Source organism: Eucyclogobius newberryi, unplaced genomic scaffold (genome assembly GCF_026437365.1).
Source record: "Eucyclogobius newberryi isolate DKJ021-1_F unplaced genomic scaffold, fEucNew1.0.hap1 SCAF_51, whole genome shotgun sequence".
Classification (NCBI taxonomy): Eukaryota; Metazoa; Chordata; class Actinopteri; order Gobiiformes; family Gobiidae; genus Eucyclogobius; species Eucyclogobius newberryi.
The window spans coordinates 2,250-74,338 of record NW_027316179.1 but is presented as its reverse complement, the minus strand read 5'-3'; the positions used below and the strand labels follow the sequence as shown (position 1 = coordinate 74,338).

The 72,089-nt window shown below is 47.4% G+C and overlaps 3 protein-coding genes and 1 long non-coding RNA gene across 4 annotated transcripts; 3 read left to right on the top strand and 1 right to left on the bottom strand.

Moving 5' to 3' along the window:
* The first annotated feature begins 5,485 nt into the window (after positions 1-5,485).
* Positions 5,486-7,211, top strand: pop7 (POP7 homolog, ribonuclease P/MRP subunit). The gene is made up of 2 exons (XM_072465943.1): positions 5,486-5,501; positions 6,717-7,211. Exon 2 carries the CDS (start codon positions 6,733-6,735, stop codon positions 7,171-7,173), a length of 441 nt encoding a protein of 146 aa, XP_072322044.1. The 5' UTR covers positions 5,486-5,501; positions 6,717-6,732; the 3' UTR covers positions 7,174-7,211.
* A 3,067-nt stretch (positions 7,212-10,278) lies between these two features.
* Positions 10,279-11,237, bottom strand: epoa (erythropoietin a). Its single transcript, XM_072465945.1, has 4 exons — positions 11,102-11,237; positions 10,944-11,030; positions 10,690-10,854; positions 10,279-10,596 (listed from the first exon to the last, which is right to left on the bottom strand). Exons 1-4 carry the CDS (start codon positions 11,210-11,212, stop codon positions 10,444-10,446), a joined length of 516 nt encoding a protein of 171 aa, XP_072322046.1. The 5' UTR covers positions 11,213-11,237; the 3' UTR covers positions 10,279-10,443.
* Positions 11,238-56,647: 45,410 nt separating this feature from the next.
* On the top strand, positions 56,648-57,734 carry ufsp1 (UFM1-specific peptidase 1). Its single transcript, XM_072465944.1, has one exon. It carries the CDS (start codon positions 56,684-56,686, stop codon positions 57,386-57,388), a length of 705 nt encoding a protein of 234 aa, XP_072322045.1. The 5' UTR covers positions 56,648-56,683; the 3' UTR covers positions 57,389-57,734.
* Positions 57,735-65,157: 7,423 nt separating this feature from the next.
* Positions 65,158-70,035, top strand: LOC140383486 (uncharacterized). The gene is made up of 3 exons (XR_011932483.1): positions 65,158-65,468; positions 68,351-68,476; positions 70,014-70,035. It is a non-coding gene; the product is annotated as an uncharacterized lncRNA (long non-coding RNA).
* Positions 70,036-72,089: the final 2,054 nt, after the last annotated feature.

The following is a 72,089-nucleotide window of genomic DNA, read 5'->3' as shown; positions in this document are numbered from 1 at the left end:
TGTATGAGGTATTCATGCTTCTGGTGACTTTCAAAGGTATAAACCACATCCTCAGAACACCAGGAGAGGCAGAGATGCTGCTCAAGAAGATGCAACACACAGAGAACTGAACAGTGAGAAGAGATGTGTGGAGTTTGTGAGGTCAGACTGTGGTCAGACTGATGATAGTGATGTGACATGTTTGTTTTTGACATCAGACTTTGTGCTCCATGTGGGCTGTCTGCTTTAGGACATGGACTCTGGGTCTTGTTGCATTCACTCATTTGAGTGCCAAACGTGGGAGAGTGGATTTGTGGGAAAACTGAAAAATACACGTGGAGGGCAGCAGGGTGGACGTGGTGGTCAGGGACGTGGTGGTCAGGGACGTGGTGGTCAGGGACGTGGTGGTCAGGGAGGCGGTGTGTCCAGTTTTGAACAGTTTAATTTGGAATGGTCTTCCCCCAACTTCTCGATCATGTTCATGATCGGGTTTTGGGTTTGGTGCACCTTTTTTTTTAACATGAACTCCTTTTGTTTTCTGTTATTCTTCTGTTTTCATGTGTTTGTGCTTCCTGTGTTTGATTGTTATGCTTGACCAGAGAGTTTGGAGTCAAGCGAAAATTATTGATGGAAAAATCCCAAATTAACCCAACGGAAAAATAATAATAATAATGATGGGAAAGATTGGGTATCGATGTTTTGTCTTAAGTGAATGGGAGAATATGTGTATATCCAAGTGAAGAACTGTAGGGTCAAATGTTTGAAGGGAATTCTGTTGGAAAAGTGTGACACGTTTTTTCGTAACACCATGTCTAAGGAGATAGAAGTAGACAGTTGGACTGTTGTGGTGAAGAAGGAGCTGAGTCGAAAGACAAGCTCTCGATTTACCGGTCAATCTACGTTCCTGACCTCACCTATGGTCATGAGCTTTGGGTAATAACTGAAAGGACGAGATCGTGGCTACAAGCGGTCGAACTGGGTTTCCTCCGCCGGGTGGCTGGGCGCTTCCTTAGAGATAGGGTGAGGAGCTCAGTCATACAGGAGGAGCTCGTAGAGGCCCCGGGGACACGCTGGAGGGACTATGTCTTGGCTGGCCTGGGAACGCCTCGGGATCCCCTCAGAAGAGTTAGAAGAAGGGTCAGGGGAGAGGGAAGTTTGGGAGTCCCTGCTTAGACTGCTGCCCCTGCGACCCGGCCCCGGATAAGCGGAAGATGGATGGATGGGCCATGTATAAGTAACTGTTGGAGCTCTGGTCATGTGGAGTGGAATAAAACAATAAAACATAATCTCAAGATTTGTATGGCATGACGAAAAAACTCGAATCCGAAAAGAAAAAGGAGGTTGGGGTTTAAAACCTTGTTGGAAAAAATACCTCATTTCATCTTAAATCAGAGCGTTGCTGCACTGGTGTGACCCAGAATATGAAGCTCAATGGAAAAATATAGAGATTAATGTTGTGCCAGGGGATTTGGGGGAAGTTAAGAATCCCTGGGTCAAATCTGTTCTTACAACATGGAAGGAGCTGATCAAAACATACAAACTAAATAAAGATGTTCAAATCTTAAACTGGTTGGCTTATGACCAAAGGTTTTGTACAAAATAAAACTGGCCTGAGATTCTAGGTCTGGATTACAAAAAGTATGAAAGTTTTTCACCATAAAAAAATAATCACAAGAAAAGCTTTGATATGTTGAAAGAATCCTTTGACTTGGAGAAACAGGACTTTTATAGGTTTTTAAAAAGACTTGTGAACCTTCGGACATGTGAACCTTCGGACTTATGAACCTTCGGACTTGTGAACCTTCGGACTTGTGAACCTTCGGACTTGTGAACCTTCGGACTTGTGAACCTTCGGACATGTGAACCTTTGGACTTGTGAACCTTCAGACTTGTGAATCTTCGAACTTGTGAACCTTCAGACTTGTGAACCTTCGGACTTGTGAACCTTCGGACTTGTGAACCTTCGGACTTGTGAACCTTCGGACATGTGAACCTTTGGACTTGTGAACCTTTGGACTTGTGAACCTTCGGACTTGTGAACCTTCGGACTTGTGAACCTTCGGACATGTGAACCTTTGGACTTGTGAACCTTCAGACTTGTGGGCAGCCCCCGCTTGGACGCCCAAGTTGGACGCCTGTACATCTGAAAGCAGATACCCTGGAGGCGGTCCAAGGCGTCCAGCGCACATGCGCGGTGAAGGAGTTTTTGTGTTCCCCAGTGTTGCCATGGATCTATTGCTTTTCTCTTGGTCAGATGGCAGACCAGGAACTCCTCCAGGTTTCTACGCTTTTTCCCAAGGAGGTTTTTTTGTAGTTTTTCCTGGCCAAGAAGGAGGGGCTAAGGACAGAGGACTCTGGGACATCGTCCCTCGCCACCACAGACATTGTCTGACTCCATCGCCACCACAGACATTGTTGATTCGGCCCTCAGAGGCGACTGTTGTTGTGATTTTGGGCCTTACAAAATAAATTGAATAAGGGTTATTGTACTGTATTAATGGTTATTGTACTGTATTAATGGTTATTGTACTATATTAAGGGTTATTGTACTGTATTAAGGGTTATTGTACTGTAATAACGGTTATTGTACTGTAATAAGGGTTATTGTACTGTATTAAGGGTTATTGTACTGTAATAAGGGTTATTGTACTGTATTAAGGGTTATTGTGCTGTAATAAGGGTTATTGTACTGTATTAAGGGTTATTGTACTGTAATAACGGTTATTGTACTGTAATAAGGGTTATTGTACTGTATTAAGGGTTATTGTACTGTAATAAGGGTTATTGTACTGTATTAAGGGTTATTGTACTATAATAAGATTTATTGTACTGTATTAAGGGTTATTGTACTGTAATAAGGGTTATTGTACTGTATTAAGGCTTATTGTACTGTAATAAGGCTTATTGTACTGTATTAAGGGTTATTGTACTGTAATAACGGTTATTGTACTGTAATAAGGGTTATTGTACTGTATTAAGGGTTATTGTACTGTAATAAGGGTTATTGTACTGTATTAAGGGTTATTGTACTATAATAAGATTTATTGTACTGTATTAAGGGTTATTGTACTGTAATAAGGGTTATTGTACTGTAATAAGGGTTATTGTACTGTATTAAGGGTTATTGTACTGTATTAAGGGTTATTGTACTGTAATAACGGTTATTGTACTGTAATAAGGGTTATTGTACTGTATTAAGGCTTATTGTACTGTATTAAGGCTTATTGTACTGTATTAAGGCTTATTGTACTGTATTAGGGGTTATTGTACTGTAATAAGGGTTATTGTACTGTATTAAGGGTTATTGTACTGTAATAAGGGTTATTGTACTGTATTAAGTCGGTGTAATCCCTCATTCGTCCAGGCGTGTTCCATAGTAGAAAAAGCTTCAGTTGTAGTCATCTGGACTCAGTTTGAAAAAATAGACGTTTCGACTCTCATCCAAGAGTCATTGTCAATAAAAGAATTTAGATCGAGAACTCCGATATTAATACTGTTCTGTGGTAAGACCCGCCCATTGGGCGGAGCCTTCCTGAAGTAGAAAGAGTTGTTTGTTTCAACAGAAACTCCCCCCTTGTATCTACCGAGCCTATTCAGAATCTTAATGGGCTATTAGAATCCTCTTTGTCTTTGTGAGACCCTGGCTCAACCACCCTGAGTACCTGATTAGCATCTGAATGTCCTCTACCTTTCCAGGGGTTCAGTAACCCATTATAAATAACAGGAAGATTAAACCTTAGCCCTCCATTTCTGTTTAAAGAAGGTCTTTCTTTTTTAACAAAAATAGCTTTCTTGACTCCTCTTTCAAACCATCTTTTCTCCCTGCTTAAAACCTTCACCTCACCGTCTTCAAACGAGTGATTAGAGGCTTCAAGATGGAGATGCACGGCGCTCTGAGGTCCTGAACTTGTATTTCTTCTGTGCTGATAAAGCCTCTTGTGTAGAGGCTGTTTCGTCTCACCTATGTACCGTTCTTTACAGCTTTCTTCACTGCATTGGATCGAATAAACTACATTGCTCTGTTTTTGAGTCGGCAACTTGTCCTTAGGGTGAACCAGTTTTTGTCCTAAAGTGTTTCCTGGTTTAAAATAAACAGGGACTTCGTGTTGTCTAAAAATTCTCTGCAGTTTTTCCGACAGGCCAGACACATAAGGGATAGAAACACCTTACAACACAGAGCTCAAGGTGTGCCCACCAGCTCAGAGGGCAAGAAGAAAGAGGAAAAACATGTCCGAAATGCCCTCTCAGCCTGTGGTTACCCCGCTTGGGCTCTCAACAGAGTGAAGAGAACCAAGAAGCAGGACAAAAGGGAAACTGAACAGAGAAAGAAGGGTGTTTCTATCCCTTATGTGTCTGGCCTGTCGGAAAAACTGCAGAGAATTTTTAGACAACACAAAGTCCCTGTTTATTTTAAACCAGGAAACACTTTAAGACAAAAACTGGTTCACCCTAAGGACAAGTTGCCGACTCAAAAACAGAGCAATGTAGTTTATTCGATCCAATGCAGTGAAGAAAGCTGTAAAGAACGTTACATAGGTGAGACGAAACAGCCTCTACACAAGAGGCTTTATCAGCACAGAAGAAATACAAGTTCAGGACCTCAGAGCGCCGTGCATCTCCATCTTGAAGCCTCTAATCACTCGTTTGAAGACGGTGAGGTGAAGGTTTTAAGCAGGAGAAAAGATGGTTTGAAAGAGGAGTCAAGGAAGCTATTTTTGTTAAAAAGAAAGACCTTCTTTAAACAGAAATGGAGGGCTCAGATTCAATCTCCCTGGTATCTATAATGGTATACTGAACCCCTGGAAAGGTAGAGGACCAGGACAAGGACATTTAGATGCTAATCAGGTACTCAGGGTGGTTGAGCCAGGGTCTCACAAAGACAAAGAGGATTCTAATAGGCCACTAAAATTCTGAATAGGCTAGCTCGGTAGATACAAGGGGGGAGTTTCTGTTGAAACAAACAACTCTTTCTACTTCAGGAAGGCTCCTCCCAATGGGCGGGTCTTACCACAGAACAGTATTAATATCGGAGTTCTCGATCTAAATTCTTTTATTGACAATGACTCTTGGATGAGAGTCGAAACGTCTATTTTTTCTAACTGAGTCCAGATGACTACAACTGAAGCTTTTTCTACTATAGTACTGTATTAAGGCTTATTGTACTGTAATAAGGGTTATATTAATATTGTATTAAAGTATATCCCCTTCAAACTAACGCATGCTTTACTAAACTAGAACTAACTTCGGGTTTCATTGTCTGATACATTTGTAAATGTAAAACAAAGCCTGGCTGGGATTCTGATTCTGCCTCCGGAACAGCAGAGGGCAGCAGAGCGCGTTTACCCGCAGCGCCAAGCGCCATGAGCAGCAGGAGAGCTCCATGACCCGCGACAGCAGCAGCAGCAGCAGCAGCAGCACATCACCGTGCAGTACCCGTCTGTGCCCGTCTGTGCCCGTCTGTACCCGTCTGTACCCGCCTGTGCTCCTGGGACACGGCGTTTACATTTGACAGCTCTGTAAAGGTACGGTTGTGTCGTCTAACGCTGTCGTGTGGCCCCGAGCTTACGTGTACCCTAAGTATACCCGTACGTGTACTCGTGCGTGTACTCGTACGTGTACCCTAAGTATACCCGTACGTGTACTCGTGCGTGTACTCGTACGTGTACCCTAAGTATGCCCGTACGTGTACCCTAAGTATGCCCGTACGTGTACTCGTACGTGTGCCCTAAGTATACCCGTACGTGTACTCGTGCGTGTACTCGTACGTGTACCCTAAGTATACTCGTACGTGTGCCCTAAGTATACCCGTACGTGTACTCGTGCGTGTACTCGTACGTGTACCCTAAGTATGCCCGTACGTGTACTCGTACTTGTGCCCTAAGTATACTCGTACGTGTACCCTAAGTATGCCCGTACGTGTACTCGTACGTGTACTTGTACGTGTACCCTAAGTGTGCCACAACAAAATCCCACATCTTTTCGCAAATGCTTGTCAGAAAAACTGCAATTAGATTTAATTAGTGCCAAAATCGCTCAGTCGCGCTCGCCTCTGTGTGAGCTCCTCCTTCTGAGCTTCTTCTGAGCTTCTTCTGAGTTTCTTCTGAACTTCTTCTGAGTTTCTTCTGAGCTTCTTCTGAGCTTCTTCTGAGCTTCTTCTGAGCTTCTTCTGAGTTTCTTCTGAACTTCTTCTGAGTTTCTTCTGAACTTCTTCTGAGTTTCTTCTGAGCTTCTTCTGAACTTCTTCTGAGCTTCATATGTGATATGAAGGACTTTTGCCCAAACTCATATCTTCAGATGGATGTGATGTATTGCTACAGAAATGCCACAGATGCAATGACTCCAGTAAAACCCTTTTGTCCGTTTAGAATAATGTAAAAAACATTATTACACACAAACTATATCATTTCATTATTTATTATTTGTATTATTTCCACTTGAGTTGAAAATGTACACATGATAAATATTGAGCCCCCAAATGTTCCAGCTTATTATATTATTATTTATAGCAGGAGAAAAGCATCTGTGACTCATGGATGCTGTCTGACACTTTGTGCCTTTCAAACTAAACTTGTGTGTGTCGTTCACGTGTTGGTGGATGATCTAAACTTGTGTGTGTCGTTCACGTGTTGGTGGATGATCTAAACTTGTGTGTGTCGTTCACGTGTTGGTGGATGATCTAAACTTGTGTGTGTCGTTCACGTGTTGGTGGATGATCTAAACTTGTGTGTGTCGTTCAGCCCGTGTTGGTGGACGATGAGCGAGCCCCGGAGCCCCGGCGTTCCTCCTGCATCGCACTCGGACACGCTGAGCCCTGCGGTGGACATGGACCCTGTGGAGTTCACCCTGAGGAAACGTCTGCCCCGCAAACTGCCCAAAAGGGGGAATGACGTCTACGTGAACATGAAAACCGACTTCCGGGCTCAACTGGCCCGGTGTCAGAAGCTGCTGGAGGGCGGAGGCCATCGGGAGATCTGTGTCCACGGTCTGGGCCTGGCCATCAACAGAGCCATCAACATCGCCCTGCAGCTCCAGGCCAGCAGCCAGGGGGCGCTGCAGCTCGCCACCAACACCTCCACCGTGGAGCTGGTGGATGACCTGGAGCCCGAGGACCCTGACGAGACGGGAGAACCAATGACACGCACACGCAACAACTCTGCAATCCACATCAAAGTCTTCTATCCCGAGCCCCAGTGAACTCACCTTTCTGTCTGAAAATGAAGCCTTATTTTATTTAGAATGTCCTGCTTCCAATGGATTTGGAGGACAACATGATGCCTGGGAACAAACGCAGGCTTAACTTCCAGCTGTGTCCACTAGGTGTCACTGTTTAATGTTGTTGTAACCTCACGAACTCATTTCTGATCATATTGTTTTGTTGCTTATGTTCAAATGAAGAGTGACACTTTCCTTGTCATGTGTCTGTTTTTAAACTCATTTGTGAAATATGTCATTTGTAGGATGCCCTACTCTACACATGAGCCATAAACAATCAAGACACACACTTTCTGTTCAGGGTTGTTTTTATCCAAGGAGAATTATTTAGATTTAAATACAAAAATCATGGAATCCCAGCGTGTAAAAACAGGAAATAACAAAGCCAAAGGCGCTGTTGTTTGCTGTGCATGGCCTGTGTCTCCACAGAGCAGACAGACCGAGCGGAAGCCTGACAGAGTGTGGCCCCAGGACTCTCTGAGAACCTCCAGTTTCAGGACTGACGAGTGGGAAAGGGAAACAGTGCTGACATCACATGATTGGAAGCTTTGTGCAATCAGGACCGCTCAGGATATTTCGTGTTGGGCCAGATAAACACTGCCTCTCTCGTACTCGCTCACATGTCACACAGGTACATTCACTCTGCTCCGGAACAGCAGCCGTTATATTAGAGAATAAATAATACTTACCCACATGAAATATCAATATCCACAGCCTCATAGATGATACAAATATACCACTTTCAATAAGCAGCTTCATATAAATAGTACTAAAAATATAAAACATTAGAACAAACTAAGACTTACAAATGAGCCGTGACTAAATGTTCAGACGCATGAGGTGAGGCAGCAGTTCATGCGACGCTACACACCGGTCATCCACACCACCTCAGGTCCACCTCAGGTCATCCACACCACCTCAGGTCCACCTCAGGTCATCCACACCACCTCAGGTCCACCTCAGGTCATCCACACCACCTCAGGTCCACCTCAGGTCATCCACACCACCTCAGGTCCACCTCAGGTCATCCACACCACCTCAGGTCCACCTCAGGTCATCCACACCACCTCAGGTCCACCTCAGGTCATCCACACCACCTCAGGTCCACCTCAGGTCATCCACACCACCTCAGGTCCACCTCAGGTCATCCACACCACCTCAGGTCCACCTCAGGTCATCCACACCACCTCAGGTCCACCTCAGGTCATCCACACCACCTCAGGTCATCCACACCACCTCAGGTCATCCACACCACCTCAGGTCCACCTCAGGTCATCCACACCACCTCAGGTCCACCTCAGGTCATCCACACCACCTCAGGTCATCCACACCACCTCAGGTCATCCACACCACCTCAGGTCCACCTCAGGTCATCCACACCACCTCAGGTCATCCACACCACCTCAGGTCATCCACAGGTCATCCACACCACCTCAGGTCCACCTCAGGTCATCCACACCACCTCAGGTCCACCTCAGGTCATCCACACCACCTCAGGTCATCCGCACCACCTCAGGTCATCCACAGGTCATCCACACCACCTCAGGTCCACCTCAGGTCATCCACACCACCTCAGGTCCACCTCAGGTCATCCACACCACCTCAGGTCATCCACACCACCTCAGGTCATCCACACCACCTCAGGTCCACCTCAGGTCATCCACACCACCTCAGGTCATCCACACCACCTCAGGTCATCCACACCACCTCAGGTCATCCACACCACCTCAGGTCATCCACACCACCTCAGGTCCACCTCAGGTCATCCACACCACCTCAGGTCCACCTCAGGTCATCCACACCACCTCAGGTCCACCTCAGGTCATCCACACCACCTCAGGTCCACCTCAGGTCATCCACACCACCTCAGGTCCACCTCAGGTCATCCACACCACCTCAGGTCCACCTCAGGTCATCCACACCACCTCAGGTCCACCTCAGGTCATCCACACCACCTCAGGTCATCCACACCACCTCAGGTCATCCACACCACCTCAGGTCCACCTCAGGTCATCCACACCACCTCAGGTCCACCTCAGGTCATCCACACCACCTCAGGTCATCCACACCACCTCAGGTCATCCACACCACCTCAGGTCCACCTCAGGTCATCCACACCACCTCAGGTCATCCACACCACCTCAGGTCATCCACAGGTCATCCACACCACCTCAGGTCCACCTCAGGTCATCCACACCACCTCAGGTCCACCTCAGGTCATCCACACCACCTCAGGTCATCCGCACCACCTCAGGTCATCCACAGGTCATCCACACCACCTCAGGTCCACCTCAGGTCATCCACACCACCTCAGGTCCACCTCAGGTCATCCACACCACCTCAGGTCATCCACACCACCTCAGGTCATCCACACCACCTCAGGTCCACCTCAGGTCATCCACACCACCTCAGGTCATCCACACCACCTCAGGTCATCCACGCCACCTCAGGTCATCCACACCACCTCAGGTCATCCACACCACCTCAGGTCCACCTCAGGTCATCCACACCACCTCAGGTCCACCTCAGGTCATCCACACCACCTCAGGTCCACCTCAGGTCATCCACACCACCTCAGGTCCACCTCAGGTCATCCACACCACCTCAGGTCATCCGCACCACCTCAGGTCATCCACAGGTCATCCACACCACCTCAGGTCCACCTCAGGTCATCCACACCACCTCAGGTCCACCTCAGGTCATCCACACCACCTCAGGTCATCCACACCACCTCAGGTCATCCACACCACCTCAGGTCCACCTCAGGTCATCCACACCACCTCAGGTCATCCACACCACCTCAGGTCATCCACGCCACCTCAGGTCATCCACACCACCTCAGGTCATCCACACCACCTCAGGTCCACCTCAGGTCATCCACACCACCTCAGGTCCACCTCAGGTCATCCACACCACCTCAGGTCCACCTCAGGTCATCCACACCACCTCAGGTCCACCTCAGGTCATCCACACCACCTCAGGTCCACCTCAGGTCATCCACACCACCTCAGGTCCACCTCAGGTCATCCACAGGTCATCCACAGTAAAAGTGCAAAGGAGTGCTAGAAGAAGAGCTCAGCAGGGTTTCAAGGCGTGGTTCTGCCTCGTGTCCACACATGTCCAGTCCATACAGACCTCCAGGGAACGCTCTCTTCAACTGACCACAGAGGTCCTTGTGCTCGTATACCACACAGCATGCCGACAGTGCCTGGCGACAGGGTCAGGGAACCCTGCCCCGTGGCCAGGGGACGATCAGCTGCCATCTTGTTGACACGCCTGTGCGCTCAGCAACAGCAGGCGCACCTTTCCACGCAAAAAGTTCAAGTGAACTTGTAGCAGTTCTGTTGGTGATGAAACTGTCCATGTTCCATCAAGTCCCACTGCATTTGTCTGTGGACTATATTCCTAGAACAGAAAAGAGCTTAATGTTGGCTCCATGAATCTAACATTTGAATGAAGGAGAGTGTGAGTGTCTCGTGTGATGAGGGCGGAGCTCACCTGGATGCTCAGGCTGCGCAGCACGGCGCTCAGGCTCAGCAGGTTGCTGATGGAAGAGTCGATGTGGCTGTGCAGTTGTGTGTTGGTGACAGACGAGCGCAGAAGGTTCAAGGCCTGATGCAGCAGCCACAGTCCAGACTGCACCTCCAGGGCCTGCGCTGATGCCTGCACAACACATGACATTATCTCCAACAGAGAATTATTTCTTTAAATAATAACAAGTTATAGAAAAATGTTGGCTTCATATGACTTACATTTTTATTTTCCCAGACTTCAAAATCGACTCTGGTTTGAGGGACAGTGACAGACTGGGACAGAGGACATCCTTCTCCACACACTTTCTAAAGGAGGCGAGGGCAGTTAGTGACGGCTTTGTGACCTATGGATTCAGCACATATGGCTTGTTACCCACCATAGCAGCTTCGGCATCTCGTGCCTCCTTGATGAAGTGGTCGAGGACCCTGAGGTCACAGATGGGCCTCAGCGGGGACGGGACAGCCGGCCTGGACAGTTCCAACACCATCAGTAGCAGGGTGAGCAGTCCTGGAGACAAATGACCTCACATCAGCTTCTATTTGTCTGCTTGGTCAAACGTCCCACTCAATCCCACTTTTTAGGGCTGAAAATGGATATAGATAAATCTGTTGATTGTTTTTTGTTGACTCAAGAAGTATTTAGATTTAGTTTGACTCACATTAAATTAAGATAAACTGATGCATTTCCTTTGTCCAAACCTTTTCTTTCAGCACTTTCAGGTGTCTTTTTGAGTATCTCTTTGAGGATCAGTCACTCTGCTCCTCACTCCCTCTCACTCCCTCTCACTCCCTCTCACTCCCTCTCACTAACTCACTCTCTCCCTCTCACTCACGCCCTCTCACTCCCTCTCACTCCCTCTCCCTCACTCCCTCTCACTCCCTCTCACTCCCTCTCCCTCACTCCCTCTCACTCCCTCTCACTCCCTCTCCCTCACTCCCTCTCACTCCCTCTCACTAACTCACTCTCTCCCTCTCACTCCCTCTCACTCTCTCCCTCTCACTCCCTCCCTCTCACTCTCACTCACTCCCTCTCACTCTCTCCCTCTCACTCCCTCTCACTCCCTCCCTCTCACTCTCACTCACTCACTCACTCTCTCCCTCACTCTCACTCCCTCTCACTCACTCTCTCCCTCTCACTCCCTCTCACTCCCTCCCTCTCACTCTCACTCACTCACTCACTCTCTCCCTCACTCTCACTCCCTCTCACTCACTCCCTCCCTCTCACTCCCTCTCACTCACTCCCTCTCACTCTCTCGTTATTCCTTACTCCATCTAAATCCCTCTCACTCACTCTCTCCCTCACTCTCACTCCCTCACTCTCTCTAACTCCCTCTCACTCACTCTCACTCACTCCCTCCCTCTCACTCCCTCTCACTCTCTCGTTATTCCTTACTCCATCTAAATCCCTCTCACTCCCTCTCTCACTCCCTCTCACTCACTCCCTCTCTCACTCCCTCTCACTCACTCCCTCTCTCACTCCCTCTCACTCACTCCCTCTCTCACTCCCTCTCACTCACTCCCTCTCACTCTCTCGTTATTCCTTACTCCATCTAAATCCCTCTCACTCCCTCTCTCACTCCCTCTCACTCACTCCCTCTCTCACTCCCTCTCACTCACTCCCTCTCACTCTCTCGTTATTCCTTACTCCATCTAAATCCCTCTCACTCACTCTTTGTTCGTCACATCTTCCCCATTTACTCTTTGCTCCAAACTCACTCTTAAGAACAAAACACATCTTCTCTCTTACTCACGCTTTGCATCTCTCTTCATCATTTCTCCTCACTCCTCTGCCACTTCTCAATTCCCCCACTTCCTCTCTCTCCCTTTCATTCACTCCTTGCTCCTTACTCCCTCACACTTTGCTCCCTCCTTGCTCCCTCCTTGCTCCCCCCTTGCTCCCTCCTTGCTCACATACTCCTTGCTCCCTCCTTGCTCCCCCCTTGCGCCCTCCTTGCTCCCCCCTTGCTCCCTCTTTGCTCACATACTCCTTGCTCCCTCCTTGCTCACATACTCCTTGCTCCCTCCTTGCTCCCCCCTTGCGCCCTCCTTCCTCCCCCCTTGCTCCCTCCTTGCTCACATACTCTTTGCTCCCTCCCTCTGCTCCTAACTTCTTGCTCACTCGTCACTCACTGCTCTCTCCCTGATTCTTTCCTTCATCAAAACAGGATGAAAACAAGGAAGCGTTCTCAGCCATGTTGTGTCTCTTGAGGCTTCACGCTGGTGGATGGTGAGGTGAAGTTTTGGGGTAAGTTCAAGTTTATCATGAGCCCTTTTTTATTGAAATTTGTTTGCCTGGAATGTTCCACCATATGGAATTAAACCTGCTTCTATTTTGCATTCACTCTGTTACAGATGTTATTGCTGTGAGCTGGGTCATATCTCTACAGAGCTCTTCATTATAAAGCATACAAACAAACAAACAAACAAACAACATATTATGTACATGACATTCCATGCTGTCTATAGACGTGATACACTTCATGTGTCGGGCCAGAGGGCGACCTGAGCTCAAAGAAATGAGAAATGAGTTTGTGTTTCGTCTGGATGTGCACTTTTAGTAATAAACCCACATCATGTTTTATGAGTGTGACCCCTGACCTGTAACTTGGCCTGGTGGTCTCCATGGCGATAGATGGTTACATAGTGCTACATAGTGATAAACTCAGAATCGACAGATTTTGACCAGCTTCAAGCAGTGATATAGACATCAGGGAACACTTCAGCGGAGGATACTAGTACTTCAGTACTAACACTAATATCAGTTTTTTGGCACAATAAATATTAGATGATATAAAAATAATGCCACAAACTGCAGTCATCTACTCATAAAACAATTGTGTAGTGTTTTATTCTAAATCGGTTGTTTATTTGATATCTCTAACTCTTAAAACTGTTTTAATATTTATATATATTTCATATTTTTTTGCAATTTATTTTTTTATGAAAGAATTGTCCTCTGCCTGTAGGCTTTATTAGACAGGAGAGGACAGGGTGGTGGATGAGGGAGACTCTGCACCTGGCATATGTGTGCTGTGCCTTAACCACTGCACCAGCACTTTCTTGCTATTTTAATAAAAGTTAGCATTAGCTTTAAGCCACAGTGAGCTAGCCAACGCCCATTCAGAAGGTAATTCAGCTTGCTAATATGTCTGTAACTAGTGTTTATGACCAAATGTATTTATAGTGGTCAGCAGCCCTGTGAGGCTAACAGAGACATAACATACACCTGCACATCAACCACGGTCAAAAAGTGTATGCCTCCACCCTGTAGCCCTGAGGCCAGGGTCAGCACTAGATCATACACTCATAACTCACGGAAGGGACGAATTCGGTCCTCTGATACAACTCAGGAAATCATTTTCTCTCTAAAAAGCTTTTTTTCATTGCATTACAGTCTGTTTCACTTCACACGTAGTATATTAACCCCTAACCCTTGACCCCTAACCCTTAACCCCTAACTCTTAACCCCTAACCCTTAACCCCTAACTCTTAACCGCTAACCCTAAGTTTTTGTAGTAGTTAGGAGATGAGGGGAAACAATGTAACAAACTAGACTGTGCAATCTATAAGTAAAAAATTTAAACACAAAAAAAATTAAGGTTTGGAGCCGGAATTGAACCCAAAATCTTCAGTACGGCACGCCATAGTTTAAACTGCTGAGCCAATTTATCTGGAAATGTCCTGCTGCAAGACTGAAAATGCACCTCGCATGTGATCTGCCCGCCACGAGGGTCACCATATTGGATTCTGTAACTTCCAAATTCGTCACTTCTGTGAGTTATGAGTGTATGATCTAGTGCTGACCCTGAGGCCAGGATGATTAGGCCTTAAATAGGCACGCCTGCCCACACCCATACAAGACCCAACAAGCTACACCGCCACACTGTCTAATCAGTTACACAGTGAGAAAAGGAAGTGTGAGTCAGCGACAATAGGCGACTTATTAAATGACTGATTTTCTGTTGATACCAATAACACCTTTTCATCAGGAGGTCCCGCCCGGTGGGCAGGGCCTACCCAGAGTAGGATAAATATCTGAGTTCTTGCTCCTGAATCGCAGATTTAGAAGGACTCTTGGATGGAGTCGAAACGTATGTTTTTAAAAAAAAAAACAGAGTCCAGATGATACAAGTGAACCTTTTTCTACAATGGAACACTGCTGGACGAATGAGGCATTACACCGACATGTACTCTATCTTCTCATCATTTATCATTCAAATAAAGGAAATTACCCGAACCACGTCTTTATGTCTAATACAATCATTCAAAGATTGAAGAGCATCACTTTTGTCTGGAAGCACAGGTAAGTAAATCTGCAGATCGATTCACTCACACAAGAAAACAAATCAATAAAAAGCTCCATGGACACACTCTTTGCTAAACTCTCCACGGTAATAACTCAACTCACCGCCGTCACCGCTGAAAATGAAGCAATGCAAGAAACCATCCTGGATTTACAGTCACGCAGCATGAGAGACAATCTAATCTTCACCGACATTCCAGAACCATCCACTGATAACCCCGAAAAATCTGTTAAAGACTTTATTGTTAATCACTTCAAACTTACACCAGAGACCGCCGAGCACATCGCCTTCCACCGCGTACAGTGTTTAGAATAGAAACTTTCTGACTTCCAGGTCATGGCAGCGCTTTGACGCACCCACACCTCTGCTACAAAACTTGGCTTTAAAATCATCATTTGACTCACTTGATCCCAAAGAAGAAGAACAAGGGATGAGTAAACAAGGAAGGCACAAGTCTGGTAACTCTACGGGACCAAAGCAAACAAAGCTGACGGCCCACGGTACCATTGGGAAACAGCCCGCATCACAAGCTAACAAAGCTAACAAGGCTAACATGGCTAGCAAACCAGAGACTGGGAACCGCAGTTCTTTTTCTACAGAAATGTAGAAGGAGCACGATCACTTAGGTCTATTGTGCATATATCTGCTTCAGTGATTTTAGATCTGTCTTTGTTGAGAACAAAAAAGTAATCTATTCCGGAATAGATTGTATACTAGTTCTATATTCTTCAACAAGATACGGAACTTCTTATTTATTGTTCCTCCAGTGCCTCTTGAGCTCCACACGTCGACACATTTAAAAGAGTTAAATTCTTTACATTAATATTCCCTTTGACCAGCACATATCTGCCCTCTTTATCCTTACATTCAAAACTTATAGTTTTTTTTTATAACAGGATTTCCTTTTTGATGTTCAGTGTGATTCAAATGTGTCTCTTGTAAATATACAATATCTATTCTTTTTTCATTTTTGTTAAACTGTTCATTTGATGTGGTTCAGTGCTGATTCCATTCTGATTCCATTGGGTTGATTGTATTGATCGTACCATTGATAACTTTGGAATATTTTTAATCTCTCTGGTCTGAAAAAACAAACATACATAAGAACCGTAAGAACACAGAGCAACTGAAAGGGTAAAAAAGAAAACAAAAGGGTTCATGCTGGAAACAGTCATAGAACCCAAAACCTGATCAAGAAAAGGATCAGAAAAGGTAATGAAGAGCCCCCCCCCAAAAAAAAAAAACTCCCCTGACACCAATCTTCAGAAAGAACGGGACATTTTGACCTCACCACACCCCTGCTGCATTCTGCATTTATTTTAAAATGTCATACAATTTCAAATTCTCTCACATTTGGCACACGAGTAGATGTATTTAGTCACAGAGTTTATGTACAAAATCTCATGTTTTTTAGTTCTCTGTGTTTTGCATCTTCCTGAAGAGCATAAGTTTTCTCCTCCTGAGCTCTTCACAGATGTGGTGGAACCTTTGTCTTTGTTGACGAACCTCGTATGGAATATCTGGAGCAAAGAAGATGCGCTTCCCTTTGTACTGGAGGTCTCCTTTAACCCTGGAGGTCTCCTTTAACCCTGGAGGTCTCCTTTAACCATGGAGGTCTCCTTTAACCATGGAGGTCTCCTTTAACCATGGAGGTCTCCTTTAACCCTGGAGGTCTCCTTTAACCCTGGAGGTCTCCTTTAACCATGGAGGTCTCCTTTAACCCTGGAGGTCTCCTTTAACTCTGGAGGTCTCCTTTAACTCTGGAGGTCTCCTTTAACTCTGGAGGTCTCCTTTAACCATGGAGGTCTCCTTTAACTCTGGAGGTCTCCTTTAACCCTGGAGGTCTCCTTTAACCATGGAGGTCTCCTTTAACTCTGGAGGTCTCCTTTAACCATGGAGGTCTCCTTTAACCATGGAGGTCTCCTTTAACCCTGGAGGTCTCCTTTAACTCTGGAGGTCTCCTTTAACCCTGGAGGTCTCCTTTAACCCTGGAGGTCTCTCCTTCTACAAGCCTCAGGTTAGGACGACGTGATCTGGACTCCAAATCAAGGATCTTATTTTTCATATTATTGTTCTCCGACTCCACCCTCGTCACTCTGGCCCACAGCGCCTCCATCTGGCCCACAGCGCCTCCATCTGGCCTACAGCGCCTCCATCTGGCCTACAGCGCCTCCATCTGCCCCACAGCGCCTCCATCTGGGCCCTTACTGTCTGCTGATCGGCCATATTATCTGAAAAGCGCTGCTCGACTTCGTCCATGCGTGCTCCAGTTAGTCCTGCTGCCTTCAGATCAGCAGCTACTGCAGCAGATACGGCCGGACCTGTGGCAGCGATCATTTCAGTTGTAAAAGACTCCATATCACGCTGCATTTCACTTCTTATTTCGGATCACGAGCAACTGATGATTCGTCATATTATCTCCTTCTGATGCAAAGAAGTTGCGAAAATCTCCATCTGGGCCGGCGGGACCCCTCGTCTCCGGCAGGGAGGGACTGTGTTTCGCCGCATCATGTTTGTTAGTCTCATTAGTTTCGTTAGCTGTTTTCCAATGAGACCGTGAGCTGTCAGCTTTGTTTGCTTTGGTCCCGTAGTATTAGCCGACTTGTGTCTTCCTTGTTTACTCATCTTTTGTTCTTCATATTTGGGATTAAGTGGGTCAAACAATGATTTTAAAGTCGGATTTTGCAGCGGCGGTGAGAGGTGCGTTTGCTCAAAGTGTCACCATGAGAAGTCCAGACCCATTTCTATTCTGAATGTGGACTATTGTTTATACTCCTCAATTATGTCCAAAAGAATGGAACAAATCCTCCTAAACTGAATCACAAAGATCAGACAGGATTCATGACAACGACAAACACAAGACAACATAAGTCAATCATTTTAACATAATGAGCCAACTACAAAAACAACAAAACAAAGCTGTAATAGTTAATAGTAGAAAAAGCTTCAGTTGTTTCATCTGGACTCAGTTTGAAAAAATAGACGTTTCGACTCTCATCCAAGAGTCATTGTCAATAAAAGAATTTAGATCGAGAACTCCGATATTAATACTGTTCTGTGGTAAGACCCGCCCATTGGGAGGAGCCTTCCTGAAGTAGAAAGAGTTGTTTGTTTCAACAGAAACTCCCCCCTTGTATCTACCGAGCCTATTCAGAATCTTAATGGGCTGTTAGAATCCTCTTTGTCTTTGTGAGACCCTGGCTCAACCACCCTGAGTACCTGATTAGCATCTAAATGTCCTGGTCCTGGTCCTCTACCTTTCCAGGGGTTCAGTATACCATTATAGATACCAGGGAGATTGAATCTGAGCCCTCCATTTCTGTTTAAAGAAGGTCTTTCTTTTTTAACAAAAATAGCTTCCTTGACTCCTCTTTCAAACCATCTTTTCTCCTGCTTAAAACCTTCACCTCACTGTCTTCAAACGAGTGATTAGAGGCTTCAAGATGGAGATGCACGGCACTCTGAGGTCCTGAACTTGTATTTCTTCTGTGCTGATAAAGCCTCTTGTGTAGAGGCTGTTTCGTCTCACCTATGTAACGTTCTTTACAGCTTTCTTCACTGCATTGGATCGAGTAAACTACATTGCTCTGTTTTTGAGTCGGCAACTTGTCCTTAGGGTGAACCAGTTTTTGTCTTAAAGTGTTTCCTGGTTTAAAATAAACAGGGACTTCGTGTTGTCTAAAAATTCTCTGCAGTTTTTTTTCCGACAGGCCAGACACATAAGGGATAGAAACACCCTTCTTTCTCTGTTCAGTTTCCCTTTTGTCCTGCTTCTTGGTTCTCTTCACTCTGTTGAGAGCCCAAGCGGGGTAACCACAGGCTGAGAGGGCATTTCGGACATGTTTTTCCTCTTTCTTCTTGCCCTCTGAGCTGGTGGACACACCTTGAGCTCTGTGTTGTAAGGTTCTGATCACCCCCAGCTTGTGCTGTAGTGGGTGGTTGGAACCAAAGAGCAGATACTGGTCCGTGTGTGTAGGTTTCCTATATACTTCTATTTGGAGTTTCCCGTCCTCTCCTCTGATCGTGGAACAATCAAGAAAGGCCAAGCGGTTCTCCTTAGCGTCTTCTCTTGTAAACCTGATATGTGGGTCCACAGCATTGATGTGATCAGAGAAGGTTTCCAGCTCTTGTTTCTTAATTGTTACAAAAGTATCATCGACATAGCGGAGCCACAGTTTTGGGGCTATGCCTGAGAATGAGGCCAGTGCCTTCTTCTCAAAGTGCTCCATGTACAGGTTGGCCACTATGGGAGAGACGGGCGAGCCCATGGCACAGCCATGAATCTGTCTGTAAAATTGTCCCCGGAATTGAAAGTAAGTGGTGTTCAGACAGATGTCCAACAGTTTACATATGTGTTCAGGTGTCAGTTTGGTCCTTTCCTGTAGGGTGGTGTCTTCCTGCAGTCTGATCCTCACCGCTGCTACTGCATCAGAGGTCGGGATGCAGGTGAACAGGGACACAACATCATATGAAACCATGAGGTCATCTGGGTCCAGTTGGAGATGTTTCACTTTATCCACAAAGTTATCCAAAAAATTGGTCCAATGTCCAGATACAAAATGAATGTACAAATTCTGGCATCCCTCTCTGACCTTTAGAAAGACCTACCCATTTAAATGGCAAACAGAATACTCTAAAGTTTTTTTACAACTATGAAAGAAGATCTGGAAACATTGAACCTTATCCCGTACTTTTAAGTCCAAGTCAGAGGATTGAAACTATAGAAATTAATGTTTTTTGCCCTGGTTTCTCTGTCTGTTCCAGACTGTTCTGATTTCTATCCCCAACCGGCTGTTTGATGAGTGGAATATAACGATCTCAAGATTTATATGGCAAGGAAAAAAACCTGTATTTGATTTACAATTATCAAAAGAAAAAGGAGGCTGGGGTTTACATTGTTTATAAAATTACTTGATTTTATTGCTGTACTGGTGTGACCTGGAATATAAAGCGCAATGGTCTCATACTGAGAGTAATGTGGTGCCGGAGGTTCCTGTACAGGTCTCATATTGAGAGTCATGTGGTGCCGGAGGTTCCTGTACAGGTCTTATACTGAGAGTCATGTGGTGCCGGGGGTTCCTGTACAGGTCTTATACTGAGAGTCATGTGGTGCCTGAGGTTCCTGTACAGGTCTTATACTGAGAGTAATGTGGTGCCGGAGGTTCCTGTACAGGTCTTATACTGAGAGTCATGTGGTGCCGGGGGTTCCTGTACAGGTCTTATACTGAGAGTCATGTGGTGCCTGAGGTTCCTGTACAGGTCTTATACTGAGAGTAATGTGGTGCCGGGGGTTCCTGTACAGGTCTTATACTGAGAGTCATGTGGTGCTGGGGGTTCCTGTACAGGTCTTATACTGAGAGTCATGTGGTGCCGGGGGTTCCTGTACAGGTCTTATACTGAGAGTCATGTGGTGCCGGAGGTTCCTGTACAGGTCTTATACTGAGAGTAATGTGGTGCCGGGGGTTCCTGTACAGGTCTTATACTGAGAGTCATGTGGTGCCGGGGGTTCCTATACAGGTCCGATACTGAGAGTCATGTGGTGCCGGGGGTTCCTGTACAGGTCTTATACTGAGAGTCATGTGGTGCCGGGGGTTCCTGTACAGGTCTTACTGGCAGATGACGGTTGTGTCATTTGGGGGAAGTGGAGGTGGGAGGTCTGGACAACAAAAGGTCTAAAGGTCTTTTACCGGATTGTAAAGGAGAATCATCTGAAGAGCTTTGAGGAGTTGAAATAATCAGAAAAGAATGATGACCAACATTTTGAAATATTAATTAAAGCTTATGATTTTGAACTTTCAAGGGGATTAATATATAAATTATATGAATGTATTAATAATCTGGACACTGGTCCCGGTCACTGGTCACTCTACTGATGACATGAAGGGTCAATGGGAAAGAGAGGGTCACTTTGTTCTGGAGGATGAAGAGTGGGAAAGTATGAGTACTTCTCACTGGAGAACCACAGGATCACATGTTTGGAGGGAATTCTGTTGGAAAAGTGTGTCTGATTTCTTTCTAAGCCCATGTCAAAGTGCCCATTACTCAATGGGAATGCAGACTGTTGGAGAGGATGTGGCAGCAGGAGACAGACTGTTGGAGAGGATGTGGCAGCAGGAGACAGACTGTTGGAGAGGATGTGGCAGCAGGAGGCAGACTGTTGGAGAGGATGTGGCAGCAGGAGACAGACTGTTGGAGAGGATGTGGCAGCAGGAGACAGACTGTTGGAGAGGATGTGGCAGCAGGAGACAGACTGTTGGAGAGGATGTGGCAGCAGGAGGCAGACTGTTGGAGAGGATGTGGCAGCAGGAGACAGACTGTTGGAGAGGATGTGGCAGCAGGAGGCAGACTGTTGGAGAGGATGTGGCAGCAGGAGGCAGACTGTTGGAGAGGATGTGGCAGCAGGAGGCAGACTGTTGGAGAGGATGTGGCAGCAGGAGGCAAACTGTTGGAGAGGATGTGGCAGCAGGAGGCAGACTGTTGGAGAGGATGTGGCAGCAGGAGACAGACTGTTGGAGAGGATGTGGCAGCAGGAGGCAAACTGTTGGAGAGGATGTGGCAGCAGGAGACAGACTGTTGGAGAGGATGTGGCAGCAGGAGACAGACTGTTGGAGAGGATGTGGCAGCAGGAGGCAGACTGTTGGAGAGGATGTGGCAGCAGGAGACATACTGTTGGAGAGGATGTGGCAGCAAGAGACAGACTGTTGGAGAGGATGTGGCAGCAGGAGGCAGACTGTTGGAGAGGATGTGGCAGCAGGAGACAGACTGTTGGAGAGGATGTGGCAGCAGGAGACAGACTGTTGGAGAGGATGTGGCAGCAGGAGACAGACTGTTGGAGAGGATGTGGCAGCAGGAGGCAGACTGTTGGAGAGGATGTGGCAGCAGGAGACAGACTGTTGGAGAGGATGTGGCAGCAGGAGGCAGACTGTTGGAGAGGATGTGGCAGCAGGAGACAGACTGTTGGAGAGGATGTGGCAGCAAGAGACAGACTGTTGGAGAGGATGTGGCAGCAGGAGGCAGACTGTTGGAGAGGATGTGGCAGCAGGAGACAGACTGTTGGAGAGGATGTGGCAGCAGGAGGCAGACTGTTGGAGAGGATGTGGCAGCAGGAGACAGACTGTTGGAGAGGATGTGGCAGCAGGAGGTGAACCACTATCATGTGTCCTGGGGTTGTTCTCAAGTCTCTGGATTTCAGAATGATGTGTTTTGGCCTCAGAACCAGCAGCTCTCTGGAGCCGCCTCCTGCTGCAGCCAAAAAGGCCTTTACAAAAAACACAGTCAACAACTGTTCATTTTCTGCACTACATCCGTCAACTAAACTGTACATTTTGTGTACATAGTAAGACTATTTAAATTTTATTTTTTATCCTATAACGGATTTAAATATTTTTTCTTTTTGACTTGTATAGGTTGTTTTATCATTGTTCATTGTTTTATGTTGCACTGAATCACCAAAGTAAGTTCCTATGTTTGAATTCTGTTCAGTAGCAATGGAAATAAACCTTTTCTGATTCTCATTAAACCTATTTCTAAAAACAACATATTAACAACATTTCATAATCAGTTATGGAGAAAATAGACGTCAGGCCTACATATTTAGAACAAAAAATTTGATCAATTTCTCGCTAAAATATACAAAATCATTTCAAAGCCTACCAACAATAAAATAGGGAAATTACTTTTCAATTACTCCTGATGCCAACGCCTGGACCCAAATCTGTAAAAATATTGATCTTATGTCCAAAGATGCCAACTTACAGTTAATAGAATACAAAACATTCACAGAACACATCACACGGGCACAGAGGAGCTCATATATGATATCCACACAACCTGACACTGCAGAGGTCACACAGAGGTCACACAGAGGTCACACAGAGGTCACTGTCATCTATAGTGAGCTGCCACATCCCATAATCCCCCTCTCTCTATCTAACCCTCTTACTGATATAAAAGAATCAACTAAAGTCAGGACTAAACATGGACCGGCCTCCTGCTGGTGCCAGAGTCAGGACTAAACATGGACCGGCCTCCTGCTGGTGCCAGAGTCAGGAGTAAACATGGACCGGCCTCCTGCAGGTGCCAGAGTCAGGACTAAACATGGACCGGCCTCCTGCTGGTGCCAGAGTCAGGACTAAACATGGACCGGCCTCCTGCTGGTGCCAGAGTCAGGACTAAACATGGACCGACCTCCTGCTGGTGCCAGAGTCAGGACTAAACATGGACCGGCCTCCTGCTGGTGCCTGAGTCAGGACTAAACATGGACCGGCCTCCTGCTGGTGCCAGAGTCAGTACTAAACATGGACCGGCCTCCTGCTGGTGCCAGAGTCAGGACTAAACATGGACCGGCCTCGTGCTGGTGCCAGAGTCAGGACTAAACATGGACCGGCCTCCTGCTGGTGCCTGAGTCAGGACTAAACATGGACCGGCCTCCTGCTGGTGCCTGAGTCAGGACTAAACATGGACCGGCCTCCTGCTGGTGCCTGAGTCAGGACTAAACATGGACCGGCCTCCTGCTGGTGCCAGAGTCAGTACTAAACATGGACCGGCCTCCTGCAGGTGCCAGAGTCAGGACTAAACATGGACCGGCCTCCTGCAGGTGCCAGAGTCAGGACTAAACAGGGACCGACCTCCTGCTGGTGCCAGAGTCAGGACTAAACATGGACCGGCCTCCTGCAGGTGCCAGAGTCAGGACTAAACATGGACCGGCCTCCTGCTGGTGCCTGAGTCAGGACTAAACATGGACCGGCCTCCTGCTGGTGCCAGAGTCAGTACTAAACATGGACCGGCCTCCTGCAGGTGCCAGAGTCAGGACTAAACATGGACCGGCCTCCTGCTGGTGCCAGAGTCAGTACTAAACATGGACCGGCCTCCTGCAGGTGCCAGAGTCAGGACTAAACACGGACCGGCCTCCTGCTGGTGCCAGAGTCAGGACTAAACATGGACCGGCCTCCTGCAGGTGCCAGAGTCAGGACTAAACACGGACCGGCCTCCTGCTGGTGCCAGAGTCAGGACTAAACATGGACCGGCCTCCTGCTGGTGCCAGAGTCAGGACTAAACATGGACCGGCCTCCTGCAGGTGCCAGAGTCAGGACTAAACACGGACCGGCCTCCTGCTGGTGCCAGAGTCAGGACTAAACATGGACCGGCCTCCTGCTGGTGCCAGAGTCAGGACATAACATGGACCGGCCTCCTGCTGGTGCCAGAGTCAGGACTAAACATGGACCGGCCTCCTGCTGGTGCCAGAGTCAGGACTAAACATGGACCGGCCTCCTGCTGGTGCCAGAGTCAGGACTAAACATGGACCGGCCTCCTGCTGGTGCCAGAGTCAGGACTAAACATGGAGCGGCCTCCTGCTGGTGCCAGAGTCAGGACTAAACATGGACCGGCCTCCTGCTGGTGCCAGAGTCAGGACTAAACATGGACCGGCCTCCTGCTGGTGCCAGAGTCAGGACTAAACATGGACCGGCCTCCTGCTGGTGCCAGAGTCAGGACTAAACATGGAGCGGCCTCCTGCTGGTGCCAGAGTCAGGACTAAACATGGAGCGGCCTCCTGCTGGTGCCAGAGTCAGGACTAAACATGGACCGGCCTCCTGCTGGTGCCAGAGTCAGGACTAAACATGGAGCGGCCTCCTGCTGGTGCCTGATCAGCACATGTGACTGAAATGATTTTATCTGCACTCTTCTCTTTTATGTCTTAGGCTGTTTTGTGATTTCTGTCATGTTTGTGTCATTTTAATGCATTTTCCTGTCGTGTGAAACACTTTAACATGCTTATTAAACGTGCTTTGCCCTTTTACCCCGTGACTAAAATCTTTATTTAGACATAAATCAGAACTTTCAAGCAGAATATATCAAAACTATATAAATGCATTAATTATCTGGACATTCTGATCATTCCACAAACTTTAAAATAAATGGAAAAGAACGTGTAATTTTGTTTCGAAAGAGTGAATGGGAAACTATATGTAGTATATATATGTATGTACTATGTGTACTACTATGTGTACTACTATGTGTACTACTATGTGTACTACTATGTGTACAACTATGTGTACTACTATGTGTACTACTATGTGTACAACTATGTGTACTACTATGTGTACTACTATGTGTACAACTATGTGTACTACTATGTGTACAACTATGTGTACAACTATGTGTACTACTATGTGTACTACTATGTGTACAACTATGTGTACTACTATGTGTACTACTATGTGTACTACTATGTGTACAACTATGTGTACTACCACGTCCCACCCACAGACCTGTGGATCTGGGCCTTAAAACTCCTGCCATGGACACAATAAATGAATATCTTGGGAATGTACTTTTGGGGAAAAGGACATAATTACAGACATCAGACAAATGGAAAAAATCAGACTTAATTTGATATATAAAAAATATAGATATATATATATAAATAGCCCTGCGACAAGTTGGGATAGGCTCCAGTCACCCGCGACCCCGAAAGGGAACAAGCGGTAGAAAATGGATGGATGGATGGATAAATAAAAATATATATAATATTATATAATATTAAATGATATTTGTACCTTTTTTCTTGCTCTGGTCGTGTTCCTTGCTCTGTGTTTTGTTTATTTTTCAAATAAAAAGTAGAAAAATTTTGTTTTTCTAAATAAGAATAAATGAAGTGGACAAACTTGGGGGTTCAATGTAAAAATGGTCATTGTACAAGAAATAATGGTATTATAGTTCATAGATATATCCACATGAACTCTAGGGTCACACTTCAAAATAGAAGTTTGAAAATGGAGTTTGACCCTGAGACTTTGGTGTCGACAGTGGCACATTTAGTGAAAGTCTGATCCTGCTGCTGATCATGAGAGCGTTGTGTTGTGTCCACGGCTCTGAATGCTCTTCTTTCACAGGCAGTGAAATGTGATCAGATGGTAGCACCTCCGGCTCACTCGCAGTGGAGCCTCATGATGCCATCTCATGCCACTAGAAGAAGAGGTGAGACTGGTGTAGTTCTGAGTGGTCAGAGGATTACTGACCCTTTGCCCTCTCCCTGCCTACGTGAGAATGCTTCAATCTTCTACTTGTGTACACTGGCTCTCTGTCTCACTACTCTGGTGGAATTTGTAATCTTGGACTGTGTCCAAAGTAAAAGTTAGCCAGCCTGTTTGCCAGCTTCCACTGCCAAGTGACCTTCCTGACCACAAGCCCTGTGCTCGTGTTTGACCTTTGATCCGGGACAGTTCATATGAAGCGACCCCTTCAGCTCCACTTAAGTGTGTCAGTGGCACAGAGCGGTGCATGCAGAGGTCAGCCGGGTCCCACACTCTCTACCATGACATGACAAAAAGCAGCCCACACATGTGACATCACTTCCTGTTGGGCTAATGATCTGGGACTCTCTGCTGGAGGTGCCTCTCATCCCCTAAAGATGACATAAGCTCTGAAGCGCCCACTCGGCGTCTATGACAAAACATACTTACAAAAGTCATATATCTGAGCAGAAAACATAACAGCAGCTTCTGATGATGAAAGAAACAATGATTCCTAGAAAACAACCCAAATGTTGCTATATTTACTAGTTCCAGCAGCTTTCTATGAACTACGAACACAACTCAATTCTCCTTCCTTCATCTCAGAGAACGGCACATTTTAAACACTTTTGTCATAATTATCTAGACTTGATTGTGTCTTATGAGAAGTCAATCTGCTCTTATCTTAGACCCAGAACCAGCCCTGTCCTCTGTCCTCTGTCTGTCTCTGTCTCTGTCTGTCTGTCTGTCTCTGTCCTCTGTCTCTGTCCTCTGTCTGTCTCTGTCTCTGTCTGTCTCTGTCCTCTGTCTCTGTCTGTCTGTCTCTGTCTGTCTCTGTCCTCTGTCTCTGTCCTCTGTCTGTCTCTGTCCTCTGTCCTCTGTCTGTCTCTGTCCTCTGCCTCTGTCTGTCTCTGTCCTCTGTCTCTGTCATCTGTCTCTGTCCTCTGTCTGTCTCTGTCCTCTGTCTGTCTCTGTCCTCTGCCTCTGTCTGTCTCTGTCCTCTGTCTCTGTCCTCTGTCTGTCTCTGTCCTCTGCCTCTGTCTGTCTCTGTCCTCTGTCTCTGTCCTCTGTCTGTCTCTGTCCTCTGCCTCTGTCTGTCTCTGTCCTCTGTCTGTCTGTCTCTGTCTGTCTCTGTCCTCTGTCTCTGTCTGTCTGTCTCTGTCTGTCTCTGTCCTCTGTCTCTGTCCTCTGCCTGTCTCTGTCCTCTGTCTGTCTCTGTCCTCTGTCCTCTGTCTGTCTCTGTCCTCTGCCTCTGTCTGTCTCTGTCCTCTGTCTCTGTCATCTGTCTCTGTCCTCTGTCTGTCTCTGTCCTCTGTCTGTCTCTGTCCTCTGCCTCTGTCTGTCTCTGTCCTCTGTCTCTGTCTGTCTCTGTCCTCTGCCTCTGTCTGTCTCTGTCCTCTGTCTGTCTCTGTCCTCTGCCTCTGTCTGTCTCTGTCCTCTGTCTCTGTCCTCTGTCTGTCTCTGTCCTCTGCCTCTGTCTGTCTCTGTCCTCTGTCTCTGTCCTCTGTCTGTTTCTGTCCTCTGCCTCTGTCTGTCTCTGTCCTCTGTAGGAGAGGATGCTGCTGCACATGGAGAGAACACACAGCTCTCTTACCTCCTTCTTTGCTTCTTTGCTCGAAAGAACTCGTCGCGTAACAACAAAAGTAATCGCGTCTTACGGCTCTTGTCTGAGGGCCCCTCCAGCATAGATCCACGCGCATAGACCCATGCGGTGCTGGTCCCGGGCTGCTGTGGCCGCTCACGCCGCGCTCTACATCACTGCGGTGCCTTTACCTCCCTCGGGCTGAAGCGCAGGACGCGCCTGTTACGCGCCGCGCTCTGGTTAAACATCAACCCATGAAAGCCCTGAGCATAAAGCAGGAAAAGAGACTTCCACAGACGGACAGAGAAGAGGCAGAAACATGGCATCGCCGTAACTCACGGGGTAAATCCATAGCGGGACGTGCCCTTCAGCGGCTCCTCGCGCTTTGCTCCATGGCTCCGTCTATTGCACATTAATTGGACGCACTTTGTGGATCTTCAGCACTTTTATCCGGAGGTGTTTCTAAAAACAGGTCCTGTTTGTGTTTTATTGATGACTTCAAAAATTAAGTGTCACTTTCAGTGATGACAATGATAGCTGCCTCCCTCACTCAGGGGCCAGGGGACCGCGTCCTGGAGACTTCCCATGTGTTCTTCTAAGGCCTGTATGTTTACTTTGAGCCTGCTCCTTTAATGTGTGTCTCATTATGGATTATCAAGTACACTTGTATTCCCTTTGCCACCGCTGTTCACCTGCGAGACAGCTTCTCTAACAGCTCCTGTCACACTGCAGTTCTGCTCTGGTTTGTCAGACAATCACTGCAAACACTGAGGAACAATCCTGCTTCCTCTGGCTCCACGTTGTAAACAACAGCCTTATGGTCACCGCAGCTTTCTGCACATATACTTCATATACTTACATTTCAGCCATGGCAGGGACCAGCAGTCTGAGGAGGGTTGTCCAGCTTATGTCCAGCTTATGGCCAGAGTGCATATGGCTCCAGCAGCAGGTTCGGCCGCCTAAAGATTCCTAGAATAGTTGGATAGCAATGATGAATTGTCTTATCTTTGATGTTTCCAGAGGATTACAATGTGCGCCTCTCAACATTCTGTGACTGTTTACACGTGTCCTCAGCCCGGGCCCTGTGGTCGCGCCACGTGGAGGAAATGTATAACCTTTCCTGGAAGTTCTGTGTGTAGTGCTTACAGGGCTGTTTCCATCGTACAGGAAGTGCACAGGAAGTGTAGCATGAGCCTGTGCATTGTGGCCGTCCTCTGCCATTGTTACACAGCTGGAACTAAAGCCTAACACACAAATACTTTCCTCCTGCAGGTGCATCGAGAAACTATCACAGAACACACACTGACTACAGCCGGACCGTTGTCATAGGAACACTACAGCAGGGGGACTACAGCCGGACCGTTGTCATAGGAACACTACAGCAGGGGGACTACAGCCTGACCGTTGTCATAAGAACACTACAGCAGGGGGACTACAGCCTGACTGTTGTCATAAGAACACTACAGCAGGGGGACTACAGCCTGACCGTTGTCATAGAAACACTACAGCAGGGGGACTACAGCCTGACCGTTGTCATAGGAACACTACAGCAGGGGGACTACAGCCTGACCGTTGTCATAAGAACACTACAGCAGGGGGACTACAGCCTGACCGTTGTCATAGGAACACTACAGCAGGGGGACTACAGCCTGACCGTTGTCATAAGAACACTACAGCAGGGGGACTACAGCCGGACCGTTGTCATAGGAACACTACAGCAGGGGGACTACAGTCGGACTGTTGTCATAGGAACACTACAGCAGGGGGACTACAGCCTGACCGTTGTCATAAGAACACTACAGCAGGGGGACTACAGCCGGACCGTTGTCATAGGAACACTACAGCAGGGGGACTACAGCCTGACTGTTGTCATAGGAACACTACAGCAGGGGGACTACAGCCGGACCGTTGTCATAGGAACACTACAGCAGGGGGACTACAGCCTGACCGTTGTCATAGGAAAACTACAGCAGGGGGACTACAGCCGGACCGTTGTCATAGGAACACTACAGCAGGGGGACTACAGCCGGACTGTTGTCATAGGAACACTACAGCAGGGGGACTACAGCCTGACCGTTGTCATAGGAACACTACAGCAGGGGGACTACAGCCGGACTGTTGTCATAGGAACACTACAGCAGGGGGACTACAGCCGGACCGTTGTCATAGGAACACTACAGCAGGGGGACTACAGCCTGACTGTTGTCATAGGAACACTACAGCAGGGGGACTACAGCCGGACCGTTGTCATAGGAACACTACAGCAGGGGGACTACAGCCTGACTGTTGTCATAGGAACACTACAGCTGGGGGACTACAGTCGGACCGTTGTCATAGGAACACTACAGCAGGGGGACTACAGCCGGACCGTTGTCATAGGAACACTATAGCAGGGGGACTACAGCCTGACCGTTGTCATAGGAACACTACAGCAGGGGGACTACAGCCTGACCGTTGTCATAGGAACACTACAGCAGGGGGACTACAGCCTGACCGTTGTCATAAGAACACTACAGCAGGGGGACTACAGCCGGACTGTTGTCATAGGAACACTACAGCAGGGGGACTACAGCCTGACCGTTGTCATAGAAACACTACAGCAGGGGGACTACAGCCTGACCGTTGTCATAAGAACACTACAGCAGGGGGACTACAGCCTGACCGTTGTCATAGGAACACTACAGCAGGGGGACTACAGCCTGACCGTTGTCATAGAAACACTACAGCAGGGGGACTACAGCCTGACCGTTGTCATAGAAACACTACAGCAGGGGGACTACAGCCTGACCGTTGTCATAAGAACACTACAGCAGGGGGACTACAGCCTGACCGTTGTCATAGGAACACTACAGCAGGGGGACTACAGCCTGACCGTTGTCATAAGAACACTACAGCAGGGGGACTACAGCCTGACCGTTGTCATAGGAACACTACAGCAGGGGGACTACAGCCTGACCGTTGTCATAAGAACACTACAGCAGGGGGACTACAGCCTGACCGTTGTCATAGGAACACTACAGCAGGGGGACTACAGCCTGACCGTTGTCATAAGAACACTACAGCAGGGGGACTACAGCCTGACCGTTGTCATAGGAACACTACAGCAGGGGGACTACAGCCTGACCGTTGTCATAAGAACACTACAGCAGGGGGACTACAGCCGGACCGTTGTCATAGGAACACTACAGCAGGGGGACTACAGTCGGACTGTTGTCATAGGAACACTACAGCAGGGGGACTACAGCCTGACCGTTGTCATAAGAACACTACAGCAGGGGGACTACAGCCGGACCGTTGTCATAGGAACACTACAGCAGGGGGACTACAGCCTGACTGTTGTCATAGGAACACTACAGCAGGGGGACTACAGCCGGACCGTTGTCATAGGAACACTACAGCAGGGGGACTACAGCCTGACCGTTGTCATAGGAAAACTACAGCAGGGGGACTACAGCCGGACCGTTGTCATAGGAACACTACAGCAGGGGGACTACAGCCGGACTGTTGTCATAGGAACACTACAGCAGGGGGACTACAGCCTGACCGTTGTCATAGGAACACTACAGCAGGGGGACTACAGCCGGACTGTTGTCATAGGAACACTACAGCAGGGGGACTACAGCCGGACCGTTGTCATAGGAACACTACAGCAGGGGGACTACAGCCTGACTGTTGTCATAGGAACACTACAGCAGGGGGACTACAGCCGGACCGTTGTCATAGGAACACTACAGCAGGGGGACTACAGCCTGACTGTTGTCATAGGAACACTACAGCTGGGGGACTACAGTCGGACCGTTGTCATAGGAACACTACAGCAGGGGGACTACAGCCGGACCGTTGTCATAGGAACACTACAGCAGGGGGACTACAGCCTGACCGTTGTCATAGGAACACTACAGCAGGGGGACTACAGCCTGACCGTTGTCATAGGAACACTACAGCAGGGGGACTACAGCCTGACCGTTGTCATAAGAACACTACAGCAGGGGGACTACAGCCGGACTGTTGTCATAGGAACACTACAGCAGGGGGACTACAGCCTGACCGTTGTCATAAGAACACTACAGCAGGGGGACTACAGCCTGACCGTTGTCATAGGAACACTACAGCAGGGGGACTACAGCCTGACCGTTGTCATAGGAACACTACAGCAGGGGGACTACAGCCGGACTGTTGTCATAGGAACACTACAGCAGGGGGACTACAGCCTGACCGTTGTCATAAGAACACTACAGCAGGGGGACTACAGCCTGACTGTTGTCATAAGAACACTACAGCAGGGGGACTACAGCCGGACCGTTGTCATAGGAACACTACAGCAGGGGGACTACAGTCGGACTGTTGTCATAGGAACACTACAGCAGGGGGACTACAGCCTGACCGTTGTCATAAGAACACTACAGCAGGGGGACTACAGCCGGACCGTTGTCATAGGAACACTACAGCAGGGGGACTACAGCCTGACTGTTGTCATAGGAACACTACAGCAGGGGGACTACAGCCGGACCGTTGTCATAGGAACACTACAGCAGGGGGACTACAGCCTGACCGTTGTCATAGGAAAACTACAGCAGGGGGACTACAGCCGGACCGTTGTCATAGGAACACTACAGCAGGGGGACTACAGCCTGACTGTTGTCATAGGAACACTACAGCAGGGGGACTACAGCCGGACCGTTGTCATAGGAACACTACAGCAGGGGGACTACAGCCTGACTGTTGTCATAAGAACACTACAGCAGGGGGACTACAGCCTGACCGTTGTCATAGGAACACTACAGCAGGGGGACTACAGCCGGACCGTTGTCATAGGAACACTACAGCAGGGGGACTACAGCCTGACCGTTGTCATAGGAACACTACAGCAGGGGGACTACAGCCTGACTGTTGTCATAGGAACACTACAGCAGGGGGACTACAGCCGGACTGTTGTCATAGGAACACTACAGCAGGGGGACTACAGCCGGACCGTTGTCATAGGAACACTACAGCAGGGGGACTACAGCCTGACCGTTGTCATAGGAACACTACAGCAGGGGGACTACAGCCGGACCGTTGTCATAGGAACACTACAGCAGGGGGACTACAGCCTGACCGTTGTCATAGGAACACTACAGCAGGGGGACTACAGCCTGACCGTTGTCATAGGAACACTACAGCAGGGGGACTACAGCCTGACCGTTGTCATAAGAACACTACAGCAGGGGGACTACAGCCGGACTGTTGTCATAGGAACACTACAACAGGGGGACTACAGCCTGACCGTTGTCATAGGAACACTACAGCAGGGGGACTACAGCCGGACTGTTGTCATAGGAACACTACAACAGGGGGACTACAGCCTGACCGTTGTCATAGGAACACTACAGCAGGGGGACTACAGCCGGACTGTTGTCATAGGAACACTACAACAGGGGGACTACAGCCGGACTGTTGTCATAGGAACACTACAACAGGGGGACTACAGCCTGACCGTTGTCATAGGAACACTTTTCCAGGGGCCAGATTTTTCGGGGGGCAAAGATCCAGGGGCCGGACTAGAAAATCACACCACAATTTGATGTTTTATCTCTATAAGATCCACAAAAAAGTCACAGTGGCACAATTCAACATCCGAAACCAACATAAGACTTTACTTGAAGACAAGAATCCAACAATATCACATGACTAAAAACAGGACTAAAACAGGTCTAAAGCAGGTCTAAAGCAGGTCTAAAGCAGGTCTAAAGCAGGACTAAAGCAGGACTAAAGCAGGACTAAAGCAGGTCTAAAGCAGGTCTAAAGCAGGTCTAAAGCAGGTCTAAAGCAGGACTAAAGCAGGACTAAAGCAGGTCTAAAGCAGGTCTAAAGCAGGACTAAAACAGGACTAAAGCTGGACTAAAGCAGGACTAAAGCAGGTCTAAAGCAGGTCTAAAGCAGGTCTAAAGCAGGACTAAAGCAGGACTAAAGCAGGTCTAAAGCAGGTCTAAAGCAGGTCTAAAGCAGGACTAAAACAGGACTAAAGCTGGACTAAAGCAGGTCTAAAGCAGGTCTAAAGCAGGTCTAAAGCAGGACTAAAGCAGGTCTAAAGCAGGTCTAAAGCAGGTCTAAAGCAGGACTAAAACAGGACTAAAGCTGGACTAAAGCAGGACTAAAGCAGGTCTAAAGCAGGTCTAAAGCAGGACTAAAGCAGGTCTAAAGCAGGTCTAAAGCAGGTCTAAAGCAGGTCTAAAGCAGGACTAAAGCAGGACTAAAGCAGGTCTAAAGCAGGTCTAAAGCAGGACTAAAGCAGGTCTAAAGCGGGACTAAAACAGGACTAAAACAGGACTAAAGCAGGACTAAAGCAGGTCTAAAGCAGGTCTAAAGCAGGTCTAAAGCAGGTCTAAAGCGGGTCTAAAGCGGGTCTAAAGCGGGACTAAAACAGGACTAAAACAGGACTAAAGCAGGACTAAAACAGGACTAAAACAGGACTAAAACAGGACTAAAGCAGGTCTAAAGCAGGTCTAAAGTGGGACTAAAACAGGACTATTTTAAAAATAGATGTCATTAGAACGTTGGGTTCAAATGATATTAAAAACAATAGCTGCCCAAAAAAAGCTGACCTTAGTTTTAGTGCATGAGAAGAAAGCAGCTGTCACTGGGCCACGTGCACAGACTCAGGCATGTTTTTGGCCTTCTCTGACCTGCAGCCGCCCCAGACCACGGCATCTTCTAAACCCACATCACATCTGTTAAAACATCTGTTAAAAATAGTCCACACTGAGCATTGAAATATATCCATCCATCCATCTTCTGCCGCTTTATCCGGGGCCGGGTCGCGGGGGCAGCAGTCTGAGCAAAGACTCCCATACTTCCTTCTCCCCAGACACTTCCTCTAACTCCTCCGGGGGGATCCCAGGGCGTTCCCAGGCCAGCCGAGAGACATAGTCTCTCCAGCGTGTCCTGGGTCTTCCCCGGGGCCTCTTCCCGGTGGGACATGCCTGAAACAGGCGCCCAGGAGGCATCTGGAACAGATGCCCGAGCCACCTCAGCTGGCTCCTCTCGACGTGGAGGAGCAGCGGCTCTACTCCGAGCTCCCCCCGTGTGGCCGAGCTCCTCACCTTATCTCTAAGGGAGCGCCCAGCCACCCGGCGGAGGAAACTCATTTCGACCGCTTGTATCCACGATCTTGTTCTTTCGGTCATTACCCAAAGCTCATGACCATAGGTGAGGTCAGAACGTAGACCGACCGGTAAATCGAGAGCTTTGCCTTTCGGCTCAGCTCCCTCTTTACTACAACGGTCCGATGCAGCGACTGCATCACTGCAGCCGCTGCACCGATCCGCCTGTCAATCTCACGCTCCATCCTTCCCTCACTCGTGAACAAGACCCCGAGATACTTGAACTCCTCCACTTGGGGCAAGGACTCCCCACCCACCTGGAGAGGGCAAGGACCCCCCCACCCACCTGGAGAGGGCAAGCCACCTTTTTCCGGTCGAGAACCATAGCCTCGGATTTGGAGGTGCTGATTCTCATCCCAGCCGCTTCACACTCGTCCCAGTGCATGTTGCAGGTACGGGTTTGATGGAGCCGTCAGGACAACATCGTCTGCAAACAGCAGAGATGAGATCCTGTGGTCCACAAACCGGACACCCTCTGACCCCTGACTGCGCCTAGAAATTCTGTCCATAAAAACTATGAACAGAACCGGTGACAAAGGGCAGCCCTGGCGGAGTCCAACATGCACTGGGAACAGGCCTGACTTACTGCCGGCAATGCGAACACAGCTCCTGCTCCGGTCATACAGGGACCGGACAGCCCTGAGCAAAGGGCCCCGGACCCCGTACTCCTGGAGCACCCCCCAGAGGACACCCCGGGGGACATGGTCGAAAGCCTTCTCCAGATCCACAAAGCACATGTGGACTGGTTGGGCAAACTCCCATGAACCCTCGAGCACCCGATGGAGGGTATAGAGCTGGTCCAGTGTTCCACAACCAGGACGAAAACCACTCTGCTCCTCCTGAATCCGAGGTTCGACTATCGGTCGGATTCTCCTCTCCAGTACCTTTGAATAGACCTTACCCGGGAGGCTGAGGAGTGTGATCCCTCTGTAGTTGGAACACACCCTCCGGTCCCCCTTCTTGAACAGAGGGACCACCACCCCGGTCTGCCAGTCCAGAGGCACGGTCCCCGAACGCCACGCGATGTTGCAGAGACGTGTCAACCAAGACAGTCCTACAACATCCAGGTACTTTAGGTACTCAGGGCGGATCTCATCCACCCCCGGAGCTGTGAGGAAGAGCGCCCCCTGTCTATGGAGGAGTTCCACAGTGAAGGGGAGAGTGATGGACTGTGGAGCTGGAGCATATATATATATATATATATATATATATATATATATATATATATATATATATATATATATATATATAAGATAAAATAAAATAATCCTTTATTGTCCCACATGGGGAAATTTCATTGTTGCAACACAGGTAGATACAGAGGCAGATACAGAAGAAAAGAACAGATCACTTATAGGAAGTTTGAAAAACACTTTCAGTAGAAGATCTCCTATAAACAAAAACTCCCATAGACAAATAAATAAATAAATACATAAATACCATTGCATGTGATCACGACAGTAGACAATATTTTGGCAATACAGTTACATGTTGTGTCCTTTGTAGCGGTCGTCTTACGACATTGTTTACAGTCTCTGCTCTGCAGGTCAAAGGGGCTGTTTACTTATGTTTGAGCCAATGTAAAAATGACAGAGACAGACAAGGTACGTGCTGCGCAGCACGCTCCAGCAGCAGGGCAGGGCCACCAGGGGCCACCAGGGGCCACGAGGGGGCTCCTGTCTGGAGAGGAACAAAGTCGTAGAGGTGAAAGTGATTGAAAAGAGATGAACCCTGAATGCTCTTTCCACAGTGCAGCAGATGAAGGGCCTGGGCAAGCCGCCAGTTGCAGTGGCGCGCCGCGAGACAGGAAGTGTGACTGAAGAATACGGGACACACGGCCAGGGACCATGATGGGAGACAGGAGACACCCCCCAGGTCGGAAGTCTTTGTTTCTGTGGCTGTGAATCATTGTGTTTCATGTGTGTCATCTAAACAATCCTCCAAACCAGAGCCAAATGTAAGAGCGAGGAAACAAAGCACCACATGGAACAAAGACACAAACTAAAGTGTGTTTTTAGAACGTAGAAAATGGAAATGCAATGCCAAGTGGTCAGAGTGGATAGCACACATGTACTCCTTGTGCTAATTTTGAATCCGGGTTTGACAATTTGCTGCATGTCCTTCCCTCACTCATCACCATTTCATGTTGTACTGCCCTGTTTAACAGACAAAGCATGTAAAACACACACATGTAAAACACACAAACATGTAAAACACATGCATGTAAAACACACACATGTAAAACACACATGTAAAACACACAAACATGTAAAACACACATGTAAAACACACACATGTAAAACACACAAACATGTAAAACACACAAACATGTAAAACACACACATGTAAAACACACAAACATGTAAAACACACACACATGTAAAACACATGCATGTAAAACACACACATGTAAAACACACAAACATGTAAAACACACAAACATGTAAAACACACACATGTAAAACACACACATGTAAAACACACAAACATGTAAAACACACAAACATGTAAAACACACACATGTAAAACACACACATGTAAAACACACAAACATGTAAAACACATGCATGTAAAACACACAAACATGTAAAACACACAAACATGTAAAACACATGCATGTAAAACACACACATGTAAAACACACATGTAAAACACACAAACATGTAAAACACACACATGTAAAACACACACATGTAAAACACACAAACATGTAAAACACATGCATGTAAAACACACACATGTAAAACACACATGTAAAACACACAAACATGTAAAACACACACATGTAAAACACACACATGTAAAACACACAAACATGTAAAACACATGCATGTAAAACACACACATGTAAAACACACATGTAAAACACACACACATGTAAAACACACAAATGTAAAACACACATGTAAAACACACACACATGTAAAACACACAAATGTAAAACACACACATGTAAAACACACACACATATGTAAAACACACACATGTAAAACACACACATGTAAAACACACATGTAAAACACACACACATGTAAAACACACAAACATGTAAAACACACACATGTAAAACACACAAACATGTAAAACACACACACATATGTAAAACACACAAACATGTAAAACACACACATGTAAAACACACAAACATGTAAAACACACACATGTAAAACACACATGTAAAACACACAAACATGTAAAACACACATGTAAAACACACAAACATGTAAAACACACACACATATGTAAAACACACAAACATGTAAAACACACACATGTAAAACACACAAACATGTAAAACACACACACATATGTAAAACATGTAAAACACACACACATGTAAAACACAAACATGTAAAACACACACACATGTAAAACACACACACATGTAAAACACAAACATGTAAAACACACACACATGTAAAACACACACACATGTAAAACACAAACATGTAAAACACACACATGTAAAACACACACACATGTAAAACACAAACATGTAAAACACACACATGTAAAACACACACACATGTAAAACACACACACATGTAAAACACAAACATGTAAAACATACACACATGTAAAACACACACACATGTAAAACACAAACATGTAAAACACACACATGTAAAACACACACACATGTAAAACACACACACATGTAAAACACAAACATGTAAAACACACACATGTAAAACACACACACATGTAAAACACACACACATGTAAAACACAAACATGTAAAACATACACACATGTAAAACACACACACATGTAAAACACAAACATGTAAAACACACACATGTAAAACACACACATGTAAAACACACACACATGTAAAACACACACACATGTAAAACACAAACATGTAAAACACACACATGTAAAACACACACATGTAAAACACACAAACATGTAAAACACACACATGTAAAACACACACATGTAAAACACACACATGTAAAACACACACACACATGTGAAACACACACACATGTAAAACACACACACATGTGAGACACACACACATTTGAGACCAACATACAACACTTCACACACACTTTTGATTCCAATCAGGATTTGTCCTGTCACAAACCTGTCACTCTCATGTCACTCACCTGTCACTTTCATGTCACTCACCTGTCACTTACATGTCTTGTGTCAGGCTCACCCCCTTGTGTCAGGTTCGCCCCCTTGTGTCAGGCTCACCCCCTTGTGACAGGCTCGCCCCCTTGTGTCAGGCTCGCCCCCTTGTGTCGCCCCCTTGTGTCATGCTCGCCCCCTTGTGTCAGACTCACCCCCTTGTGACAGGCTCGCCCCCTTGTGTCAGGCTCGCCCCCTTGTGTCAAGCTCGCCCCCTTGTGTCGCCCCCTTGTGTCACGCTCGCCCCCTTGTGTCACCCCCTTGTGTCACGCTCGCCCCCTTGTGTCAGGCTCGCCCCCTTGTGTCAGGCTCACCCCCTTGTGTCACGTTCGCCCCCTTGTGTCAGGCTCACCCCCTTGTGTCAGGCTCACCCCCTTGTGACAGGCTCGCCCCCTTGTGTCAGGCTCGCCCCCTTGTATCAAGCTCGCCCCCTTGTGTCGCCCCCTTGTGTCAGGCTCGCCCCCTTGTGTCGCCCCCTTGTGTCATGCTCGCCCCCTTGTGTCAGACTCACCCCCTTGTGACAGGCTCGCCCCCTTGTGTCAGGCTTGCCCCCTTGTGTCAAGCTCGCCCCCTTGTGTCGCCCCCTTGTGTCACGCTCGCCCCCTTGTGTCACCCCCTTGTGTCACGCTCGCCCCCTTGTGTCAGGCTCGCCCCCTTGTGTCAGGCTCGCCCCCTTGTGTCAGGCTCACCCCCTTGTGACAGGCTCGCCCCCTTGTGTCAGGCTCGCCGCCTTGTGTCGCCCCCTTGTGTCAGGCTCGCCCCCTTGTGTCACCCCCTTGTGTCAGGCTCGCTCAGGCTCGCCCCCTTATGTCGCCCCCTTGTGTCAGGCTCGCCCCCTTTTGTCAGGCTCGCCCCCTTGTGTCACGCTCGCCCCCTTGTGTCAGGCTCGCCCCCTTGTGTCAGGCTCGCCCCCTTGTGTCAGGCTCGCCCCATTGTGTCAGGCTCGCCCCATTGTGTCAGGCTCGCCCCATTGTGTCAGGCTCGCCCCATTGTGTCAGGCTCGCCCCCTTGTGTCGCCCCCTTGTGTCATGCTCCCTTGTGTCAGGACTCAAGTCAGGTTTGACCTCGGTGTTGTTGTGCCTGAAGGAGCAACACAAAGGCAAAGGTTACACAAAAATGTTACTTATTGGTAACACAAGAGTCCTCCAAAGAGTACTCCAAAGCATTACTTTTATAACAAAGTAGCGCAGTAACGTAATGCGTTAGTTTTCCAGGGCGTGACGAGGTAACTTAACGAGGTGCATTTAAAAGTAATGCTCTCCAGCGCTGCTGACGCATGCGACGGCCAATCACATGACGTGTGCGAGCGTCGTAATTGGCAGCAGTGTGCGTCAGGACGTCTGCGAGATCTGACTACGGAGAACTCTAAATCCTATCTATCCAATCTAAAAGGTCCAGCTCCAGGTCCAGGTCCAGCTCCTGCTCCAGCTCTAGGTCCAGCTCCAGCTCCAGCTCCAGCTCCAGCTCTAGGTCCAGCTCCAGCTCCAGGTCCAGGTCCAGCTCCAGGTCCAGCTCCAGGTCCAGCTCCTGCTCTAGCTCTAGCTCTAGCTCCAGGTCCAGTTCCAGGTCCAGCTCCAGGTCCAGCTCCTGCTCTAGCTCTAGCTCTAGCTCCAGGTCCAGTTCCAGGTCCAGCTCCAGGTCCAGCTCCTGCTCTAGCTCTAGCTCTAGCTCCAGGTCCAGTTCCAGCTCCAGCTCTAGGTCCAGCTCCAGCTCCAGCTCCAGCTCCAGCTCCAGCTCCAGGTCCAGCTCCAGGTCCAGCTCCAGGTCCAGCTCCTGCTCTAGCTCTAGCTCTAGCTCTAGCTCCAGGTCCAGTTCCAGGTCCAGCTCCAGGTCCAGCTCCAGCTCTAGCTCTAGCTCTAGCTCCAGGTCCAGTTCCAGGTCCAGCTCCAGGTCCAGCTCCAGCTCTAGCTCTAGCTCCAGTTTAAATGGTCCATGCACCACCCAATGTTCCATAATACTTTACTTAAAACTGGAGATGTTCCTCTTTCGTTTTCCCTGGTCAAATAAAAGATACATATTTTAAGTGATATCTGCCACTCATTTTATCAATTGACATTTCAAGAGATACAAAAACTATATTATTTACCAGGGTCAACTTTCTGTTTCTATTTGCAGCTTCTGTGATGCACTTATGGAACAGCCTGTCAATCATCCTCATTTAACCATCACCAAATCATCACGGCTCATTACAATACTCACGGGCCCCTCAGGGGCCCGTGCTCAGACTCTGGGGTGAACATCTACATGACTCAATTAGTCTAAATTGGAAAACTGCAGAATTTAAAACTCATCTAGAAATCCTAATGATCAATTTTAAATGTTAAAGCTCTTCAAGTGATTCTCCTTTACTAGGATCTGGTAAAAGCCCTTCAGACTTTTAGAAATGTTGATTGTAAGTCAAGTCTGATTTTAACATCTTTGTTTAGTTTTATTACAAGGAAAATGGGTTAGTGTAGTGCGCCCACTAGTGGCATTGAGTAGTAAATGCACCTTTAGAGCAAGTGCAGCTCTCAGCAGCTCAGGCTACACAGAAAGTAAGTGAATGTTCCTCAGAAAGGTTTGATAACTCCTGCTATTGTTCAATGAATGTCTAGATGTGTGGTCCAAGTGCTTATTGCTAGTGAGTTTCACCCTTAATAAATGAGTTAGCTTCATTCTATTTCCGGGATGTGCCGTGCACCTTAATCATACCTTTATGTTATTTCATTGCTTCAGTTTGTAAACTTGTATATATTTATATATTTCGTATACACACCTGGAGGTGAGGATGTGGTCTGCTGAGAGCGAGGAGGCTCTGAGGGACTGCTTCAGCACCACTGTCTGGACTGAGCTCTATGGCCCACATGGGAAGGACATCAACACCATCACAGAGTGCATCACGGACTACATCAACTTCTGTTTTGAGAACATTGTTCCCTCCCGGACGGTGCGGTGTTTTCCAAACAACAAGCCGTGGATTAACCGTGAACTGAAGGCTCTGCTGAAGGAGAAGAAGAGAGCCTTCAGGTCAGGGAACAAGGAGGAGCTGAGGACTGTGCAGAAGGAGCTGAGGAGGAAGATCAGGCAGGCTGAGGCCGGCTACAAGAGGAGGATGGAGGAGCAGCTGCAGCAAAAGAACATTCAGGGAGTGTGGAGGAGCCTGAAAACCATCCCCCCTGCCCAGACAGAGGGGGATCTACAGTGGGTGAATGATTTAAATGCTCACTTCTTGAGGTTTGATCGGTCACCCACCCCTCCCCCTGCACAGCTGCATGCTCCCTCTTCCACAGCTGGACAATGCCCTGCATCTGTTCCTCTTCGCTTCTCTGCCCCGGACCATCAGCTCCCCACTTCGCCTGGACTCGCCCATCCCCCAAGCACACAGTCCCCCTGCCAACCACAGACTGTCACAGCAGCACAGGTGAGGAGTGAGCTGAAGGGGATTAAAGTGAGGAAGGCAGCAGGACCTGACGGCATCAGCCCCAGGCTCCTTAAGTCCTGCAGATGAACTGTGTGGAGTTATGGAGCATGTCTTCAACATGAGCCTGAAGCTGAGGGTGGTACCACAGGTCTGGAAGACTTCCTGTCTGGTACCTGTGCTCAAGACACCGCGCGCCAAAGACCTCAACAGCTTCAGGCCGGTGGCTTTCACGTCCCACCTGATGAAGACACTGGAGCGGCTGGTCCTGGACCACCTCCGCTCCACCGTGGGCTCAGCCATGGACCCACTGCAGTTTGCATACCGGCCTGGCATCGGAGTGGAGGACGCCGTCATCTCCTGCTGCAACGCTCTCTCTCACCTGGAGAAGCCTGGCAGCTCTGTGAGGATCCGGTTCTTTGATCTTTCCAGCGCCTTCAACACCATCAGCTCCTGAGGGACAAGCTGGAGACTGCTGGTGTGGAGTATGACCTGCAGAGTGGATCCTGGACTACCTCACGGACCAACCCCAGTTTGTGAGAGCCCGGGACTGTGTGTCTGACACTCGGACCTGCAGTGTGGGGGCGCCCCAGGGCACTGTCCTCGCGCCCTTTCTCTTCACCCGCTACACTGCAGACTTCAGACACGACACGGACAGCTGTGTCCTGCAGAAGTTCTCTGACGACTCTGCCATCATCGGACTCATCACGGACGACGATGACGCGGAGAACAGAGGACTGGAGCGGGACTTTGTGGACTGGTGTCAGCGGAACCACCTCCTCATCAACGCGGGGAAGACCAAGGAGATGGTGGTGGATTTCCGCAGACGCCACTCCACTGCCCCCTCACCAGTGAACATCCAGGGACGGGACATTGAGAGAGTGACTCATACAAGTACCTGGTGTTCATCTGAACCACAAACTGGACTGGACTCATAACACAGACGCACTGTACAGGAAGAGCCAGAGTCGGCTCTGCCTCCTGAGGAGACTCAGGTCTTTTGGAGTGACAGGGCCACTCCTGAAGACCTTCTAAGACTCTGTGGTGGCATCAGCCCTCCTGTATGGTGTGGCCTGCTGGAGCAGCAGCATCACAGAGAGGGAGAGGAGGAGGCTGGACAGAGTCATCAAGAAGTCCAGCTCCGTCCTGGGCTGTGCTCTGGACTCGGTGCAGGAGGTGGGGGACAGAAGGGTCCTGGCTAGATTCACATCTATGCTGGACCATAAGTGCCACCCCCTGCAGGACACTCTGTCCCCTGCAGGACACTCTGTCCGCTCTGGAGAGCAGCTTCAGTGAGAGACTGATCCACCCTCGCTGTGTGAAGGAAAGGTTTCGCAGGTCTTTCCTTCTGCTGCTGTCAGACTTTATAACAAACACTGTTAGTCCTGAACACTCGCAATACTGACATAACCATGTGCAATTCCGTCATATGTGCAATCACTGTCGTGATTCATGTGCAATTACTGTGAAATTCATCTGCAATCCATGTGTTGTCGTGAAACATATTCATGTGCAATTACTGTCGTGATCACATGCAATGCTATTTATGTATTTATTTATTTATTTATTTTTATCTTTATTATTTTTCCCCTCCATCCCTTGTTGGGTAATGGGAGGTTTTGTCTATAGGAGTTTTTGTTTATAGGAGATCTTCTACTGAGAGTGTTTTTCAAACTTCCTATAAGTGATCTGTTCTTTTCTTCTGTATCTACCTCTGTATCTTCCTGTGTTGCAACAATGAAATTTCCCTATGTGGGACAATAAAGGAATATCTTATCTTATCTTATCTTATATTTTGCTCACTCCATGCATAGTATATGTTACATTTAGTTAGCCTTGATATGTACTACATAATGATAATTATGTAGTTCTGCTACATACACTTAAAACATTGCATCTGGTTCGTCCAATGCTATGTCCTTAAATAAATAAATAAAAATAAAATTATAGCGTACTTGATGGGTAATTATTTTCTTTCTTTATAGACCACATACACACAAATGCTCTCGATCACCTTTTGTTGACTGTACCTGAGCTTCATTAAAGCATCTAAAGAATGACCTGCATCCTGTTTCCTGTGTCCTGACCCAGTGTGGACATCACTATCTGAGCTATAAACCTGTACACTTCTTAAAGATGAGCTGCAACGTCTGTTAATGAGTGGAATACAGCTTTCATTTTTTCACTACGAAGTCTGGACGGTTAGTTTTAACTAATGACAAAACAGCCACATCGTCAAGACCTCATACTTTCACCTCCGCCGCATCGCCAAAATCCGACACTGCCTCACCCTCCCCGCTGCTGAATCCCTCATCCATGCCTTCATCTCCTCCCGCCTCGACTACTGCAACTCCCTCCTCACTGGCATCTCCTCCCATTCCCTCCATAGACTCCAAATGGTCCAAAACTCCGCTGCCCGCCTCCTCACCCACACCCGCCTCCTCACCCACACCCGGTCCCGTGATCACATCACTCCCGTTCTCCGCTCTCTCCACTCTCTCCCCATCAAGCAGCGCATAAACTTTAAAATACCTCTCCTCACCTTCAAAGCTCTTCACCACCTTGCCCCCCCCTACCTGTCTGACCTCCTCATCCCCCACCGCCCCTCCCGAGCTCTCCGATCCTCCTCCTCTCTCACCCTGACTGCACCAACATCCCGACTCAAAACTTTTGGCGACAGAGCATTGTCCCGAACAGCACCCTGACTCTGGAACTCCCTCCCCCCCTGTCCCACTCTCCCTCACTCACAACATTCAAATCCCGCCTAAAAACATACCTCTTCACCCAAGCCTATGACCTCCCCTACCCCTAGCCTCCTCTACCCCATTGCCTACTCTTCTACCCCCTGTTACATCCCCATCTTTTTCTCTCTACTTCTTCTGTCTTGTTCATTTTATCTGTATATTATTGTGTATTGTACGTGTTGTCCCCCCTGTCTGTAAATACCCCCCCTTTTTTATATATGTTCAGCGTCTTTGGGTCACTGAAAAGCACTATATAAATAAAAGTTATTATTATTATTTATTGTTAAAAAAAATGTCACGAGTCAATTCGGCCAAACCCGAGAAAACGCCATAGCAACCGCCTTGGTAACCGAATGCTTCAACCGCTGTCGCAAAATCAGTCTCGTCACACCGTGAACACGCTGTAGCCATTGTTCTCGTTGGTTGTGCTAAACAGAGCGGAATTTTACGTTTTACAGGACAAATCTTGCAATAACACGAGATGTGAAGCGCTGCACTGCTCTCAAGAGGGAAACGGGCTCTTTGAGGGGCCAAAGGGAAAAGTAGAGGACGTCTTTGGACACAATTTGTCCCGGAATAAGAGAATGTTTTGGAATCCCAGCGGTGATGTGTGGCAAGTCTGGTCCAGTGCTACTGACATTTCACAGAAGACAGTTTCCAAAACCTTGTGAAATATCGACTTTGATATTTGAAAAAGTAAGTTACAAGATATTTTCACGTGGCAGTTGTCTGTGCTTTTGTAGTTGCCGAATGCAGCTGTCTGACTGACGCCGTGTGCGTGATGGCTGTTGTTGTTGTTCACGGGGAGAGAGCTAACTTTATGCATATCACTGGTTGTAAAAAATATACCAGGAAGTTGAATGGACCGGTGTGTGGTATAGTTATCTGAATAACAATAAGTGCATGTCACTGCGCGTCGGCACCGGGTGTTCGCCGCACTGTGGATATTCTGGTGCTCTCATCATCCACATCGGTGAGCAGCAGCACATTCTCGTCTCCTCATCGTCATTCTCATCTGCTCTATTTTCATGGTCTGACGATGCGTCAGGCTCAAATATATGAGGCAACAGTTGCAGGACATGTTCTTCAACATATGCTGTTCATCATCTGTTGAAAAACGCTCACTTGACGTGGATTTAGTTGTATTTTGGTCGCTCTCGCTGTCCACTTCAGTGTAAATATCCTCAGTGTTGCTGGACAATGTCCCGCTGTGACGACACATTTCCGGGTTAGCTGAAGGCAAAAACACGGACGCAGCAAAAGAGCATAATTCTTTAAAATAATAGTTTATTTTTTTAAGCAGAGCATCTGAATATATTATGACTTGGATACTAATGGCCGCCGACGACTTGAAAGCACAATTTCAAATAACTTTGCGGCCCATCTTTTACCCTCTCGTTTATTGAGGTCCTTCGAGCCGGATGTGAGATCTTCTCTGGACCACGAGATGCAGCCTAGACTAAGAGCGGATGAATCTACACGACCCAAACGGAGTGCCCCACCTCCTTCCTACCTGGATGACTACGATGTGAGTTATACCGGAGCTCATCGCACTAGTACACTGCAGTCTAGGAAGGAAACTACAAAGAGGCCTGCTCCAGCTCCAGATCAGGATTTCTGCTCACCTGTGTTATCATGAGCCACCAGTCCAGTAAGTCAACATAAGTGGAACTACACTGTAGATCAATGGACATCCTCAAAGCAACCAGAGCAGTCTGCAGGGGCCGTCGGAGGGCTACCTTACTCCTCCCCTTATCAAAGACCAAGGGAGTTTTCGCCTACTCCTCAGTTATCATGTCTAAACCAACTAATTGGTGCTGATCACCCACACCTATTGTGCCCAACAGAGCGGGTACTCCTTGGCCCTCCAGGAGGCCCAGCCACCATCCACACTCGCCTAGGTTGGACATTGCAGGGGCCAGCAAGAACACTGGGGTCACAGTTACATCCTCAGCAATGCCTCTTCACGTCACTCAGCCCAGAAGCTATTGAATTGAAGCGGAATGTGGAAAGACTCTGACAGGTTGATATTCTCCTCTTTAAAAATGAGAAAAGGTCTCTAGATCCCGAGAGGACATTGAGGCATTAAATCTTCTCCACGCCAAGACCAAGAGGGTGGAAGTGAACGGGACACTAAGGTATGCCACACCCTTTTTAAGGAAGAAAAACTCACCTCTTTTTCAGGCAACCAAAAAGCTGTGCTGCCAAGCCTCAAGAGTGCCTTCATCTGGCTCCTTCATCTGACGCAGCGACAGAGATAATCCACCAGACACTTATGAGTGGGAGGTCGTTCCCTTAGGACCACTTGTAGTCCCTGCTGCGCATCCTTTGCCCTCCAGCAGCACATGCTCCAACATAGTTGACCCGGAGAAGATGTGAGGTAGTAGAGCTGTGTTTCTCTGTGGATAACTGTCTGCAGAGTGTTACATCTGTGGAGGAGGGCGGCAGCTGGTCAACAAGGGTAGGGTAGGTAGGTCAAATCCTGACCTACACCAGTGGGCAAGCAACAAGCCAGAATCAAATCAAATCAAATCAATTTATTTTTGTAAGGCCCAAAATCACAACAACAGTTGCCTCTGAGGGCCACAGGGAGAAATGAATCAACAATGTCTGTGGTGGCGATGAAGTCAGACAATGTCTGTGGTGGCGAGGGACGATGTCCCAGGGTCCTCTGTCCTTAGACTCTCCTTCTCGGCCAGGAAAAACTACAAAAAAAACCTCTTTGGGAAAAAAGCGTAGAAACCTGGAAGAGTTCCAGTGAAGGAGAGATCCGACTCTCACAGACGGACACAAGGGAGACTGGAGCTGGACCCACTCTTCAGGCAGAAGAGGGACCGTCCACACAGGGCAGGGACCACTTCACCAGGGGAGGGGCATCTGGGTCCACAGGTCCTCAGGAGTGAGAGAAAGAAAAGAAGGCGGTGAACAGTTTGCAAGTGGAATCAAAAAATAAATATTGTTTGATAGCATAAGTAGTCAGAAGAAGAAGAGGATAGTGCTCAAGCTGTCATACTTCCCCCAGCATAGTTACTCCTAGGGCAGCGTAGCTAAAGCTGTGGGTTTATCTTTCTGTTCCTAACTACTCTGACCATAAGCGATTTCGAAGAGGAACGTTTTAAGCCTGGACTTAAATGAAGAGACTGTGTCAGCATATTTAACATGGGTCGGGAGCTGATTCCATAACACAGGAGCTTGGTAGCTAAACGCTCTACCTCCTACAGTACTTTTAGAGACTCTTGGCACCACCAGAAGGCCAGCATTCTGAGAGTGAAGAGCTCTGTTTGGATGATATGGTTCTATAGCATCTTTGAGGTAGGATGGGGCCATGTCATTTATGGCTTTGTAGGTCAAGAGTAGAATTTTGAATTTGATTCTAGACTCGACGGGGAGCCAGTGAAGAGACTTCAGCACTGGCGTAATGTGCTCTCTTCTTTTTGTTCCTGTTAGTAATCTTGCTGCTGCATTTTGAACCAGTTGAAAGCTTTTTATGGAGCTTTTAGGACACGCTGCAAGCAGGGAGTTACAGTAGTCTAATCTAGTCGTTACAAATGCATGGATAAGTTTTTCAGCATCACTTTAAGGCAGGATTCTTCTGATTTTGGCGATGTTGCGCAAATGGAAATAGGCTGTTTTACAAGCTTGATTTATATGAGCTTTAAATGAGAGCTCCTGGTCAAATAAGACTCCAAGATTTCTTACAGTAGAACTGGAGGCTACACTAACATTGTCCAGTGTGACTATCTGCTCAGATAGAGCGTCTCGTAGATGCTTAGGGCCAAGCACAATGACCTCGGTTTTTTCAGGGTTAAGAAGCAGGTAGTTTAGTGTCATCCAGGTTTTTATCTCCTTCACACAAGTACTAAGTCTGTACTTGATCGCTCTGATCAGGTTCATTGATAAATACAGCTGAGTGTCGTCTGCATAGCAGTGGAAGTTAATGCCATGCTTTCTGATAATGTTGCCTAATGGCAGCATATAAAGAGTAAACAGAATTGGACCGAGTACCGAACCCTGTGGCACACCGTAAATTACTTTAGAGCTTGGTGAGGAGCTCTGGTTTACATTAACAAATTGGAACCTATCAGATAGATAGGATTTAAACCAGCTGAGGGCTGTTCCTCCAACACCTACATCACATTCTAACCTCTGCAGTAGAATGTTGTGGTCGATGGTGTCAAACGCTGCGCTGAGGTCCAACAGAACCAGGATTGAGACCAGTCCATCGTCAGCGGCTAATAACAAATCATTTGTGACTTTAGTGCAGTTTCAGTGCTGTGGTGGGCTCTGAACCCTGACTGGAAAACTTCAAATAAGTTATTGTCCTGCAGGTGGCGACAAAGCTGTTTTACTACAACTTTTTCAAGGATTTTAGAGACGAAGGGAAGATTATAAATAGGTCTGTAGTTTACCAATAGGTCGGGATCTAGATGAGGCTTTTTCAGAAGAGGTTTAATGACTGCATGTTTGAAGGATGTGGAACATAAGCACTTTCTACTCAAGTATTTATTATATTAAGAATAGAGTCTATAATTAGGGGGAGAATGTCTTTGAGGAGCTTGGAATGGGGTCTAGGACACAAGTTGAGCTTTTAGAGGACATAATGGCTGAAGTTATCTCTGCTTGATCAACAGCTGTGAACCTTTCTAGGTTTACAGGTGGATTTATATGGGACGTTAGATTTACAGCTTGGGCTAGTTCAGGGCTAATAGCGGGGGTAATTTCATCTCATTTATCTCTGATTGTTTTTATTTTATTATTAAAAAATAGGAGGAAATCATCAGAGCTGAGTGTAGCTGGGATTGAGGGCTCTACTGCACTGTGACAGTTTGTTAGCCTAGCTACAGCGCTAAAAAGGAATTTAGTGTTACTTTTGTTGACTTCTATTAGATTTGAATAATATCTGGTTTGGGCCTTACGCAGAGCCTGCTGATAGGACAGCAGGCAACTTTTCCATGCTTTTAGGGATTCTTCTGTGTGAGAGCGACGAAATAATCCCTCTAACTTTCTAACTCTTTGTTTATGTGAACGCAGTTCTTGGTTGTACCATGGGGAGGCGCGCTTTGGCCTAATGACCTTCTGTTTTAACGGCGCGACAGCGTCAAGAGCAGACTTCAGAGAATTCATGGTCAAGTCGACACATTGATCACTTAAACTGGGACTAAAGCTGTTCTCAGCAGGATCACATGACATGTCACTGAATATTGGCTCTATTATTTCTTTGAATTAGAAGTAATCTGCCACCTACCACCTGAAGCACGTTCTGACAAACTAGATCGCTGGTTGTCACACCACAAGGCAGAGGTACATGAATCTACTCTTGGACTGAGTTGGCATTTAAGCATCGGCCGATCACCTATGGCAAGCCAACCATGCGAAATATCTTTCGCACTTCAGCAGGTCAATATGATCCTTTAGGATACACCCTTTTACTACCAGAACAAAGATCCTGGTCCAACAACTGTGAGCTAAGCACAGAGGCTGGGATGATGCTCAGCTCCCTGTTGCAGCAGTGGTTCACTTGGTTTAAGTTTGTAGTGGATTCTTACTAGTACAAGTACTGTAGTGTTATTCATGGCCTCCCAAAGTTAACATTGATTAAAGAATTGTATCAAGATTTCAAACATGACGATGTTTATTAGAGTTTATTAGAGTTATGTGGGCACCATCCTGTATTAGGATTTCCTTCTCTGGAAATAAGTGAACACTTTACCAAATGTGGTTTATGAAGATTTATTGATCAAATAAGAAAAACATGAATATGAATTTGGAGTGTGTGTGTGTGTGTGTGTGTCTGAGAGCGTGTGTGTGTGTGTGTGTGTGTGTGTCAGAGCGTGTGTGTGTGTGTGTCTGAGAGCGTGTGTGTGTGTGTGTCTGAGAGCGTGTGTGTGTGTGTGTCTGAGAGCGTGTGTGTGTGTGTGTCTGAGAGCGTGTGTGTGTGTGTGTCTGAGAGCGTGTGTGTGTGTGTGTCTGAGAGCGTGTGTGTGTGTGTGTCTGAGAGCGTCTTTGCTCCAGATCTTCCATACGAGGTTCAACGACAAAGGTTTCACCACATCTGTGAGGAGTTCAGGAGGAGAAAACTGAGACATGGGTTCTCTTTCCATACAACGCTTCTGGTGACATTTGAAGGTAAAAACACTCAGAACCACCAGGAGAAGCAGAGGTGCTCCTCAGAACACCGGGAGAAGCAGAGGTGCTCCTCAGAACACCGGGAGAAGCAGAGGTGCTCCTCAGAACACCGGGAGAAGCAGAGGTGCTCCTCAGAACACCGGGAGAAGCAGAGGTGCTCCTCAGAACACCGGGAGAAGCAGAGGTGCTCCTCAGAACACCGGGAGAAGCAGAGGTGCTCCTCAGAACACCAGGAGAAGCAGAGGTGCTCCTCAGGAGAGATGGAGTCACCAGTGTGGGGCATGTGAGTTCAGGTTGTGGTCACCATGGTGATACATTCTGTTCATTTGAAGAGACTGATGACATGATGTATTTGTGTTTAACATCAGACTTTATTCTCCATGTTGGCGTCTGCTTTAGGACATAAACTCTGTGACATCATAAATACATCTACTCATCAATGTGTTAAATGTGGGAGATTAGATCTGTAGGAAATTGGAAAATATTTGCAGAGTTAAGCAGGAGGACGTGGTGAGTCAGGGATCTTAAATATCCAGTTCTTTCAGAGAATTGGTGTCAGGAGTGCCTGGGGAGTTTTTTGGGGGCCCTTCATTAGGACTTGACTTCCTTCACGGTCTTATTTTTGATCAGGTTTTGGGTTCTATGCCTTTTTCCAGCTTTTTCCAACCTTTTGTTTTCTGTTTGACCCTTTCAGCTGTTCTGTGTTCCTATAGTTCCTATAGTTCTTGTATTTGTTGTTATTAAAAATATCAATACAATCAACAAGTATCCTTCAATGTGAACGACACTGAACCTAATCAAACAAACATTTTAACAAAAATGGAAAAAGAAAGAATAGACGTTGTATATTTACAAGAGGCACATTTGAAAGACACTGAACGTGAAAAACAAATGAAATTCCTATTATTCATCATACAAATGCAAACATAGAAGGCGAGTTTCAATTTTGATTTCAAACTTAATCCTTTTTGAACAGAGTTTTGAATGTAAGTGTAACACAACCAATGGCAGTAATTACAACTGTATTTACAGTTCTAGATCATAATTAAGAATAGTAAGCACAAACAACTTAAGATTTTACCAAAGCAGGTCTTGTTTGATACAAAATAATAAAATAAGATATTTCACATGTATTTCTTTTGTTTGTGTAAAGCCGGTCGTGTCTTCCTTTTCTCACTTCTTTTGCTTCGGTCAGTCAAATTGTGTTTTACTATGTGGTTTAGCTTATGGCCATACAATTGCTTAATGTTCTTATCTGCAAATCCAAAATGCCTCGTTGTGATCTAAAATTCTTGATCTTATGCTTGTCCCCGGTGGCAGCGTGATGTGGTCCTCATTTGAAATGATCTCTTATTAAAAAAACAACCTGCATATTATGAATCATAAGTTATCATAAGTCACAGTTTAAATTCACAAGCTTATATTATTCTCTTATCAATAGTCTTAATTTACAACAAAGTAACAAGCATTGTCCAAATGCTAAATTTAAAAGCAAACCAGAGTTATTACACAAAACAACATTCTGGTACATTGCTCCAAAATGCAGTCATCTCTGATCCATTCCTTTCAGTGAATTAGCATGGAAGCTAAAGTTAGCTAGGAAGATTAGCTCAACTCAAAACACACAAATTGACTGATGAATTACATCTGTTTACCCGTGAAGTTTTTACAAAGAAAACGAAGGCTTAACATATATTGTCTTCATAAGAACACACCAAGATCGCAACATGTTCTTTACCTGCCACCTTTCTTTCCATTTCCACTTAAACAGTAAAGCGTTCTTGATGGCAATAGATTGCCATCAAGGCAGGTTTATTTGTGTCGCACATTTCATACACAAGGCAATTCAAGTGCTTCACAGCAGGAAAAATGCATTAAAATCACAAAACAATTTAAGACATAAAAGAGAAGAGTGCAAAGAAAAATCCTTTCAGTCATAAACACAGCTAAACAAAACTGTTTTTAGCTTAGATTTGACCCTGGCACCAGCAGGAGGCCGGTTCATGTTTAGTCCTGACTCTGGCACCAGCAGGAGGCCGGTCCATGTTTAGTCCTGATTCTGGCACCAGCAGGAGGCCGGTCCATGTTTAGTCCTGACTCTGGCACCAGCAGGAGGCCGGTCCATGTTTAGTCCTGACTCTGGCACCAGCAGGAGGCCGGTCCATGTTTAGTCCTGACTCTGGCACCAGCAGGAGGCCGGTCCATGTTTAGTCCTGACTCTGGCACCAGCAGGAGGCCGGTCCATGTTTAGTCCTGACTCTGGCACCAGCAGGAGGCCGGTCCATGTTTAGTCCTGACTCTGGCACCAGCAGGAGGCCGGTCCATGTTTAGTCCTGACTCTGGCACCAGCAGGAGGCCGGTTCATGTTTAGTCCTGACTCTGGCACCAGCAGGAGGCCGGTTCATGTTTAGTCCTGACTCTGGCACCAGCAGGAGGCCGGTCCATGTTTAGTCCTGACTCTGGCACCAGCAGGAGGCCGGTCCATGTTTAGTCCTGACTCTGGCACCAGCAGGAGGCCGGTCCATGTTTAGTCCTGACTCTGGCACCTGCAGGAGGCCGGTCCATGTTTAGTCCTGACTCTGGCACCAGCAGGAGGCCGGTCCATGTTTAGTCCTGACTCTGGCACCAGCAGGAGGCCGGTTCATGTTTAGTCCTGACTCTGGCACCAGCAGGAGGCCGGTCCATGTTTAGTCCTGACTCTGGCACCAGCAGGAGGCCGGTCCATGTTTAGTCCTGACTCTGGCACCAGCAGGAGGCCGGTCCATGTTTAGTCCTGACTCTGGCACCAGCAGGAGGCCGGTCCATGTTTAGTCCTGACTCTGGCACCAGCAGGAGGCCGGTCCATGTTTAGTCCTGACTCTGGCACCAGCAGGAGGCCGGTCCATGTTTAGTCCTGACTCTGGCACCAGCAGGAGGCCGGTCCATGTTTAGTCCTGACTCTGGCACCAGCAGGAGGCCGGTCCATGTTTAGTCCTGACTCTGGCACCAGCAGGAGGCCGGTCCATGTTTAGTCCTGACTCTGGCACCAGCAGGAGGCCGGTCCATGTTTAGTCCTGACTCTGGCACCAGCAGGAGGCCGGTCCATGTTTAGTCCTGACTCTGGCACCAGCAGGAGGCCGGTCCATGTTTAGTCCTGACTCTGGCACCAGCAGGAGGCCGGTTCATGTTTAGTCCTGACTCTGGCACCAGCAGGAGGCCGGTTCATGTTTAGTCCTGACTCTGGCACCAGCAGGAGGCCGGTCCATGTTTAGTCCTGACTCTGGCACCAGCAGGAGGCCGGTCCATGTTTAGTCCTGACTCTGGCACCAGCAGGAGGCCGGTCCATGTTTAGTCCTGACTCTGGCACCAGCAGGAGGCCGGTTCATGTTTAGTCCTGACTCTGGCACCAGCAGGAGGCCGGTCCATGTTTAGTCCTGACTCTGGCACCAGCAGGAGGCCGGTCCATGTTTAGTCCTGACTCTGGCACCAGCAGGAGGCCAGTTCATGTTTAGTCCTGACTCTGGCACCAGCAGGAGGCCGGTCCATGTTTAGTCCTGACTCTGGCACCAGCAGGAGGCCGGTCCATGTTTAGTCCTGACTCTGGCACCAGCAGGAGGCCGGTTCATGTTTAGTCCTGACTCTGGCACCAGCAGGAGGCCGGTCCACACACTGATCTGTTGGATGCAGTGACAAAGAGAATCCATATTCACCTGCGACAGTGAAACATAGATCTGACTCGTCTGCATCATTGTGATAGGACACATTTTCACTGCGTGTCATGTGACCTAACGGCAGCATGTAGAGGTTGAACAGAAGGGGACCCAGGACTGACCCTTGGGGCACTCCACAGGTCAGGGTCATGTGGTCTGCCAATTTCAACAAAGTACTTCCTGTCTTCCAGATAAGATAAGAGAAGATAATCCTTTAATGTCCCACAGGGACATTTGGTTGTTCCACTGCAGTAGAAACAGAGGAAAAGGACAAATTATAGGAAGTTTCAAAAACACACTCTTAATAGAAGAACTCTTATGAACAAAACAAACAACTCTTATGAACAAACCTCCTCTCATATCTTAATAGGGAATGGAGGGGGGGAAATAAAATAAAATGGATAAATAAAATAAAAAGCGACCGCCTTGGTAACCGAATGCTTTGACTGCTGTCGCAAAATCAGTGACGTCACAGGGGGAGTGGTCTCCCCCTGGTCCATCCCTGGTCTCCCCCTGGTCTCCCCCTGGTCCCTCCCTGGTCCCTCCCTGGTCTCCCCCTGGTCTCCCCCTGGTCTCCCCCTGGTCCATCCCTGGTCTCCCCCTGGTCTCCCCCTGGTCCATCCCTGGTCTCCCCCTGGTCTCCCCCTGGTCTCCCCCTGGTCCCTCCCTGGTCCCTCCCTGGTCTCCCCCTGGTCCCTCCCTGGTCTCCCCCTGGTCCCTCCCTGGTCCCTCCCTGGTCCCTCCCTGGTCCCTCCCTGGTCCCTCCCTGGTCTCCCCCTGGTCTCCCCCTGGTCTCCCCCTGGTCCATCCCTGGTCTCCCCCTGGTCTCCCCCTGGTCTCCCCCTGGTCCATCCCTGGTCTCCCCCTGGTCTCCCCCTGGTCTCCCCCTGGTCCCTCCCTGGTCCCTCCCTGGTCTCCCCCTGGTCCCTCCCTGGTCTCCCCCTGGTCCCTCCCTGGTCCCTCCCTGGTCCCTCCCTGGTCTCCCCCTGGTCCCTCCCTGGTCTCCCCCTGGTCCCTCCCTGGTCTCCCCTCTTGCTACATCAACATCAAAATGCTTGAATTTTTCCAATTTTACAGTAAAAGTACTACTATTTGTTGGTTGGGCGAACTTAGCAGGAAGCCGGAGGGCCAACAAAAATTGGTCTAAGGGACGCATTTAGCCCCCGGGCCGTAGTTTGGACATGCCTGGCTTATGTGGAGTAATGGGAACGATCAGCTCGATTGCTTCAGTCTGGTCGTAATAAAAACAATTTTAAAAATCGTATTTTTTTTTTACATTGAATAAAAAAAATTTGACATTGTATTTTTTTACATCAAATTAAGGGAGTGTCTACAGAGCCGTGCCGCGGCTCCTGAAACTGCTGGGCTATTTGGCTATAGAGCCGCGGCTCTATAGCCAAATAATGACATAACAAAATGGGATCGTATTTATATACAATGAGTAGATTCAATGCAAAAAATAAAAAAGATGTAAAAAAAACAAACAATCCTAATGAAAACACAAAATAACCTTCACAGTGAAGACACTTTCGAACATTCCAATCTGCGCCAAAGCGAACGCCAGCGGCCGGCGTAACCACCATGCAGCTGTTCACCTTGGTCGACCTTCGTGCTGGTCATAACATTTATGCAGTGCGAGAGTGTTATAAGGGAGACACATCCAGTCCAAGTCTTTAATGTCCAAGTCTGTAAAGTAATTAAAAATATTAAAATGCCCTTATAGAGATGACGGAACCATTAGCACTATGAAAAACAGGGGACGGATTTAGCCGACGCACTCGTGTGGGACCGTGTGACTTTATTGTCCGGGTGGTTTGTTTACGATGCAGCAGGACATTTTGGGAGACAGTCTGGTGAAGGCTTTACCTACAAACGTGCACATCGGTCTGCAAATGCCCGTGCAGAGTGTGACGGTGACCGGAGACTACGCGTACTTCCACTACGGCTGTGACGGGCTGGACGACCGGGGCTGGGGCTGTGGCTACCGCACGGTCCAGACCATGGCGTCATGGCTTTGGTACAACTGTGCGCTGACCAAAGGCCGACACGTGTCCGCGCCGAGCCTCCCCGGCATGCAGCGCGCTCTGGTCAGCACGGGGGACAAACCGGGACACTTCTGCGGCTCCCGGGACTGGATAGGGACGTTTGAAGCGTCAGTCGTGCTCGATCACTTCTATGACGTCCCGTGTAAGATCGTGCACGTGCGGGGCGGCGGCGCGGACACGGAGCACGCGGTGGCGCAGCTGCGGGAGCACTTCTCACGGCACGGCGGCCCCGTGATGATGGGAGGCGGCACGGACAATGCCTCTAAAGGCGTACTCGGGTTGAGCACCGGACAGCACGGGACGAGCCTGTTGATAGCGGACCCGCACTACCACGGGCCGGAGCGGGACAGAGCCGAGCTGCAGCGGCGGGACTGGGTGCGCTGGACAGACGTGTCCTCTCTGGACAACAGCTCCTTCTATAACATATGCATGCCTCAGACTAACGGCCTGCTCAGGACCCTCACACACACGGCGAGAGAATGACCTCTGCCCTTTGGCCTGGTGTGACTGGTGAGGGTCAGAAAGTCCTGAAGTCCCGGGACAGGCGCGGGACGGGTGCACTATGTGTCCTTAAACACCTGGACTATAATGGGCTTGTTTTCTAGACATGAAAAACGTAAACGAAATTTACATTTATCCAAAGAGTCAACATTGTTGGATCATTGAATATCACATGACTAGAGACAGAAAAGAGAGCAGATAAGATCGATTTTGCACAGAATAATACCAATACAAATAGTCTTTTTATCTGCCAGAACTTTGTCATCGGTCCTTTATTTTACAGAGTTAGAAGTGCAACATTAAACTACAGTTCAACTGGATTCAATACTAAATAAATCTAAATTATTTTTTTGTGATCTACAAATCTAAATAGTGTGTTTACCTTGTTTTGTTATTCATTTGCAATCCTGTGAACTTAGTCTTAGACTACATTTCTTACACATCTTTCAAGTCAAGTTCTTGTTGTTGGTGGAGCGCTTCATTCACACAGACAACTCAAAGTAAGATAAGATAAACCTTTTAATATCCACACATAGGGACATTTCGTTGTTCCACTGCAGGAGGAAAGGACAAATTATAGAAGTTTCAAAACACACTTAAAAGAACTCTTATTAACAAAACTCCTCTCCTATCTTAATGGGGAATGGAGGGGGGAAATAAAGTAAATTAAAATAAAATAGATGATAAAAATACGAAATAAAGAAAAAAAATCAGATAATAATAATAAAATAATGATAATAGAATAAAATAAAGTAAAAATAACTAGCACAAGACTAGGTAATACTATTAGCAGGTAAGTAAACCGAATAAAAAAAACAAAATAGAACACTCTTATTTACAGGTATTGCACATGGTTGATTCAGTATTGCACATGAATATGACGGTATTGCACATGGTTACATCAGTATTGCACATGTTCAGGACTAACAGTGTTTGTTATAAAGTCTGACAGCAGCAGAAGGAAAGACTGTGAAACGTCTTCTTCACACAGCGAGGGTGGATCAGTCACTGAAGCTGCTCTCCAGAGCGGACAGAGTGTCCTGCAGGGGACAGAGTGTCCTGCAGGGGACAGAGTGTCCTGGAGGGGGTGAGACTCATGGTCCAGCATAGATGTGAATTTAGCCAGGCCCCTTCTGTCCCCCACCTCCTGCACCGAGTCCAGAGGACAGCCCAGGACGGAGCTTTGTCCAGCCTCCTCCTCTCCCTCTCTGTGATGCTGCTGCTCCAGCAGACCACACCTACAGGAGCTGATGCACCACAGAGTCGTAGAAGGTCTTCAGGAGTGGCCCTGTCACTCCAAAAGACCTGAGTCTCCTCAGGAGGTAGAGCCGACTCTGGCTCTTCCTGTACAGTGCGTCTGTGTTATGAGTCCAGTCCAGTTTGTGGTTCAGATGAACACCAGGAGTCACTCTCTCAATGTCCCGTCCCTGGATGTTCACTGGTGAGGGGGCAGTGGGGTGGCGTCTGTGGAAGTCCACCACCATCTCCTTGGTCTTCCCCGCGTTGATGAGGAGGTGGTTCCGCTGACACCAGTCCACAAAGTCCCGCTCCAGTCCTCTGTACTCCGCATCATTGTCGTCCGTGATGAGTCCGATGATGGCAGAGTCGTCAGAGAACTTCTGCAGGACACAGCTGTCCGTGTCATGTCTGAAGTCTGCAGTGTAAAGGGTGAAGAGAAAGGGCGCGAGGACAGTGCCCTGGGGCGCCCCCACACTGCAGGTCCGAGTGTCAGACACACAGTCCCGGGCTCTCACAAACTGGGGTCGGTCTGTGAGGTGGTCCAGGATCCACTCTGCAGGTCATACTCCACACCCGCCGTCTCCAGTTTGTCCCTCAGAAGCTGATGGTGTTGAAGGCGCTGGAGAGATGAAAGAACAGAATCTTCACAGAGCTGCCAGGCTTCTCCAGGTGAGAGAGAGAGCGGTGCAGCAGGAGATGGCGGCGTCCTCCACTCTGATGCCAGGCCGATATGCAAACTGCAGCAGGTCCATGGCTGAGCTCACGGTGGAGCGGAGGTGGTCCAGGACCAGCTCCAGTGTCTTCATCAGGACGTGAGAGCCACTGGCCTGAAGCTGTTGAGGTCTTTGGCGTGCGGTGTCTTGGGCACAGGTACCAGACAGGAAGTCTTCAGACCTGTGGTACCACCCTCAGCTTCAGGCTCATGTTGAAGACAAAGTGCTTTACATATTGAAACATTCACACTATTTACGCATTTGCAGTAAATACAAAGTACTTTCTACATAGTTACATTTACTAATAATATAAATGTATGTAGTAAATTTACCCCTTTTTGAATGAAAACTGCATAATAAATGTAATGTTTAAGACCACGTGAGGTCTTTGCGTTTGCTTTTTTCCACCAATGCAAAAGTTCACATTTTTATATTCTTTGCCACTCTCTTTAGCGCTGTAGAGACAGTAGCACTACAGTTTGATGCACCATTATTCAAGATGATTTTCACCTAATGTAATCTCGGTCAGGCTAACGCACAAGGAGAAGTTTCACAAAGTAAATGGTGAACATTTCATAGATTAGCCTATTTTCCCATTGGAATAACATGTTTATGTCATTGCTATGGTTACGCCCTAACAAATATGAAATGCGTCTCTTTGACTTCTGATTGAGATGAAGAAATAATTGACTTAACATTTTGAAAAGTGAAATGTTTTGCTCCCCAAATAAAATGGTGTTTCACTCTGTAGGGGGCACTAATGAGCCACATTATTATAAGCCAAATGATTTCATGTCAAGTTGGTTTAGCGAAACTGATCTGTGCAAATGGCAGAAAATGTAATAAAATAAAAATGTTGTGGCTTTGCCCGCAATTTGAATAACTTGATGCCTTAATCCTCAAAACCAAAATGATCCGACATGGCTGAGTGGAGGGCGTGGCTGTAAACATTCTCTTGTTTACCTCTGCACCAAATGTCATTCTCCAAACAGAAACATTTGTGTGCATTTTACTACCGTGTCATGAGTGTTCTGCTGGAGCTGGAGCACCAAAACTTTTCATTTAGGAAAGTGGAAATAGTCAGATTGTAGATTGTATGTTTGAGTGGCTGTCAAGATTATCAACACTTTTGTATCATTTATATATTATTCCCCTTGAAAGATCTGATTTATAAGCCTTGATAAATATTTCAGTCAAACGGTTAAAGTGGTCATTACTTTGTTTAATTTCTTGGTTATTTATGTGTGTGTGTGTGTGTGTGTGTGTGTGCGTGTGTGTGTGTGTGTAGCATTTCTTCAAACTATGTTCATACAGTATTATCAATATTTCTAGAAGTTGCCTATCGTTCTTTCAGTTTGAATGTTTCTGAACGTGTTAAATATAAATATTATTTACTAACTTCTTACACCACATGTTAACATATAACATTATGTGGCCTGTAATAGCCCATCGCCCTGTAACAAAAAATATATATTTATATATATAATATATAACATATATAACATATATATATATATATATATATATATATATATATATATATATATATATATATATATATATATATATATATATGAATAATGGCATAATGTTTGTATTTGATTTGGGTTGAAGTGTGTTTCCTGTGTGTTCTTCAGAGCTGTTAAAAGCTCCTCCTGGTCTCAGATGCTGCTCGGCTTTAACATCTTTATTAACTTGGAAACCTGAAAATAACAAGCTGTAAGAGCAATTTTTAAAATACAAGACAAGCAAAATAATGTAATCTTTACCAAACAAGACCAAATACAATAATCATTTGAATCTTACGATGAAATAAATTTGAGGAGATAAAGAAAATGAAATAAGTTCCTTTCTGGTCACTCTCAATTTGGATGAGCAAATTAAAAATGAGAGGCTGAAATAGCCCGTCCTAATCAAACAGGCCAAAGGAAACTCCAAACAGTTTGATATCCTATAACTGGAACAACAGGGCTTAAAGTACAGGGGACTCACATAAAGGACGGGATCTGGATCCTTTTATTCTTCTTTCCATTGTGCATTAAGTTTCAAAAGTATTGATCATGGCAAAACAGATGAAATATTCCAATTTTATCTAATTGAAAGGCCAAAGACGACTGGGGACTGGACATACTCATTAAAAACATGGGGAGATATTAAAACAAACTATAACACAGATTTCTTATAAATCAATAAATGAAAGTGTGTTCCCAGTGTCTTCAAAACTGCAGAAATAACACCAATTCACAAATACGGGAGCAAAAATGAAAAAAGCAACTACAGGCCTATGGGTATACTGCCTGTAATATCGAACGTCTTAGAGAAGCTGTCATAGAAGCTCACGGAACATTTGAACAACAATCATTCTCTTCATCCAAAGCAACTTGGTTTTGGCAGCGATCGTTCCACTGCAGCTGCTTGAGCCTGACAGAAAGCATCAGAATTCATCTGGACAGAGGGCGCTGTGGGCCCTGTGTTCCTGGACCTTTGAAAGGCCTTTGACCTTTGACACAGTAAACCACTGTCTCCTGTCAAGTACTGCAGTGTCTAAAATCATATCTCTCAGATCAGACTCAGTGTGTGAGAACCAATAAAACAATGTCCTCTCTGAAGCCCTGCACAACAGGGGTCCCACAGGGGTCAATTTTGGGACCCCTGGTGTTCAGTATTTACATCAATGACCTCCCGGTATTAAATATTAAAAAGACAGGTATGTATTTTACCAAATCAAACAAAATGAAAGATATAGCGAACATCTATGTCAATGGGAGGAAGATAGACATAGAGACGAAATACCTTTGGGTTTATTAGGATCAAACTCTGTCTTTTAAAAAGCATATAAAGAAAGTATGCAACTCAATCAAATATAATATATCATCTTTAAGACACCTGAGGAACAGTGTGACAGTTGAGGCCGCTTTAACCTATTTCAATGCTATGATGATTATCCTTATAAACTATCCTGTTTAACCCTCAGATCTCTTTAGAACCTGCATTAAAGACAAAAAACACTTTGTCATCACCATTGCAACATCTTTAGCAAATACAAAATGCTTAGTTTTGACAATTCTATTTTATTTTCAAAATCTAAGAACTCTTTGAACACTTTTTAAACTCTCAGACGGTGGAATCAACATCCATATCATTCGAAATTGTCTGTTGATATTCATAACTTCACTTGAAATTTGAAAAAGTACATCTTGGGTATCGTCAGTGCCAACATCAGCCAAGTTAGATTTTAGCTGTATTTTTGATCTGTTATTAATTAAAAATATTTTTTTTTTAATTGATTTGTTTTTTAGTGTATTTTACTGAGCTAATGTTAATAATGAAATGTAATTGTAATGAAATGTGTACTTTTATGATTGTGATGTATTCACCTGCCCAGGGGCTGCAGAGGGAAAGTAGCAGGAGCTAAATCTGGTGCAGATCATCTTTTCTCTTGAAGATGAATGATTTTGTACATTGTCCTGACAATAAAGACTAAACTAAACTTTTTGTAACGCCTAAAATCACAACAGCGGTTGTCTCGGAGGGCGACGGTGAAAAACGGATTAAACAATGTCCATAGGGACGAGGGACGAGGTCCCAGGGTCTCCTGTCCTTAGACCCTCCTTCTCAACCAGGAAAAACTACAGAGTTAGAGCTCTGGAACTATCTCCTCGAGAGGGGCTGGACGCTCCACTTCTCTGGTGTTGCCCGCGGGGAGAGGCGGCGGGCTGGTGTGGGCTTGCTGATAGCCCCTCAGCTCAGCCGCCACGTGTTGGAGTTCACCCCAGTGAACGAGAGGGTCGCGTCCCTCCGCATTTGGGCGGGGGACAGGTCTCTCACTGTTGTGGCGGCCTACGGGCCGAACAGCAGTGCAGAGTACCCGGCCTTCTTGGAGTCCTTGGGAGGAGTACTGGACAGTGCACCGACCGGGGACTCCGTTGTTCTACTGGGGGACTTCAACGCCCACGTGGGCAATGACAGTGACACCTGGAGAGGGGTGATCGGGAAGAACGGCTTCCCCGATCTGAACCCGAGCGGTGTTCAGTTATAGGACTTCTGTGCTAGCCACGGATTGTCCATAACGAACACCATGTTCAAGCCCAAGGGTGTCCATCAGTGCACATGGCACCAGGACACCCTAGGCCAGAGGTCAATGATCGACTTTGTTGTCGTGTCATCTGACCTCCGGCCGCATGTCTTGGACACTTGGGTGAAGAGAGGGGCGGAGCTGTAGAGCACCACCTGGTGGTGAGTTGGATCCGCTGGCGGAGGAGGAAGCCGGACAGACTGTTGGGAACGTCTTGCGGAGCCCTCTGTCAGTAGGGTATTCAACCCGCACCTCCGGGAGAGCTTCTCCCATGTCCCGGGGGAGGTTGGGGACATTGAGTCTGTCATTATTCTGTTTCACTTACTGTCCCAGAAACTTCTCCAAAGAATGTCATACAAGAGGGAAAGATCTGCTGAACATGTATGTTAAGTCCAGGAGCTGCGAGTGTTCTTTGCATGTCAAAAAGCAGAAAATAAAACACTGTTGGTGAAAACGTGTTTGTGTCTGTTTCAAAAATTGTAAAGGCGTGTAAGAGTACTACATGTGTGTGTACTCTTACACACATGTAGTACTCTTACACAAATGGTGTACTCTTACACACATGCAGTACTTTTACACACAAAAGTACTTTTTCCACAAATTTTGCACAATTACACTTCTTTACACAATTAAACTACTTTATACAACTTCACACTTCAACAAATTAGTACTTAATACACACAGTCAAATAGCCCAGCAGTTTCACCGAGCAAGCTCCCTGAAGGCCACAGCAAAGATTCACCGTTACACAAGAACGCAGACACTAGCAATCGCTTCAGCCATGGAAAATTATCTAGTTGTTGTATGTTGCACTTTAATGCCAAAGCAAGTTCCTTGTCAGGTCTGTGGAGATGCAAGCTCGCTCACAGTGAGGATCACACAGGCTTTTCTACATTATTACATTACACAAACAAACAAACAAACAAACAAACATGCTTTTCACTGTAATCTATTTTTGGCTAAAAAGTGATACTGAGATATTAAGTAATTCATTGTAGGCTAATAATCAATCGGCTTTTTTCTGATTAGTCAGAGTGGTAGAGTACCCTGTAACCTGATTGTAACATTAACCCTGTGCTGGTGAGGACCCGAGTCTTGGTGATGGTGGAGGCTTAACAGACCTCATTTATTGGCCTAGTAAAACACAAAGAACTGCCTCAATATCAAGTACCATAACTTGTGACAAATATAACAAGAATACAATGTTCATTCATCAAATGCACTATTTTGTACACGCCAACAGCACATTTGAAGCTCGCACATTCACACGAAAAATGAAACACTTTTATCAACTTAATTTACCCTTTGGAAACAGCTTAAACTTCTAAAACTTTTTTATGATTCAAATGCCTTTAAAAATGTTCCAAAATAATGATTAAGTAGTCCGATGTATTTGATTTGCGTGACGATCAGGGGCCCTCATTACCTGCTGATATGGCTTTGGGCCGTTAGAGCGCTCTCTGCTGGCGAATACACAAATTACATTCTTACATGACCTAAACTGCAATAAACAATAACGCGTCTGACACAAAAACCATGACAAAACCCCCAATGAAGATATTACAACAGATCCATGGAAGATCCCAGCAAACCTGTATTTCTAAATGAGCCATTACACCCACACGCCTGCAGGTGGCGCCCTGACGCTCTCGCGCTCTCCAGTCGCAGAGAAGAAGCGAAACGTCGCTACGCAATCCGGATGCGACGGCGCGCAGCGCTTTTTGGTGACAGCGAAAATAATTAGAAGAAATTGCGGTTGTCGCCTACAGCAAACAAACACATTTCACATTTGTCGTTTTTCAGCAGCCTCTTTCCATCACACGAGCCTTCTATGCGCACGAGGCGGCTCTGCGTTTCCCGCGATCCCATCCCGGAAGAACGTCCGAAACAAGGAGCAACATCTGGCTGCAGCAGGAGACATTGAATGAGACTGTGTAGCATCGGCTAGCATTGTTGTAGTTCCACAGCAGCGGTGTTCGGGAAGGCCAGGAGACGCTCCAGGGGCTCGCGATCGCTTAAATCCGCGGGGAAAACGGTAACAGGACGCTGCGGGAAACGTGCACACACTCGCGGCTCCGTATGTGCGTGAGTGTGGTGTGTGTGTGAGTGTGTGTCTGCGCGCTAAGGCTAACCACAACACGGCTAACACTGGCCACAGGGTGTCGGAGGCTGGGGTTTGTTTTTGCTCAAATAGCGACGGCTTTTTATGACTGAAAACCTCTCAACACAATGAAGAATAAAGCACCTACGATGGAGTCTGTGTCAACAACTAGCGTGACTACATTTTCAGTTGCTATGGACGTGTTGTCATAATCTGCCCCCAAATGGGATCAAGCACTTCTCACTGGAAAGAATGTAACAGTTTGACATTGAAAGTGTTTCTCAAACTTCTCGCTCCAACATCCTGTCACCACCAGATCTAAACCCGGGCTTTGCCTGGATTTGGGCTAAAATGAGACTTAACCATGAATAATGTAGTAATAGTAAATGTAGTAAATGACTTCTAACCCAAAAGATGACAAAAACATGAATAGATTTGTCTCTGAATGACTGTTATTGAATAGTCTGCAGAGGACACGTCTCACATCTGAGGCTGACACAGAGACACTGGGTTAGACTGTCCAGACCACGGTGTCCAGACCCTCTATGTCCACATGCAACTATCAGTGTAGAAGCCAAAGCAGCGCACATGTGGAGGACATGCTGAGGCGCTGGAGACACACGAGACACACTGTTGTCACACTGTTGTCCACGCCGCCGCACTGTTGTTGTCCACGCCGCACTGTTGTTGTCCACGCCGCACTGTTGTTGTCCACGCCGCACTGTTGTCCACGCCGCACTGTTGTCCACGCCGCACTGTTGTTGTCCACGCCGCACTGTTGTCCACGCCGCACTGTTGTCCACGCCGCACTGTTGTTGTCCACGCCGCACTGTTGTCCACGCCGCACTGTTGTCCACGCCGCACTGTTGTTGTCCACGCCGCACTGTTGTCCACGCCGCACTGTTGTCCACGCCGCACTGTTGTCCACGCCGCACTGTTGTCCTCGCCGCACTGTTGTCCTCGCCGCACTGTTGTCCTCGCCGCACTGTTGTCCTCGCCGCACTGTTGTCCACGCCGCACTGTTGTCCACGCCGCACTGTTGTTGTCCTCGCCGCACTGTTGTCCTCGCCGCACTGTTGTCCACGCCGCACTGTTGTCCACGCCGCACTGTTGTCCACGCCGCACTGTTGTTGTCCTCGCCGCACTGTTGTCCACGCCGCACTGTTGTTGTCCTTGCCGCACTGTTGTCCACGCCGCACTGTTGTTGTCCTTGCCGCACTGTTGTTGTCCACGCCGCACTGTTGTCCACGCCGCACTGTTGTCCACGCCGCACTGTTGTCCACGCCGCACTGTTGTCCACGCCGCACTGTTGTCCACGCCGCACTGTTGTCCACGCCGCACTGTTGTCCACGCCGCACATATTTCACTAGTCTAAATAATCTGACGATCTTGAATGCATTAAGTTTGTAGAGGTAAACGGTCTGCTCATCTCCACCTTTATCCCAGCATCAGAGGATCGATACAACCACACAAAGATCTAAGACGAGCACTGTTAACAACTAAAGACCAAAGGGGACACTTTTGGGGATCTGTTTATGTATTTCTTATTTGGCTGATCTTAGTTTACCACTGCACAGAGCCATATTATAACTCACATCTCACTGTTATTGCACTTAGGTCACATTGTTGTTATTGCACTTAGGCTTAGGTCACTCTGTTGTTATTGCACTTAGGTCACACTGTTGTTATTGCACTTAGGTCACACTGTTGTTATTGCACTTAGGTCACACTGTTGTTATTGCACTTAGGTCACACTGTTGTTATTGCACTTAGGTCACACTGTTGTTATTGCACTTAGGTCACACTGTTGTTATTGCACTTAGGTCGCATTGTTGTTATTGCACTTAGGTCACACTGTTGTTATTGCACTTAGGTCACACTGTTGTTATTGCACTTAGGTCACACTGTTGTTATTGCACTTAGGTCACACTGTTGTTATTGCACTTAGGTCACACTGTTGTTATTGCACTTAGGTCACACTGTTGTTATTGCACTTAGGTCACACTGTTGTTATTGCACTTAGGTCACACTGTTGTTATTGCACTTAGGTCACACTGTTGTTATTGCACTTAGGTCGCATTGTTGTTATTGCACTTAGGTCACACTGTTGTTATTGCACTTAGGTCACACTGTTGTTATTGCACTTAGGTCACACTGTTGTTATTGCACTTAGGTCACACTGTTGTTATTGCACTTAGGTCACACTGTTGTTATTGCACTTAGGTCACACTGTTGTTATTGCACTTAGGTCACACTGTTGTTATTGCACTTAGGTCACACTGTTGTTATTGCACTTAGGTCACACTGTTGTTATTGGACTTAGGTCGCATTGTTGTTATTGCACTTAGGTCACACTGTTGTTATTGCACTTAGGTCACACTGTTGTTATTGCACTTAGGTCACACTGTTGTTATTGCACATAGGTCACACTGTTATTGCACTTGGGTCACTCTGTTAGGTCATTGCTCCAGAGTAGCGCAGAAAGACCCCACAGTCAGTGAGGTGGTGGGCAGGACTGGCCTCTGCACGAGTGGCATTAGAGCTGATTTCATCCTTATCAAGGCAAAAAGAGAATCTGTTGGTCAGTTCCTTCTGCTTTCTGTATGAAGTCCAGGCCAATGAGCGCCAAAATATCGGCCAATAGCCATTAAGCCTTTAGCTGCATTAGCTGCCACAACTTCAAGATGAATGCCGGCTGAAAACACCCTAAAGCCTGAATGTCCTTTAACATGTGTCTATGGTACAATTGAGAGAAAAGACCCTTGCAGTCCCCTTCATGCCGACTCGGTTAAACAGCTCCATGTTTTCTCCGGAAGGTGCCAGGCTGGCGCAGATCGTGAGTTGGCCGTGGATCATGCGCGACACTGGGGGGAGCCTTGCCCAGAACCGCTGGCAGGGAGACCTGGGGCTGACGGCGGTGGGCCAGGACGACACAGGGGGAGGTATGCACTCATTGCCACTGCTGTGGCTTCACTCTTCAGTTTGTCTGTGCTAGTGTCATGCCAAGAACTCCATCCACCGTTTTACACATACTATTATGCTGTGCTGTCCGGGGCGGGCGTCCGGTGCGTCAAGGACGAGCGTCCGGTGCGTCCAGGACGAGCGTCCGGTGCGTCCGGGACGAGCGTCCGGCGCGTCCGGGACGAGCGTCCGGCGCGTCCGGGACGAGCGTCCGGCGCGTCCGGGACGAGCGTCCGGCGCGTCCGGGACGAGCGTCCGGGGGCGTCCGGGACGAGCGTCCGGGGGCGTCCGGGACGAGCGTCCGGGGGCGTCCGGGACGGGCGTCCGGGGGCGTCCGGGACGGGCGTCCGGGGGCGTCCGGGACGGGCGTCCGGGACGGGCGTCCGGGACGAGCGTCCGGGACGGGCGTCCGGGACGAGCGTCCGGGACGGGCGTCCGGGACGAGCGTCCGGGGGCGTCCGGGACGAGCGTCCGGGACGGGCGTCCGGGACGAGCGTCCGGGACGGGCGTCCGGGACGGGCGTCCGGGACGGGCGTCCGGGACGAGCGTCCGGGACGGGCGTCCGGGACGGGCGTCCGGGACGGGCGTCCGGGAGACGGGCGTCCGGGACGGGCGTCCGGGAGACGGGCGTCCGGGACGGGCGTCCGGGACGGGCGTCCGGGAGACGGGCGTCCGGGAGACGGGCGTCCGGGACGGGCGTCCGGGAGACGGGCGTCCGGGAGACGGGCGTCCGGGACGGGCGTCCGGGAGACGTCCCGGACGCTCGTCCCGGACGCGGGCGTCCGGCGCGTCAAGGACGAGCGTCCGGCGCGTCCAGGACGAGCGTCCGGCGCGTCCAGGACGAGCGACCGGTGCGTCCGGGACGAGCGTCCGGTGCGTCCGGGACGAGCGTCCGGTGCGTCCGGGACGAGCGTCCGGGACGAGCGTCCGGGACGAGCGTCCGGGACGAGCGTCCGGGACGAGCGTCCGGGACGAGCGTCCGGGACGAGCGTCCGGGACGAGCGTCCGGGGGCGTCCGGGACGAGCGGACGAGCGGACGGGACTCCCGTCCGGGACGGGCGTCCGGGACGGGCGTCCGGGTCATCTGACTTCAAATGTACAGGCGTCGAAATCCTGCGTTGGGCGCGAATTGGACGCTGCGGTGTGAACGGGCCTTTAGGCCTGGCACTGCAGGTGAATAAGAAAAAAACTTAAATAAATGTGGGAAAAAATGTTTTTCATCATGTAATGTTTTCATATACACTACGTTTCAAATTATTATGAAAATGATATTTTTCTCTGATTTTGCCACATAGTCAATATAAATGACAGTACAATTGGAATGGCATTCAACAAACCTCCAAAACAGTATTTAAAAAAAAAAAAAAAAAATATATATATATATATATATATATATATATATATATATATATAAATTGACAACTTATGCTTAGGATTTTAAGTTTAGGAATTTAAAGAAAATTTCTATTGTTTGTAATATATCTTATATTAAAAAATGTCAAATCCTTCTTCATTCAGGTGGGATTCCTGCTGACCACCTGGTGGGATTCCTGCTGACCACCTCATGGGCCCAGTGTCCGGCCACAGCATCCCCAGCCCCATGCACCTGAAGCTGGGTCAGAAGGAGCCCGTGTGGATGGGTGAGTATGTGGAAGATGAGGATGAAGACAGCCTGGCCAAGATCGAGAGCATCGACGAGGAAGAAGAGATGGAGGAGGAGGGCCGGCAGCAGGGCTCCTGGGAAGAAGGAGATGGTAGGCTGACCTGACTCACGCCACATTGATATGCGTCTCATTCTGAATCGAGTTCTTCACTTGAGTTTGGGGTCTCACTGAAAGCTCTCGGGATGTTAAAAAAAACACTTCACGTTGATTGGTTGAAGCGCCAGAAACAGAAAAAAGTCTCTATCCCTCTTTAAAATAGGCCAAAGCACGCTGTTTTGGTTCGGTCACAGTGCCGCTCTGTGATTGGTTCCTGTCCCGCCTACAGGACCACTGATGCCGACTTATATGTTGAGCCCACATGCTAAGCTAACAACAAAGCTAGCAAAGCATGTTTCAAACTTCTTTACGACAGCCAGAGCGCTCGCGGGCGAAAACCAGACTTTAGAAGTTCTAGTGCATCATTACTCTTATTTTCATTGTCAAGCCCAGCAAACTATACACCATTTTAAAGATTATTTTCTCGAAAAAACAAATATGTCATTGATTCACATTGAATCATATACATCCCCCAATAAGCAATTACCAATAGTTTGGGATAAAGTCTCAACTTTTCATAACACCTTTCTTAACTCTTTTGCTGTTTATGACGGACTCAACGGGTTCAATCCATCTGTAGCTGTCTCGTTCTGTCTGTAATAATACACAGAAAAACAATATCCACTTGTATTTTCCCTGAAGTAATCCCATTTGGACAAATAGTCTAATAAACAGTGTTTTTTTTTTCCTTTAAAAAAATCACAACTAAAGCTCGTCCGGCGCTTTTCTCTGTCTATAACAAAAGACTGTTTCGATTTCCCAGATGGTGTTTGGTATGTGTTCCTGACACTTTCAGCTACAGAATGAGACCATGCAACAGGTTTTATGTTCAGGTTTGGGTTCTACAGCTTTTGGAAAAAACAGATGTACCACGATTGCTGCGATTTTACGCGCGGTCCTTGAAAGTTTCCGCGTTCCCAGTGTGCTTGAAAAGTGCCGCAGAACATTTTCATTGACATATTATTCTAGCAAATGAGCCACGCTTTGTAGCGGTGGGCGGGTTTTAGGAAGCACCAGACAGAATGTTCACTGTTCAGATGCGAATAAGCAATGAAGAGACAGTTATTCGGTGCACGCCGACAAGATTTTGTGCACCACGTTTTCTGATCTTGTTAGCCTTTTGGACGCACATTTAGTAGATATATGTATTGTTATATCAATACATTAAAAAAAAAAAAAAAGAAAAAGAAAATATATATATATATATTTCATCTCTGTTGGGAAATTCATGGGTAAACTCATATTCACACATTTTCACGTACATTGTTTTTAGCAGTTATAATAGGTATTAGTGGCCTACAAAACAACAGGCACAGTTGGCACATATTTGCATCACTTGTTCCGAATACATTTTTTGATACAAAAAGGTCAAGCACCAAAATGCCTGTTTAGAGATCTGAAACTTTACACATGTACAGTAAATAGCCTCATTTTACAATGAAGTATGTCATGCTCAGGACCTTTTTTCAAATTGAGAATATTCAGGCGAGACTAAAAAAAGGATGTATTTTGTATGTTGGTGCTTCTGTAGTGTGAGTTCTGAAGCCCTGACGGTGTCATAGTGTCATCTGCACATCTGTAGAAACTAGAAGCTTTTTAATGATGCATCACACTCGCATGTGGAACGTAACATCCTCTTTTAAGAACCAATGACATTTGGGTCCAGCCTTTGTGCACAGGGGGAAACAGGCTGATGGTAACAGGTGTAACTATTATATTTCCAGCGCGTAATGCATCTAAAATGACCCAAAGCCGATGCATTACATACAGAGAGGTTAAAACCCGGGGCCGGCGTAAATGCTTTGCAGAGAAGTGAAATAAATGCAGAAAGAGC

What these genes read in the sequence shown, in the direction of transcription:
- pop7 (XM_072465943.1), top strand. Translation starts at nt 6,733, where the DNA reads ATGAGCGAGCCCCGGAGCCCCGGCGTTCCTCCTGCATCGCACTCGGAC.
- epoa (XM_072465945.1), bottom strand. Translation starts at nt 11,212, where the DNA reads ATGGTGTTGGAACTGTCCAGGCCGGCTGTCCCGTCCCCGCTGAGGCCC. An exon ending in GAGATGCCGAAGCTGCTATG is followed by an intron (nt 11,031 to 11,101) that starts GTGGGTAACAAG and finishes CGCCTCCTTTAG; the next exon opens with AAAGTGTGTGGAGAAGGATG. An exon ending in AAGTCTGGGAAAATAAAAAT is followed by an intron (nt 10,855 to 10,943) that starts GTAAGTCATATG and finishes TGTGTTGTGCAG; the next exon opens with GCATCAGCGCAGGCCCTGGA.
- ufsp1 (XM_072465944.1), top strand. Translation starts at nt 56,684, where the DNA reads ATGCAGCAGGACATTTTGGGAGACAGTCTGGTGAAGGCTTTACCTACA.